This window comes from Lonchura striata, chromosome 5 (genome assembly GCF_050655825.1).
Source record: "Lonchura striata isolate lonStrDom1 chromosome 5, ASM5065582v1, whole genome shotgun sequence".
Taxonomy (NCBI): Eukaryota; Metazoa; Chordata; class Aves; order Passeriformes; family Estrildidae; genus Lonchura; species Lonchura striata.
Genome location: NC_140707.1, coordinates 59,028,936 through 59,089,883, shown reverse-complemented (window position 1 = coordinate 59,089,883; position 60,948 = coordinate 59,028,936). Strand labels below are relative to the sequence as shown.

The 60,948-nt window shown below is 39.8% G+C and overlaps 3 protein-coding genes, 1 long non-coding RNA gene and 1 pseudogene across 8 annotated transcripts; 4 read left to right on the top strand and 1 right to left on the bottom strand.

Annotated features, from left to right (window-relative positions):
* The first annotated feature begins 329 nt into the window (after window positions 1-329).
* LOC110481162 (alpha-1-antitrypsin) lies at window positions 330-11,308 on the top strand. Its single transcript, XM_021549633.4, has 5 exons — window positions 330-404; window positions 1,186-1,875; window positions 2,337-2,607; window positions 3,317-3,464; window positions 4,199-11,308. The coding sequence occupies exons 2-5, from the start codon at window positions 1,203-1,205 to the stop codon at window positions 4,403-4,405; spliced, it is 1,299 nt and encodes a 432-aa protein (XP_021405308.1). The 5' UTR covers window positions 330-404; window positions 1,186-1,202; the 3' UTR covers window positions 4,406-11,308.
* Window positions 11,309-15,302: 3,994 nt separating this feature from the next.
* LOC146767394 (uncharacterized) lies at window positions 15,303-23,383 on the bottom strand. Its single transcript, XR_014955744.1, has 2 exons — window positions 20,508-23,383; window positions 15,303-17,874 (listed from the first exon to the last, which is right to left on the bottom strand). It is a non-coding gene; the product is annotated as an uncharacterized LOC146767394 (long non-coding RNA).
* Window positions 16,074-21,155, top strand: LOC110481180 (alpha-1-antitrypsin-like; annotated as a pseudogene). The gene is made up of 4 exons (XR_014955743.1): window positions 16,074-17,315; window positions 18,765-19,033; window positions 19,697-19,844; window positions 20,842-21,155. The product of XR_014955743.1 is annotated as an alpha-1-antitrypsin-like (transcript).
* A 3,269-nt stretch (window positions 23,384-26,652) lies between the features above and the next one.
* Window positions 26,653-32,702, top strand: LOC110481170 (alpha-1-antitrypsin). Its single transcript, XM_021549643.4, has 5 exons — window positions 26,653-26,737; window positions 28,405-29,046; window positions 29,699-29,969; window positions 30,511-30,658; window positions 32,370-32,702. The coding sequence occupies exons 2-5, from the start codon at window positions 28,419-28,421 to the stop codon at window positions 32,577-32,579; spliced, it is 1,257 nt and encodes a 418-aa protein (XP_021405318.3). The 5' UTR covers window positions 26,653-26,737; window positions 28,405-28,418; the 3' UTR covers window positions 32,580-32,702.
* Window positions 32,703-50,641: 17,939 nt separating this feature from the next.
* Window positions 50,642-59,939, top strand: LOC110481167 (alpha-1-antitrypsin). 4 transcript variants are annotated; one of them, XM_021549639.3, is made up of 6 exons: window positions 50,642-50,694; window positions 51,424-51,523; window positions 55,453-56,118; window positions 57,069-57,339; window positions 58,952-59,099; window positions 59,686-59,939. In XM_021549639.3, the coding sequence occupies exons 3-6, from the start codon at window positions 55,470-55,472 to the stop codon at window positions 59,878-59,880; spliced, it is 1,263 nt and encodes a 420-aa protein (XP_021405314.1). In that variant the 5' UTR covers window positions 50,642-50,694; window positions 51,424-51,523; window positions 55,453-55,469; the 3' UTR covers window positions 59,881-59,939. The 4 variants fall into 4 exon arrangements, with proteins under 4 accessions (XP_021405314.1, XP_021405315.1, XP_021405316.1 ...); XM_021549640.3 differs by having other exon boundaries at window positions 51,424-51,541; XM_021549641.3 differs by lacking the exon at window positions 51,424-51,523.
* The last annotated feature ends 1,009 nt before the right edge of the window (window positions 59,940-60,948 follow it).

Here is a 60,948-nt window from a genome sequence, read left to right as displayed (position 1 = left end):
GCATCTGGCAGAGACTCTGTGATCCATTTTGAGGGGTGCTGAGACCCAAGCAAGGGGTGGTCCCCACACCAAGTCACGGCTTCCAGCTCCAGCTGTGCCGTGGCTGCGGCTCTCCTGCCAAGCATCCGCAGCAGGAGGTCCCTCCTGTCAATCCACAAGCATGGAAGCAACAGAGATACAGCCTCTGCTCCAATCCTTCTTGTCTGCAGCCCCATCACCCAGCACTGCTAGCGTTTGTCTGGGTTGGAAAAATTGTCCAAAATATCCAATGTCATTACTGCTTGTTGTGCATCCTCACTGGCAACTTTTATTTGAACTATTTAATGATTAACGGAGTGCTCTGATTATCTCTGTTTAATGATACTGAAGGGAAGAATGAGCAGACAAGACCAGACTGTAGCAATGTAAGTACCCTTTTAGTTTTCTTTTCGATGTCTTACACTTCATTTTGAGGAGGTTGTTGCCTGGGAGTGGTGCCTTTGTACATGTAAATAGGGACTATACCTCTTATGAAAAAAAATCAGTACATTTCAAAAGCCAGAAAGAAGTGATACTAAAGAAGATACTTCACATAATAAAGTATAAATTTGGTTTGGAAACAATTGAAATGACTATAGACTTTTATACCACAAAGACTAGTGATGTAGTCTTTCACCTTTGAAGAAACTGTAAAAGTATTTTGTAGTTTTGGTTCTAGGTAGTATAATCTATGCTTATATCACATTTTTGTTTAATACATATTTAATTCTTTAATTATTTGATGAATTGAGGAAGGCTAACAAAGGTGCAGTAACCTTCATGTGGTATTTAGTACGAAGCCAACTCGTGCCAGTTACTCTTGGGAAAAGGTCATACACTTCCAATTATTTCCAAATTTTAAAAGAATATGCTAATATTAAAGTATTAGATAATACTTTAATAAACTTTTAAAAGTTTATTAAAAGTAAAATAAACTTTCAAAAGTTTTAAATTGCCTCTTTTGAAAGAGAATTAGACTGTATATATATAAATAGTGGAGGTATATTCTTTCCAGGGAACACTGGCATGCATCAGAAATGTGAATTACAAGTGTGGGGGATTTTAGAGAATAGGTATGTTCTGAGAGCATCATTTTACTTTACTGGAGGACACAGTATGAACAAATTAGTTTCCGTGATGTGTTTTGCATGTCTATTTCTTTTGCAGAAACAGTTGAAAGCAAAATGAAGACCACTTTCTCCTTGTGTTTATTGCTGGCTGGTTTGCATACTGTTGCCCTGCGTCATCAGCATCCTCGCTACCGTAATAAGCAGGGTGATGCTAAAGGTACATATTATCCAGGACATATTTCTCAGTGGGAAGAAGCTTCTCCACTTAAGAACAAAACCTTTGTCAAACTAGTTCTCAGCAATGCTGACTTTGCATTTTCCTTTTACAAGCTGGTTGCATCTGAAGCAATGGACAAAAATATTTTCTTTTCACCCATAAGCATCTCTGCTTCCTTTGCAATGCTGGCACTTGGTGCCAAGGCTGTGACACTGACACAGATTTTGGAAGGGCTTGCCTTTAACCTGAAAAAGACTCAGGAGCAGAAAATACATGAAGGTTTTTGCCAACTTCTCCACATGCTGAACCGTTCAAATAGTGAGTTCCAGCTGAGCCTGGGCAATGCCCTTTTTATAGAGGAGACACTAAAGCCACTACAGAAGTTTTTGGATGATGTCAAGAGCTTTTATGAATCTGAAGTCTTCTCTACTGACTTTAACAACTCTGTTGGTGCTGAGAGTCAGATCAACAGTTATATTGAGGAAAAGACAAATGGGAAAATAGTTAAACTAGTGGAAAGTCTTGATCCTCTGACTGCAATGGTTCTCATTAACTATGTCTTCTTTAAAGGTAAGACATATCAAACAGTACAAAGATAGTGCTTATTATAGAGAACAAAAAGAGAAAAAAATTAAATATTTTAAATAGAGGAAATCATGCTCAATATCTGGAAGGTATCACTATAAACCCATGTATATTTTTTGCCAGTAAAAATATATCCTCACCTGCTTTAATGAAATTTTCAATTAAATATCTTTATTGAATTTGGTTAATTTTGTCATGTGATCACAGACTCATGCTGTAGTGAAAGATGCTGTTTTCAGTATTATCTGTCTGTAATTGTCTTTAAGCACCTATATATATATATATATATATATATATATATATACAATGCTGTAACACCTGAGGATGCAGTAACATGAAAAGAATATTGCTCTAATGAAAGGAAGGCTGTGGATCTAGGTCCTGTTTTATTCACTGTGGCCATTCCTCTTTGTATTCCACTGAATACATTTCCTTTTTGTCATAAGCCCATTGGGAGAAACCCTTCAGTATGGCACAGACAAAAGAGGAGGACTTTTTTGTGGATCAGAACACATCTGTAAAAGTTGATATGATGTATCGAAAGGGTTACTACAGAAATTACTTTGATGAAGAGCTGTCCTGTTGGCTGGTTCAGATACCTTACAATGGAGATGTTGCAGCATTATTTGTTTTGCCTGATGAAGGGAAGATGAAGCAGGTAGAAGATGCCCTCTTGAAAAGAACTGTAACTAAATGGGAAAAGTCCCTCCAAGACAGGTAAGACTTTTTGCTAAGGTGAGAGGTGACCATGTGTTTATCTCACCAAGACAAAACATTGAAGGTCAGGTTATTTGACTGAACTCTATACACTTAATGTATAGACTTACTTGACTCTATGATGAATTTCCCTTTAATTAGCTGGAAAATGAAAATGAAAAAGAGCTATGGCTCATGAACAAATAGGTCATTGAACTTGGGATTCATCTTGGGTTTAGTTCCTGGTTCAACAAAAAATTACATAGCACCATGATGAAGTCAACAGACCTTTGTTTCATACAAGCACTGGGAAACTATAATGGAGTAGCTGTTGGGTGTTATGCTGAGGGCATTCTGTGTGAAAGTGGATTAATTCACCATTACTGTAGCTATTTCTGTGGTGTTGCATATTTGAACAGCCTTAGGTCAGCTAGCTGCAATCTTTTGAAAAAGCCCTTGTACCTGGCAGTAATAGTTCTGTTTGCCACTGAGCTGTACAGCTCTATCTTCCACCCCACTCCTCGAATCCCACTGCAGAGGCAGGAGCTAGAACTGACTTATTTTGTTCCTACCCTCCACATTAAGTAGCTAACCTGATCAGAAGTGCTATCTGAACCCTGAGAGAAGGCTGTAAGTATTAGAAAAACAAATGTGAAGTGTCAATATACTGAAGCCATTGAGGAATGTTGTCTAGATGATGATTTGTCCCTGTTTGTGTTGTTTGTTACAGAAAAATACACCTGCACATTCCAAAATTTTGTATTTCTGGTACCTATGATGTGAAGAATATAGTGAAACAAATGGGTATGGTCAATCTGTTTACTGAACAAGCTGATCTCTCAGGGATTACTGAGGAGCCTGGACTGATGGTTTCAAAAGTAAGTCAGCATGTGAAAGCAACCACAGGATTTGCCTGTTCCCAGGAACCTGACATTAATATTCCACGAAAAAGCTTACCCCAGTCTCTCTGAAGCATCACTCATTCATCAATAGCTGCCAGTCTGGAGGCAAAGAAAGCCCTGTCTTTCATAAACCTGAAGCCAAACATACTTACTAGGGGTTAGAAAGTCATGGTTGGAGGATGAGGATGAAAACATACATATAATTAAATGTTCTTTTGGCTACTAAACAAAATTATCTAAATGTAGTGCAATAGCTTTGGTAAAATTTCCTCTAATTCTTCTTACATAGGGCAAAGGGCTGTTATCCCTGCCCTTCTAGTGTTCTCAAAAAGTTATTTTTTCGGCTAGATGACAGGGTAAATTCACAATAATACATGAAGCTGCCAAAGACAAAATTGAATCTCAGCTAAATTACCAGGTTTCTTTGCTTCCAGATTTTCTTGTCATCAGTCATCTTGAGTACTCTTTGGCTGCCTGCAGTTTGAGGGCTACTCTCTGCACAAGCAGTGAAGGAGGATGGCTTGAGTGGTGTGATGGCTGCTGGTGCTGCGGTGGGAATGGGAGCAACTGGTGATGACCTTCCCAGAAGCTGCTGCTGCTCGGTCTTGCTCCAGGCAGGGCTCCCTTTGGCTGGCAAAAATGAAGAGGGTGACAGGCTCTCTCTTCTTGCTGAATTGTCAACTGGAGGCTGTTTGCTTTGTTTCTTGCAGGTGATCCACAGAGCCATGCTGAATGTTCATGAGAATGGCACTGAGGCGGCCGCGGCCTCAGTGAAGGAGGTTACCTGGAGATCTGGGGATTTTCCTCGCCCACCTCGAGTCAGATTCAACAGACCATTTCTCCTGCTGATTCTGGATAAGTTCACCCACACTGTCCTCTTCATTGGGAAAATTGTAAACCCTCAGAAAAATGGCTGATTGACAAAAATTATGCACATCGCTGGCTCAATTCCTGTGATCCAGGGAAACACTTATGTATGCAACCCACTCTGTGCCAGTGCTCATCTTTCAACCATTATCCTTAGAAACCTTATTAATCCCTTAAAACACAAAAACTGTATTTCCTTGTCCAAAAGTCACTAGGATTTCCCACAGCCTACACCTGAATATAGCTTGTAGTGTTAATGAAATACAAGTCACTTTTCACCAGTTTTGTAAGAAGCCCTTTCTGACGTGCTCCTGTGGGGTACCCAGTTGGTTCAAAGTCTCCAACTGATGTAGGTATTGCTGTACAGTCACAGGGTGTGCATGTGAAAGGAGAAACAGGAAAAATGAGGTGCAAGTTGTAAGTCCTGTCTGTTTAATCCAGTAACCCCTGATGAATACCCTTAGATGCAGATTTCTTTAATATTGGAGTGCATTTTCATTAATTTCTTTAAGTTTTGTAAGCAAGCATGTTATGAAACTGCAGGATCAGTGACTGAAACATTGGAGGACACCACCAGTATAAAGGGCTGATGAGTGCAGCTGTTTTAGCTTGCCTTCCCCTGTCTCCTCCTCAGCAGAAGCCTCCGCTTGGAGAAAAGAAAGCTGCTTTGATGTACAGATAATTTTAATTCTATTAAGGAAGGAATGCATAGCAGAAAAAAGACTTTTGTTTTATTCTACTAATATAACAATTGTTGCTAATGCCTTGAGATAAAAGCCCGATGGAGTATGACATAGCACCAGTTTCCTTTTCATAGATTTGTTGTCACTGTCATTTCTTGTTTCAACTGATGCCACCTTCGGTATTCACTTTCCAGCTAGACTTGACAGACTGTGGTAGAAAAAAGGAGGAATGTAAATTATAACTCCAAAAATCTTCCACTTCCTCAGTAGGAACTGCAGAGCTTTCCTAGGGACTGTTAAATTGGTTAAAGCTATCATAAACACACATAAAAAAATACAGAAAATATTTCAGAAGTCACTTTTCTAAATGTTAGCAGTGGATTACTATTACAGAGTAAACACAGGCTGGGAATTGACATTTGTACCTTTTCTTACCTTAAGGTTCCTTGAATCCAGTTGCAGTAGATAATTGTATGGTTATGAATGAAATATAACTTCACTTACAAAGCAGTAAATATTTAAATTATTATATTATCTTTTGCTTTAAATTTTAAATCAAAATCTTTAGCACATCTTATTAAAATATAGACAGCCAAAGAAAGAATGTAAATTATAGATTGATTAAATCTTTTGTTACAGATTATCTCAAACTGGTAGAAAAAATTATAAATTACATTTTAGGCCTTAGTTTCTTAAGATGTCTGTGAAAAATATAACATAAAAACTATAGTGAATATTTCTAAACCAGATTTTTTTTTTAATTTGGAGATCTTTATTTTCTTTCACATTAAATCACTGTTGTCAATATGAGTAAATTGCAGCACAAGAATACCAATAAGGAATAGAAAAAACATTCCATGTGTATCTGCAGAGAGGTAACACTTGATATTAGCTTTTAATTCCTCCTCAAAATCACATAAATCAATGACAAAAGTTTTTCACTCATAACTGTATTTAGTATGTTATGTGTTTAGTAATAAGTAGTTGGCTTCATGCCTCTAAATATATAAGGACTTGGTCTAGGTGAAATACAGATAAATTTATTCTACACAAGATAATTTAAAACTTCTTGCCAAATCTCAGGACTAACTCAGGATAAATTGTCAAAGTTCAGCTTTGCAATGACAAATAACTCTGTAGGCAAATATCAAGAGACTATGTTTGTTGTTCCTCATGCACCTCAGATCAATAGTCTCTGTTTGTTAGTAGGAAAAAATATCTGAGTGCTATTTTGCCAACCACACCTCACTTTGAGAAGTAATCTTGCCTCTTAACTATTTGGAAGACAAAAATGAAGCTGATTTAAGAACTGGATGACCAGAAAATATCTTGGTAAGGAAACATCTTCAGACAGGTGTAGGAACCATACATGTCTTGCCTTGGTTTTGTTTCCATTTTGACAAAAACCAGGGCATGCCTCTCACTGCAAATGTGCAGCAAATTTGTGTAGTAAATAACGAGCCCAAAAGGATTGCACAACCCCCCACAAAAATGTCAGCATTAAGGTTGTCACAAACCCACTGCAGTCATGGTTTGCTCAGGACAGTGTTTCTTCTTTCAGTCTGCTTCTTTTTTGCTTCTTCTTCCACGGGTTTTTATTTCTTGGTTGGCTCTCTGGCTCTGAGTACTGTGAGCAAGAAACCTCACAGTAACCAGGGAAGGGCTTTTATCCTAGCTAGCTGAGAGCTGCTGGTGCTGTTGCATGAAGTACTGTGATGGGCCATTGCTGGAGGTTGGAGCTGGTGTGATGAGCCACACGAGGGACAAAGTGCAGAGGACATCTTCTAATGCAGCCTGCACTGGTGTCTATACACAGGTGTGATGCAGGACTGCATGCAACCATGCACACGTGCAAGCTGCAGCCTCAGCACTGCCTGTGCAGGCCCTGAGGGAAATCAGGGATGGTATGGATCAAAGCAGTCTCTGCAAAGGCTGAAAGCAGTCTCCTCTTGTAGGTTAACAGCCATGGAAAAAGAATTGCCAACTTGGCAGAAACTTTGGAACAGCACACATTGAAATAAGGAGAAAAGGAAAACAAGCAGTGTGGAAATAGAAGAAAATTGTATTTTTTGTCATATTTAGGAACCAGAAGTCTGGAAACAAAGGCTAAAAATGTAAATTAAGTGCTCAGAAACCCACGGTGGAAATAGATTTAACTGTTATCTACAAATTATGTGAAATTCAACAGACACTGGAAGAAAACTAGAGGCATTTTTGAGTAGTGTTAAAGATCATAAAAGAAGGAACAAGTAAAAGCAGAAAACTATATAAGGCTTTAAAACTTGGAAACACTCAGAATAAACATTCTGCCCTTGTGTTAACTTTCCACTCCAATGTCATTTTGTGACACTTTCATTTGCATAGTCTTTTATGTACTTCAGAGCATATATAAGGCTTTAGACTTTTGACTCTCACATGTCCTTGAGTCTCTGGCACTGGCTTCCTGAACTTTTTTCCCCAAGGCAAGGTCATGTGTAGGAGCTGACCCTGTCACACAGCTGATGTGGCATAAACACTTATTGCTCCTTCTTCCTATTTTGGGAGTACAAGGGGCTCTCCCTGCACCAAGCCATGTAGCATTTACAGAGCACTGCAGCAGTTCCTTTCCTGAGACATTTCTATCTGTTCTAACTGCCAGCAATTTCCACACCATTATCTGCTCAAAGACTGCTCCCTGCCAGGCTTAGTGAGGTGATGGCTCCCTTTCTCTTTTTTACTTTGTACATCTGGTACAGTAGGGTTAAACCCAGTCTTTAGTTCATGCTCCAACTCATTTTATTCACTGCTATGATTCATAAGTGAAACTCAGACCTATTGCAATATGAAATTACTCACTTTTTGGCCAGTTTTTGGACAGTATAACATGGGGATTCCTTAAAGAAATACTTCCGTTTCTTTACTAGGAAGAAATTACGAAAAAGAGAAGTCAAAAAACACAGCTGGGGTAAACACAGTTTTAATTTTTATTTTTTTAGAAGGTGTATTTTTTCTGTACTTGTATTGCTGTGCAGATGAAAGCACCATAGATGTACATCTTAATTTAATTCAACACAGCAAGATTAAAAGAGCAAGCTAGTTCAGAGGCAGTAAGAACAATCAGATATATCTTCTATATCTATATTTAAAAGCAAAATCTGTTCATCTAGTTTTTTCTTACTAACATTGATTTGCAAAATGCTCTTCCCTTGATGCCCCAAGAAGCCCAAGTCCATTTTCTTTGCAAGACACTCCAGCTGGATGTGATGGGTCTGCCTTGGATGGAGGTGGATTTTGGGTGGGGAAAGCTGATGAACGGTCAAGAGAAATTTAAGGGGAAAACAGCCTCTCTAAGCACTTCAGTATTCATGGAGTCTGGCAACACTGAACTGATCACTGAGATCTAAGTCCTATAATTCATTTCAGTATGAAAAGGAGGAATTATTTTTGCAACTCTGTGGATTTTTTGGGTCTTCCGATATTTCTTTAGAAACTGCTTCAAAGATATTTTCAAAGATATTCAAAGATATCTTCAAAGATTTTTTTTTTTCCTCATTGTTTTCACTCTGGTCTTTGAGTTCATAGATCTGAACAAGGATAAAATTAACCTGTGTAACAAATATTGATGCCTTTCTTTCCAGAGGTGGGAAATTTTCATTATGCTTTCTCACTCAGATATTAATTTCCTTTCTCATTATCTTGTAAGTGACAGCCAGCAAATAAAAAGTCCACTGTGTGACTGGGTTTTAATTTCATAAACTAACCAATCACTCCACTGAATAGTATCTCTCAAGATCTGTAAATTACCTACATCTCCTGGAAAGCAGCAGTGTAGTCAAAACCTGACTTTACTGAAGGTAGGCACCAGCAATTTTGGCTTTACAAGCACATCTAGGCAATAGCAGGTGACAAGAACATTTAATTTTCTCCTTTGAGTCTTTTTGTGAGGCCCTCTTTGGGGGGGATGAGGAGAGGAGATAAAGCATCCATGTGGATTTGGCTTCACAAAGACCTCCCCTGACATAAATGCAAGAAGATCCATGGAAGTTTTCTCTCAATTAATGCTAGCAAGGTTCAGCTCAGAAAATGCAATGGCTTCTCTGCAAATGACAGCCCAAAAGTCCCTGGATCATGAAAAATATGTATGATGCTGGAGCTGGAAGACACTGAAGATCAGAGAACAGAACTGTTTGATTGTAAAAAATTCTAATAAGGAACATGTTTTTAGCATGCAGTGGTTAAGTACTGGAAGATGTGGTCCAGAGAGGTTGCAAAAACCCCTGCTTGGAGACATGGACCTGAGAAACTTGATGTTCTGTGCAAAGGGCTGGACTAGATGGCCTCTGGGGGTTTCTTCCATCCTGGATTTTGATTCTAAGATTCTGCTGCACAGGCACAAAACCTGTGGGGAAAACACACTGGGACACTTTATGAAGATGTTTTCCTGGAAAGGAAAATGCTTTATATAGAGGGACAGTTTTAGGAATATGTTTTAATGTCTGATTATAATCCCTGAGTTTTAATGTTTCTCTGTTATATTGATTATAAGTTTGCTGCAAGAAGCCATTGGACGCAGCTGGACAAAAGTCGAACAAGATTTTATTATGAAGTGCATACATGTGTTTTGTTAGAGAAGCACAGGACAGCTCCCTTGGTTTTTCCTTTTACCCTCTTTCTGGCACTTCCCGTTCCCTGCCCTGCACTAGGGAGGTCTGTTTCCAGTCCCTGGGCTGGGATTCCTCAGATGAAACCCCCCCAGGGAGACACTGCATCAATAACATCCCTTTACACTTTTACTGTCCAACCTCTGTTTCTATGAAATTTGCCCACTTTCTTCACAGGATGTTCACAAAGACCTCCTGAATTTTGCTGGGAAGCACACTGAGGCTGCACTAGCTAGGACTGCTGAATCTTGTCGTCTCACTACTCAGTGTTTATCATTGATTACAGCTGTAGGTTGAGCTGTCTGTAGCAAAAATCATTGATGAAACCTTGGCTCAGAGTTTTGAGTTTGTAAACCCATGTAAGGCATGATGAACATCAACATCATTGAAAACAAAAAAGTATAGCTCATATTTTCAAAGTATAAAGGAAGATGCTGTGACCTTTAATCCATTATTATCTCTGTGCAGTCCTTATGCTGTCTTAAGCAGCCTGTGTGCTGTACTCAGAGCTTTTTCACCCTGAAACAATTTTACATGTTAGAGGTATTAGGGATTAGGGTCTTGGCTGCACAGATTTTGGTTTCTTGTGTGATCCAAACTTTTGCTGTGATTAAACAACATTAATATGAAATTTGTAGCTCGAAAATAGCCTCTATCAAACTCAAACTGAAGAACATGTCAATTTGCTTAACTGAGACCTGGTTTTGTATTGTACAGAGGAAAGTAGAGAATATAGAAGACAACTTCAAATTCAATTACACAATACTAGAAGCAAAGAAGAATTTCAAGGAGTGATTTTTATTTCATATGCATGCATGCATCACTAGCCAGCTGTACAGACAGACAGTGTGCCAGCAACACACTGTCAGATTAAGTTGGGCTAATTAAACTTTATTACTTTGTTAGGCACGGCTCATTGAACAGCCACTGTGTAACTGCTTACAGAAATTCATCAGTGCTAACAGTCCAAGCCAAGTGAAAACAGGAGGGGAGAGTTTTCTTTAGTATCAATGACAAAAATCAACATGGTTGTCTCTCTTGAAAGGATAAACACAATACATCAGATCAGAATGACTTTGCACGCAACCTGTGTTTGTATTATTAGATCTAAGAGCAAAATTATGTTTCTTTCACAAGTGTGCTAACAAGAAAAATGAAGCAGATCACTGAGAGATTTCAGTGCATCCAGAGTATATGTTTGCATGTCTTATGCTGTTTTTAAAGTCTCTTGTAAACCAATCATTACTACTACTACTACTAAAAAAAAAAAAAATACATAACTACTTAGGACCAGTAACACTTTCATGGACAAACTTTCCACTAGCACAACTAGGGTTTTCAAAGTTAGAGTTTAAAATTACACTCTTTTATTAACAACAGGGCTCTTGGATAAAAACATGACTTGGCCAGCAAATATCAAACACCTTAACATTTATTCCAAACATCTGCCAAATCCATGAAGTACAGGCTGATTATTAGGACATTTTTTGTTTGGCCCATAAACATAGATTTAAGAAATCTGTTTCCACATTTAAGAAGTTTACTTTCCACACAACACAGAAAACTCTGTATTTGACACATAAATTCTGATTCTTCTCAGACTCAATAAATAAAATACATAGACAGGAAACTTTTGAGAGTTTAATGAATGAAACAAAACGGCATCATCTCCTTTCTTTCCTGAGGCTTTAATTCTGAAATATTATTTTCAAGGCTTTGAAATATGAAAATGATAACACAGCAATTTTGCACATCTCTTTGTGTTTCTCACTGTGCTTCCCTAATTGAGATAGCCTTTTACATAGATAAATATTAAAAGAAAACTAGAGAAAATCTTGAATACATTTTAAAATTATTAAATACAAAATTCATTATCCTGAAGTAATGATTTTAATATCAGTCAGAAACTGAACTCCTACCATATTATGTTTGACTGACATGTGAATCATAGCTCTATGTTCCTCTCGGATAATTTCACAATACAACTCATCATCTGTAGCTCCTATTATCATCATTTGAAATGTATATGTTTGCCTCACAAATTATGCAAGTTACTAAAGACTCATTAAAACAAAAAGTTCCTGACATTAATCTCCATCTACACTATAAATGAGCATGTGGGTTCTGTCAAATGGAATAACAGAGCTAAGAAAAATATTTGTGGGGAAACAAATGCAGGAAAAGTTATGTGAGCCATGACAAAACAGCATGGCTTACCTTCCATGCATCCCTCTTCCTTCCCTGCTGACTGGAAGGCCAGGGCTGGACAGACCTTTCAGTTCTGTTGCAAGAATAGCAATTAATGGGAAAATCTGACTGCAACCATGTATGACTTCAAGACATACTTTAGGTAAATTCTTCAAACTAACTCTGACTACTGCCCCAGAGCCACCACCCCTCGGCTCCACCACGGTCACTGCATCCTCTCAGCTGGAGTCTGGGGCCAAGGTAAGCAATGGGGAATTTTGGTATTTCAAGTACTGTCTTTGTGGACAGGACACAAAGACAGCTTTGGGCCAGCCAACAGAGTTTCACATCTGCACCAGATCTGTCTTCTGTCAGGTGGATGTTTGTCTGGAGTGGGGTGGCTGTGACTGCTCTGCAAATACTTTGTCCAGGTCCCTCCTCAGCTAAGACTGACATTTTGCTTCTTTGAGACAGTGCCATTACTTTTCCTTCAGAGTGCCCAGAACTACAGGAGAGTTTTGTACAGAGAGTTTTGCCTTTCTATAGAGTGATGGTCTGCATTGCAAGCAGCAGGGCATGGTTGGGACTGTAGGCAAGGCATGCTGAGTATTTGCTGATGAAAGGAGCTAGGTAGCTTCTTAAAAAGTATTTTGAATAAAATAGTAGGACTAGAGTAATATTTTTAAGAAGGAACTAAGGTGTAAAACAAAGCAGCAATGTAGGCATGCTCTATGCATTACTGTCTCCAGAAGCAAGCCCAGGGGTGGAGCAGCTACTGGCTTGGAGAAGCTTTGCTGACCTTCCTGGTAGGATGATGAACCTCTTCTTCAAGCCACCACCTCATGATAACAAGGATAGTTGAAACAAAAAGAAGCACATTTTGAAAGAGTTTCAAAAATCAATCCATGCTGACTTTTAACAAGAGGCTAATACATATGAATTTCTGAACAGCAAAAAAATTTGTGTTTGTGTCTCTGACAGTTTTCTCACTGTACTGAAGCATGTTTTGGTTCACCTCAGAGTCATAGAGGGAATCCAGAATTAGCCCCAATGCTTGCAGTATCATTCTTTACAGCACTGTCTCTTTCCTGCTACCTTCTGCTTTAGCTGGCCCTGCACAGTGGAGTTCATTGCCCAGGGTTTCTCCTCTGTTGTGACCAAATCAAGGCTCTGAATGTAGGACAGTTTCTGAACTGTTTCCAAGTTCATTTGTGGGGGGAAAAAAACCCAAAAAACCAGTTATGTGTTAATTACCTATTCTGATCTGCTTTTCTTAGTACCATGTTGAAGCAGGTGCCCAAGCTGCATGGTCAAAAATCTAAAGCTGCAGTGCAGGCCATACCACACTTCAGGAGATGCCTTAGCACTGGTGTCACTAGCTGGCAATAAGCTAGGGAGGTGTATCTGGCAGTGCAGCTGCTCATGGCCATGGACCTCTCCTCCTCAGAGTGTGCTTGCAGATGGCTGTAATGCATGTTTGGGGACAGCAAACATTAAAGCCAGCTGGCCCAGCGAGCACCGACTTCTACCTTCTCTGCATGGCTACATCAGCATTTATCTGTATCCTCAGACTGCTGGAGATTTTTTATCCATGTAATGTTTAACAAAAGTGCAAATATTTAATGCTGCCTGTCTTGGAGCACCATGAGCACCTCTCTCATTCTCCCTGAAACACTGCATTTGTGCCATTGGGCATTCTGGCTTATACATTCATTCAATTTAAATGAAGAATGTTTGCGGCTGGCAAAAAAATAAAACTATTCCATCAAGCCTCACCTGAACCTTCACAAGTGTTCTAAGGGACAACAGCAATTGGTACTCTAATAAGAAAAAATACAAATTTAAAAATCAAAATACTTAACAGCCAACTTTGGCTGCATCTAAAGCAAACATGCAGTGTTAAGCTATATTCCGAAATTAAAAAAAAAAAAAGGAAAAATGGAAAAAAAAGTGTTGAGTCTGTAAATACCATGCAGGGAACCTATCTGTGTCACCAAGGCCATGGATCCCAGCAGGTAAAGAATGACCACTGAAAGCAGCACAGCTGGGAACTGCTGTGCTTACACAGTTTTACATACACAGCTCCTTGGTTCTACAGTATCAAGGGGATTGTGCTGTCTCTGCAAAATGTAGCAGAGCCATAGAAAAACAAAGCAGGCATTCTCCTGGCTAGCTGATCAAACCATGCATCTGAAAGCTCATCCATTGGTGAATGGTGGTAAACCTGCTTTACAGCACTTATCTTCCTCTTCCTGTGGAAGATTCCTCGGAAATACATCTTTAGAAGAAGGGTGAGACTCACAGTTTGAGACTGCCTTTATTTATTACTGGTTAATATTTCTGGGTTACTCTCTCCCATCATTTGCTATTGTTTGATGCATTTGAGACTAGGTTGCTGCTACTATACCTTTTGGCAGTCTCATTTGTTCAGGATTGTCTTCGGGCACTTGCAGCAATGGCACATATTTTATACAGATTTTGCAAGTGCTGAAGTCTACATTAAGTACTTTTCAGATCTTGACAGGCTAGGTGGTCCTTAATAGAGACACAGAAAGAATCATTTGATTGTGAGGAGACCATTCAATAAATTGCCACATACCTAAAATTCACCATTCCTACAAGACCGAATGAGGTACCCTCTTTATTTATGAAGCCATTGCTCACTTCTGAGTAGCAACCAGTGGGGTTTCTACTGTGTAGAAATAAAAGATGAGATGTTGACACTTAAGTGGAGTCCAGTAAGCTGGGTAGCATGACTGAGGACGAGTGGTGCTCCTTGTAGCTCACTCACCCTGCCTTCAGAGCTTAGTGCTGGGCAAAATTGTGCTTCCAGATGAATGGTTTTATTCATCTCAGGTAGCACACAGGGCAGAGTAGCTGCTCTTGACACCAAAGTGTCATTTCCAATAAATATTTGCTTAGGAGTTGCATACCCTTTGGGATGTAATACTGTGTTCTACTGACCAGCCTGGGCCCAGTGGTCTTTTCTCTGTTTGGAGTGAAGTGATGTGGACATACGCATACAAGGTCCAAGAACACTGGATTAATCAGCATTCAGCTTTGTGCTTCTAGGTAATATGTATCGAAGCCATGTAATATTTAACAGAGGAAAACAGCAGTATGAGTAAAGCAGCAAGAAACAGCACAGCCCACTGAGAGCACGAGCCCTCTGAATGTAAAGTAAGTACACAGTTATCTTTACCATAATGATTTTGACCCAGCTGTATGGTATTTAGCTAAGTGAGTCATAAAGCACATCTGCTTTCAAAGGTGAAACCTAGTTTCTAAGTATTCAAATGACAGCTGAACTTAATTTCAAGAAATACTGAATAGCAAATTCTGGGGATTCATTACAGCAGCTCCACAGAGTATAACTCTGAATATTTATCCCAAATAGCTCAAAAACATCTAGAAAAAATATGCTTCAATAACAGAAGTGTTCTGACTCCTCAACTGTCAATTTTATTTATCATTACTAATTTTCCTTAAAGATTACAATCAGGTAACCAAAACTGAAGTGAATGAGTAAATGTCTTGCATACACTAAGATGACTCAGACAGAATTCACAAACTGATCTTGCTATGCCAATGTCCTCTGTAAATTCCAATTTACCCGGATCACACAGAGCAAAGCTGCAGAAAGACAAGCTGGCTCCTTTTCACCCAAATCTTGGTGGTCAGAGTGCTGTGCCAGGGTGGATAGAATCCCAGTAAATATGTCATCTGCTCTGCTGAATCCATGTCTTTGAATGCCTTTCCATTGAATGGGGGGCAAGCAGGTAGCTTGTGATCTTCTGCCTGAAGCTGTTCTGTCTCAAGCAAAACATTAGGTGAAGACTATTTGGAGATTTTCTAGTTACTGGTACAATATTTTTAATTGGAATAGCTCTTGTTTTCTGAGAGGTAAAGCATCTTACACACCACAAATCATCTCAGCATGTTCTTGGTTTAATTGGTAAAAAAGAAAGCAGTAAACAAAGAAAGAAAAAAAATGGTCAGAGTCGCTACTGTTCAAGATGTCCTGATCCAGTCTTGCTGCTGAGCACTACTCTGGCCTAAGGCATATTTACCTTACAAAACAATACTTTCCTGCTGATATGAAGCTTGGAAAGACAGGAGAGGCAAAGTCCACACTAATGGTCTCACCTTCCTATAACCAGATGTGGGATACACACAAGAAGGAACACATCTGTAAGACAAGTGGCACATGAATGGTCATTTAAAATAGACAAACATATTCAGATTTAATCAGGTTTTGAAGCAGAAAAATTTTACCAGCTCTTATGATTAGCTGCTTTGTAAAATGAGTCAGAAATAAGAGAAAATAGGACTTTTGACTTCTACAATCTTGTATTGTTTTCCTTTGATATAGCAGTGTAGCACTATTTTATAACATAATCATTTGTATGCTAATAGCATAATAATCCCCAGAGGATTTAGGAGATAAGCACAAAATAGTTAATCAGAAGGCTTCTAATGTGTTGTTTTGCCATTAAAAAAACAAATCAAAACAAAAACCTTTTCACTACTTCTCTCCCTTAGACTCTTATTTTCCTTTAATACTCACATGTTTCTTTCCCCACTAACAAGGAACTTTTGTAGCTAAAGCAGAACTGAAGTAGGCAGCAATGGATAGGAATTACAGGTAAATTCAGAAGCACAATGATTTAAATAGCAATGGAGGAGGTCACAACATAACAGTGATTTCCACTTGAAGGCAGTAGCAGACATGAAAGATGAGGTGTCTATACAGCCAGCCTCCAGCATCCAACCTGTTGTTCTTTGTCCACGCAGTGTCTGTGAAGAATGATGAAGGCCATGCTCCCACTGTACTTGCTGGTGGCCATGCTTCACCCCAATGGCCACAGTCTGACCCAGACTGATCACCACACGGCCCAGCCTAAGGCAACTGACCCCAGGAGCAGCATGCTCTTGAGGAAGATCCTCTTGAGTCCTGCCAAAGGATAATCCCAAGCAATAGAGACTTTGCCTTTCAATTTTACAGGCAAGCAACCACTTAAGAACCTGACAAGAACATTTTCTTTTCCCCACTCAGCATGTCTGCTGCCCTTGCCCTTCTGGCCCTGGCAGTAGCCAGGCTCAGCTGCTGGGTGGCCTGGCCTTTAGCCTCACCAACATCCACAAGGAGGAGATATGTGATGGTTTTCCTCAGCTCCTCCGCGTGCTGAACCGCCCTGGCAGCCCGGAGCAGCTGGAATGGGCAACACCCTGTTCATGGACAAACACCTGAAGCAATGAAAACGTTTCTGAATGGCATCAAAAACTGTACAGAGGAAAAGCTGCCTCTACTAGCTTCCAGAATTCCACTGAAGCTAAAAAAGAGATCAATGATTATGTAAAGAATAAAACTCATGGGAATATAAACCAAATACTTGAGCACCTTGATCCAAACACTCTGATGGTAATTGTTAACTACATTTATTTCAAAGGTAAGTTACATAGATGCTATTTACTGCAACTGTTTTGTGCTGTTTCACCTGAAGTAAAACAAGTACACCAAGTTATTTTTGAATAATTTTTAAATATATGTGTTTAGATGCGACTATTATGAAAAAACCAAAAGTTTTCAACTCTGAAACCTCTTCCACATCTAAATTTTTCTAGCATATATTTAGATTTCTAAGCATAAAAGTTCACTTACTTGCAATATTCAGGCTCGGGGAATTGCCAGGGAATTTGTGCATTGTTAAATTATCCTGTCAGACTTCATCCACTTATTAGTTTAAAAATCAAAATGTTTTCACATTGTATGTGTGAATTAGAAAATTAAATTTTGAAGATGATGATGATTAACAAAAATTGCCAAAACCTTTTATTTACTTACAGTCCATGACTATTACATGCGTAGGTACCTCTGGAGTTGTCATCATATTACACACGTCCCAAGAGGTATTTGAATGTATTGCTTTGGAAATTATTAACTTCTTGGGTGTTCATTTGTACCAGCATGCAGGACATACACAGAATTTCCCAAACATAAAGGAATATCTAGAAAATATTTGGAAATTATGAACTTTTAGCAAAATAAAAAAATGCTTTTTATTTCAAATACTTTATAAATTTGGGTGACCTAATCTCAGGTTTCCTAGTCTGAGCACCATACCAGAGTAAATTTCTTTCCTGGAGAGCAAGGGAGAAGGCTTAAACTTATAAAGTAACCAGAATATTGTGGCATTTACATTCCATTATTTATTTTTCAAATGAAGCTATTTCTATTCAACATTAAAAAAACAAGAAAGCCAAAAATATATACTTACAGAATGGCAAGCTGTAATCCCAGTCTATTTGTTTAGTGAATGACCTTTTTTATTACAAAATAAAATATCATAGAAAATTCAATTGAATAAACATAAAGGCCAAAGCATTTTGAGGACTAAAGACCTTGAGGCCCTATTCCATTTACCATACTGCAGTTATGTTCAAGTCCAAAAGTTTTTGTTTTTCTAGCATGTAAGCTTTTCCTTAGTGCTACAAGGTGAAAAACATAATAAAAAAACCATGTGAGGAGCACAACATGCTACCTTTTAAAAGCTAGGCATCTGCTGTGAAACTTGCTTTATAAGCAATATTCTGAAAACAGCAAATCCCTGGATTCTGGTCAGTTTTCATTTGTTTCAAATATAAATAAGATAATATGATGAAGTTACTTCATTTAATTTATCTGACTTTAGAAAGATTGTGTACAAATCCATACAAAATTTAACCTGTGATATTTAATTATTAAAGAGAATAAGACATTTAATAAACTTTGAATGCTTTTTATTTCCAAGTGTAAATATTCAGATATAGTTTTATTTATTGTACTTTAGTCTGAACAATATTAATATATCCTCACTGAAATAAGTATTCAATTCCATTCTTTCTCTTTTGGTTTTAAGCTTACTGGGAAAATCCTTTTGATATTAAGAGGACTCACAAGGACTTTTTCCATGTGAATTCAAAGACCTCAGTTGAAGTGGAAATGATGATTCGAGATGGATTTTATAAAGCCTACTCCGACAGGAAGCTATCTTGAGAGGTGATGCAGATTCCTTACAAGGGAGATGTTACAGCATTGTTTATTCTGCCCAATAAAGGAAAAATGAAACAGTTGGAACATGTCCTGACAAAAACCAGTTTCTAAATGGCAAAGATCTCTTCAAAGATGGTAAATATAGAATTTTGATTTGATGAATCGAGGTAGTGAGAATCCAAAGTCTGAATGCTATAGTCAGGTTTTACAATTACTATTTTGTATTTTTGATGGGAGGTTTAAACAATAGAAGTAGTATAAAGGATCAGACCAAATGATTTGATACTTTCAGCAAAAATTAGAATCAGAAAAATTTAGAAAATAGCCTTGTGATGAAAGAAAATATCTCGGAGGAAATTTAATTCTTTTTCCCTCATACATTTTTAATTGATGCTAAGTAGCACCATTTCCTTTGTCTCAAGCTAAATATTTTGAGTAGTAATACTGTGACATAGCGACAGATCCCTCAGAGGGATTGGGGTGTGAATTCCAAAAGCAGAACCTTCAAGGTTTGAAAAAGAAATCAAATTTTGTCTCAAAAATGATGGCAGCACTACTGTTTACTGTCTCAGAAAGTGACTGTGTTGGAAAATTATAAAAGAAATATGAACTGATGTCTTTCTCCTTCCATACTTTTCTATCCTCCAGACCAGCATCTTCCTATCTTCTTTTTCTTGCCACGTTTCTTAGATGAAAAGCTAGCATTTTAGCACAGAAGAACCACCATCAGGTTAGGAATCTTCAGTCCAAGGTGTCTTCTGATTTCAAGAATACCATAATTTACTTTTTAATTGACAGGAGGATGGAATTGTGTATTCCAAAACTATAAATTTCAGGCACTTATAACTTAAAGAGGATCTTAATGAATCTGGGTGTAACTGATGTGTTTTCTAATTGGGCTGATCTGTCTGGAATCACAGGAAACCCTGCTGTGAAGGTTTCAAAAGTTTACCAGCAGAAACAGCCATCTATGGATTCCTTAACAGCTAATTCCCTTACCCTAAGTTCACCTATGAAATTTTACTTATTGCTAGGGCTAGCTAATACTTGAAACAGAACATTTAGCTGATAAAGTCCCTTTAAACTTCCTCAGACTTCTCCAAGATCTGGAGATAAGGATATTTACTTTTGTCTGACAAGCAAAGGAGGAGGGTAGATGGAGGGGTGGGTTTAGCATTTAACCAGGAAACTAAACACAACATATATTCTGCATGTAAAAGAACTGCCTATGAGTAACTGTGTTGGACATGTCTTCAATCAGCATATCCACCAAAAAAGTGGCCTTTTTCTAACGTACATTCTATAATTTTAAAGGATTTAGAAACTGCTCTCACCATTGAAGGCTCTGTCGAGTGCTAAAAATATAAAATGGACCAGACTTGAGGAAAACATCCCATTTACTGAAAATAATGTGAAGTTAAAAACTAGCATTTTTATATCTATTCTGAAAACATCACTTACAATCTTCTAGTATTTTGGGACTAGTAAAATAAAAGGATTAAACATGCCCAACAATAACTTAACAAAAAATTTGGTAGCCAGGTTGAATTTCTGTAAACTGTAATGCATTTCTGTAAACTGTAATGCATGTGCTGTTAGGAATACTTACAGAGCAGTTCTGGGGCCCCACTTCCTTTTCCTTTTAAAATGACATTCCCTTTGAATTTGCTTGGCTATTTTACTTTCAAATAATTCCACAAGGTGTGCAGTTGCTAAGCTCTGCACTGATCACAGTCGTGGTGAGGAACACTGAATGTGTAAATATTTGCTTATTGAGACAACATTGCTGAAAACTACACAATGAGCTGTAGGGCCCTTCTTCCTGGTTCCTGGCTTACCAGCAATTTTTGTGAAAGGCAGTAGTTTAATTAACTTTGTGTTAATTTGAATAATTTCACACCACATCTTCCACATACATTAATTCTTGCTCTATTTTATTGTAGGCTACTCACAAGGCCCTGCTGAAGATTCATAAGAATGACACAGAGGTTGCGGCAGCCAGCAGCATAGATTTTCTTCCTTATTCTGTTCCTCCCATTGTTAAATTCAATCATCCATTCTTGCTGCTGATTGTTGATCAGTATACTCAGACCATCCTCTTCATGGAAAAAATTGTAAACCCAACAGAAAAATGACTGGTCAGTGGCTAGTCTTATTGATTTGAATTGCATTTTATGGAATTATTGTCCATTGTCATTAAAATCATATCCCAACACTTACTAACAATTTTATTTTTCCCAAAAAATCAGAAAGAGTACAGTCTTTCTTCAAAAAATTCTTTTTGCTTCATCTTTCCATAGAGAATAACCACTGAGATAAACCTATTAGTGCATTGTGAAGCATTTGATAAATCAGCCTTTTAGTGATCAGGGCCATCTTTGAAAAGCAAGGTAATATACAGCTGAGAGACTCCGTTGAAATACTGTAAGTAAATACCATTTGAGTGGATAAATCCAAATTATTTCTCTGCAAGCTACAGGTTGGCTTCTGACATTGGTAGGTTTCCAGTAGAAGGAAGGCATATCTGCAAATTACACACTGGGAAAGTCAGTCACTTTAGACCAGGCCTGGGCACTTCCTTTGAAGGTCAAGTCTTATTCCAGACTCTCCTTTAGGACATTCAGCTGATGGCATCCACCCATATTGTATTGGCTTCCTTGAGATGGCCATTAATGAAACAAACTCTACACAAACACCCTGTGTGGAAGCAGTGCTGGGAAATGTTTTGGCTAGATATCCAGAAGTTTCTATTGGCATTGTGTTATAGATTTAATCTTGTATTTCTTGTAAGTGGACGTTCAGAAAGGACAGGATATGAATACCAGGAAGAGGAAGAAACCAAACATTGAGATTAATCCTATCTCCAGAGTTTACCTCTATGCTGGTAAATAAAAAGCCCTAAGGTCTGTTCTCTCACCATGAGGTCAGCTGCCTCGTCACAGGTTGTATCCACGTTGCTTAATTCTGACCCTGCAATGCATCCCATCTACTTCTTGGAAATGACTCTTGGCCTGTGCTAACTCCAGACACATGCTTAGAACATGTTTGGAAGAATCATATGGTGGCATGTGTCTGAACTGTACCAAAAATATAAAAAATGTGTCTGCAGGCTGATGACCAGGTCTGTTCCCCAAAACTGCTCTTTGTACTGGGACAAATGGAGCCAGAGTGAACAACGGGGGAGTGGGAAAGTGTCCCCTCATCACTCAGCCCTACAAACTCCCTCTCTGCTCTCAATTTGCATTTTTTTGAATAACACTAAGTTCCAGATGAATCTGATAGTCCTTCACTACTTCTCAGAAATGAGGGAGCTGGAGACCATGATGTGCAATAAGACTAGGCAGTTCAATAAATGCCCTTCAAAACTACATCAAGTCACAGACTGTGAGACTCCCATGTACTTAGCACAGATGTGTTTGGGTGGTCTCTCCTGATTAGTCCTGTGCATTTGCTGTAATTCTGTATGCTTATTTTCACAGTAAGTGTGAGTGCTTATTTTCAAAAGGCTGCTCCTCATTAAGGATTTGTGCAGCTCTTTAGATGATACTGCAACACTTTGATGATGCAGTTACCAAAAACACTTCAAAGCTGAGCACATGGAAACTACCATGAAGAATAAAATATGAAAGTTTAATTCTATTATGTTGTAACATAAATGAACTCAAATGTAATTTAAAATGTTATACAACTTACTGTGGAAGCATAGGCATTGTCCATTATCCCCTTTCCTCCTTAAAAATATCGAAACCAAGATTTTTGTTACGATCCAGAAAGTCTGTCACTAGTTCAAGGACCCAGCTGCTTGCTAAGTGTGGCCTGATGCTGCAAACTGGAACAAGCTGGCAGAAAAAGGCCATTGGAGAGTCTCCTTTGGCAGGTGGACCCCTTGTTGAGAAAGGCTCAGCACCCAAGGCCAGCAGCATGCAGCTATCCTTCCAACAGCTGTGCAGGGGCAGGCAGAGAGAGCAGGCAGAGGGGGAGGTGATAAAGAGCATAGCTCCCCACTCCTCAGACCTGGCAGTGATGTTAAAGCAGAGTACAACTGCAGTAATACTACTGCCAAATTACTGCTGGGCCAGAGAGAAATAATCAAATCCTAGGTGATCAATTCATTCTCAAAGACAGTGTCAGACCAAAGGGAAACTCATTTTTTTTGATTGCTAAAAATGTTTAGAAGTTATTTTACTGACAAATCGGAATGACGAATGTGGCTTTAACCTGATAAATTAATACCTATAGAAGTTCTCACAGGGCCAGATGGATGAATTTAGGAGTTGCTTTTGGCATGGTACCCAGATATGAAATTAAAATTTTACTTTTTCTTTATCCATGACTGCATGAAATGTTCTTTTGGTGCATGTGAGCCTATTGTCCTTAACTGTCAACAGCTCAGGGGCCACAAGAGTAAGAAAACTAAGCTCCACAGGAGCAGCAGATCTTTTTGGGTGGTGCCAATGGATAGTCCTCAGAAATGTACACTCTTCCTTATAGGCAAACGACTGCCCAAGAACCCTGCAAATGTTTTCTTCTCCCTGCACAGCTTCTCTACTGCTTTTGCTCTGCTCTCCCTGGTCTCTGGAGCCACCAGTCAGGCTCAGGTGCTGGAAGGGATGGCTTTTGACTTCACTGGCACTCAGGAGGGCACAGCAATTTTCATTTTCTCTCCTTTATTTTAATTCTGGGAGTTACACATGCCGTCTCTAAGTTCTTGTACCATTGTTACTAATTCAGGGTTTTTGTCTGTAGTCCTAACTACTTGAGTTTGATGTATCTTTTGAAAAGAGAAAGTCAAGCTAAGATACATTTTGAGAGCAAAATTTTGGTCTACTTACTATTACTTACTTACACCCCTGTTTTAATTGAGTGTTTTTTATAAAACTTCTAACAACTAGTTTTGAAAATCTTTGGTAGTGTCAAGTATGTCTACAACTCTACTATCCGCGAACCTAATGGAAAATATATCAGGAAAATCTGAGAAGAGCTGTCAGTAACAAATCACCCATATTGAGCATTACAGTGCTGGCTGATTAACTTCAATGGAATTCACATCAGGGCCTAAATGCTTGTATGCTTTTGGAAACACTTTTTCATTCAATGCTAGGAGATTATTTTCTGAACACTGATGAAATAATCATCTGAGGTAAAATGTCTGTTAAGAGAAAAGGAATCATACCTGATAAAAAAGAAGCTTTATTTTCTTCTGAGATATAGCACAGAAGGAAAAATGGAGTATTTGGTTCTGCTTATAAAGCTTTTTTCTAGCAGACTTCTAGAGTTTATATGAAAATTCAATTAAAAGATTCCTACTGCATTGGTGAGGGAAGTTAAAAACAAAGTAGAAAAGATCTAGTTTCTATTCCCAATTCTGTCACAGACTTTTGCTTAGCCTTCAGCTTTTTTTGCTTTCTGTTAGCTATGCTGGTTTTTGAAATGGGAGCACTTTCATTATTTGAGGAGAAAAGGATTAAGTATTTCTACAACATGGAAAGTATATTTGGGATGCCCTCTACAGAAAAAGATAAAAGTACTGAAAGGAGTTGATTTTTATACTACTTATACCAGTTTTGCAATGATACCAATCTTCTGATTTTAATGGAGTTACATATGTCAAGAAGTCAATTTAGATGAACTTTTGTAGACATACCTTGAATGATATATCTTTATAGGGGAGCAAGAGATAGCTGCATGATGATTTATCATGCAATGTACACATTTATCTTACTGATCTTTTGTTTATACAGTCAGAAATCCTTTGCCCTGGAAAGCCCTCAAATATAACAAGCAAAGCCAGCATATAATAATCAGATGACCAAGCAGCAACTGAAATATGATAATCTGATGACCAAGCAGCAACAGAAATAAGTTAATGATATGGGATGAAACTGCTCCTGTAAGGAGGAACACACATATTGCATAACTGAGCAGAGTCGGGGAGAGCAGAAAGAGAAATAATTAAATTATTCCTTAATTCCTTCCATATAGACCATTATCAGGCCAATGGGAAAAGCATGTCTGTCAGTCCTTTATACAACTGCCCTGTTCCTGGAGCAAGAGTCCCCCTGTCCCAGACACCACTTATCTCAAAGCACCCAGGAACTCCACACTCTCTTCTTTGCAATTCCCCTGGATGGCTCTCCTTTGCAAAACTACACAAAATTTCTAGTTTGGCCTTGCATATCCCCATGTTCTGTGGACACAGCCATTTTCAACAATAGGAAGGTGCAGGGAAGTAACAAACTGCTTTCTTCTCCCTGTGTTTTTCCTGGCTGACATGCAGGTGATATGTGTGACTGTGTGGGGTAATTCAGCCTCATTTTCCATTGCCTTCAACAGATGCAACATATATTATCCAAGAGTCTCTATTTCTGGCACCTATGACCTAAGGGAGATTTTCAAAGGACTGGGCGTGACTGATGGGTTCATTAACCATACTGACCTGTCTGAAATTGCTGGGAAGCTGATTCTTTGAAAATGGTCATTTGTGTGTCTTAACCTTATCTAGGAAGACACTTAGGCCAGGGTGAGAGGATCTGGTGCCTGGGAGTTGTGAGCAGGGACAGAAGCAACTTTCCACTCCCTCCCTGACATGCTGTGTGCTGCTGCATCTCCTGGGAGAAAGGAGAGGAATCAATGCAGCTGCTTTGGCTGTGCCCAGAAATTCTTCTCAAGAAACAGTGGCATCCTTTAGATGGTTAGCCAAGCATTAGAACTGGGCTGAAAGATTAATGCTATCTATGTAGGCAGGCCTAGGCTTGAGAGAAATATCTTGTCTTTGCTAGAGTTAAGCAACAGCATACTTGCTACTCCTGAGACTTGGTCATTTTACAAAATACTGCAATAAACTTTCTGGGTACTTGCACATATCATGAAAAAAAACTCTGTAGGAATACATTCTGACCAACCCTGCCTCTGTCTTGTAAGAGAGAGTAGTTACATAGCAATAACAATGATGGTTGATTCCTATGTGTAGATAAATTGTAAGTTTACCTGGGGCGAAATCATGTACACTCAATGGAAATAATTAGTCATTGCTAATTAGGATAAGTGCCATGCACCTCATCCTTAAATAACCTTCTAAATAGCTAAATTGTGCCTGCTTCAGCTTCCTCTGAGAGGGATCCTGGTGTAAGATACATATGATATATATGTAATTTATGCTTATCCTATGCACAAGGGGTTAAGATCTTCTCTCTTCTCCCCAGTTAACATTTTGCTGTGGAAAAGTTTGACTATTTCATTCTGTCATTTGTTTTCTTATTTCAGTTATTTTTCAAGCTATGCTGTGCTTTGCTTTTCACTTCAGTAGTTTCTAAAATATTCATCAATGGTCCCTCAAAAAGCTGACCAGTGTTCTGAGCCCATCAAATAATGACATTTAGGGCAGGGTGGAGCTATACCTGAACAAACTTGCTGCTGCCTTGGGTACTCAATTAGATGGTATTGTTGCATCAGGGTATCCTGTGCAGGAAGTTCATTGGGACAGGGCATCCATGTTCTTGGCTTTTTCTTAGCTTTACAGTTCTTCTCAAGTTCTATTTGCAGGAACTGATTTACCACAGCTATTGGTAAAGCAATTTTACGTACAGTTTAGCTTGAGCCAAGAGTAGTAAAGTTTCTGATCCTTCTCTCCCTTTAGAGCCCTAGGTGCTGGCATCATTCTGGCCGTGTGATGGGAAAAAGACTTTAAATATTTGATATCCAGAAAAAAATAGTTTACTTAATCTTTGCTTTGCAAATAACTCTTATTTGTCCTGTTTAATCTTTACCAGGGGACATTACCTTAATACTAGAAAGCAAATGAATGAGGGAAGAAGCACTGTGAAAGAAAAGTCCAGCACAGTAAGTACCATACTATACTTTCTTAGAAGTCTTTGAATTTATCCTGTGTGTGATCCCTTCTATTTACTGCTTAATTTGTTTTGTATAGTAATTGGAAGTTATTTTAGCTTCTGGAAGCATTTTCTGAATGTTTGAAACAAAATTCATTCAGCGATCCATCTCCTAGATATAGTGACAGGATGATAGGGATGTGAAATACAAAATGAATAGCCAACAGTCAGTACCAGGATGAAGAACGAAGCCTTTTTCTGCTCCCAGAGGAATAAATTTAGTTAAAATCTCAATGTCCCAACTATCCCAGGTCGACGCAGGGCTAATGAGAGTAGCTTCATTTCTGTCCAGTATGCTTAAAGGCCAGGCTACTTGCAGTCAAGTGGCCTGGAAGAGAAATCAGTCTCTCTCAAAGACGGATTTGGAGAATTATGAAATGAATCATTACCAGAACAAAATTAATTACTAAAAGCTAGACTGCTTTTTTTTTTCCTGAGTCATTGTGCATATACCAAACATTTTAGACATGCTGAGTATAGCTCCCATACTCAGCACTTCAACACCTCATATCTCCAGTTTTTCATAATGAATATCCAGAAAAGAGGAAACCTGGAAATTACAACTCCTCATAATAAGTCTGGTACAAGACCTGAACCTGGCATTAGACACACAGCCTGAGGCAGATTCTGGGCAGAATCTCATTCTCCAGGATGAGTATACAGCTGCTATGAACAGTATTCAGACCATCTCTATTTCCCTGAGGGCCACTGCTTGCTTCATGGGTTTGAGTTTCTGTCATTTGAGATAATTCAGGTGTGGTACTATATGGAGAGCATTTTTCTCCAATATGTTGCAGGATTCCTCCCCCAGAAGGACAGAAGAGAGACTGTGGGGTTATGTAGAATTTGTTTATGTTGGTTGAAGGAAAAGGAAAGGTTATCAAATTACATATACACAGCAAAGCAGATTCCACTGTAGCTTTTCCTCAGCTCCTGAGTCTTGAGCTTTGCAATTTTATGGATATCTTATGTGCAATATAGAGTGTCAAAAAAAATTTCTCAATTTAGCCTCAATTTGCTGTAACACTTAAGGTAAAGTCTTGAAATAATATAGGTCTTCAGTCAGAGCTGTTATATAAGAGGCAGAAATATATAAACAGTTTAAGGGCTGAGCATTTAGGTGGATTTTATAAACTGCTATAACTATCTCTTCAAGGCTTGAAAACCAAAGTCATAATAAGACCATGGGTACCACAGAAACATATCAGCAAAAGTTGGTCTCTCTGCCACAGTACTAACCAGATAGATGGGTGCAAATGCAGGAGCTCAGCCATGCACCCCAAGGCACTGAGGAATGCACTGAGACCATGCTATTCAGAAGCAAGAACTATTTCACACATAATACCTCAGGAAAGCTGATTCTTCCCTGGCAACACAAGATTATTGTCTTATTTCCTTTGCTTCTTGGTCACAAACTAAGAAAACTGACTAGAAATAAACTGTAGGCCAGTCCATTCCAGAGGCCAAGTAGAAGAGTAGTTCTAATGACTGATATCTGAAAATCAGTATCTGGAATACAAAATCTTTTTATCCAGTAATGAATGGAATACAAAATCTTTTTATCCAGTAATGAAAACCTTCTCTAGATCTAAAAGTTGGTTTGTTCTTTCTTAACAGGACTGCTCAGGACAATGAAGTGTGCACTGTATTTGTGTTTGCTGTTTCTTGGACTTCAAGTCCAGGGTCAACAGCAGGTACAACAAATACCAGTGCCAGCAGACCAGTCCCAGGCTGATCGTGAAAACTTGCCTTATGTCAAGCTAGCCCCCAGCAACGCTGACTTTGCATTTAAGCTTTACAAGCAGATCAGAGATGACGTGGGCGACAGGAACGTTTTCTTCTCTCCTTTGAGTATCTCTGCTGCCTTTGCAATGCTCACCCTGGGGGCCAGATCAAACACGCTCAGAGAGCTGCAGAAAGGCCTTGCCTTCAACCTGACACGGATGGAGGAGCAGGAGATTCATGAGGGATTTCAGCATATCCTCCAGATGCTGAATGACCCTCACCGAGAAGACCAACTGAACATGGGCAATGCCCTATTTGTAGACAGCCGAATGGAATTGCTTCAAAACTTTTTAAATGGTGTCACAAATTTTTATCATGCTGAACCTGTTTCTAGTAACTTCCAGAATCTTCCACAGGCTATAAAGGAAATCAATATGTACGTGGAAACAAAAACACATGGCAAAATTGTTGATTTAGTCAAGAGTCTTGATCCGGAAACAGTGATGGTTCTCATAAACTACGTTTTCTTTAGAGGTGAGTGATAGACATGGCTAGCAGCTATACAAATCAGCTCTGGAAGTTCTAAGAAACAAAACTTTTCCCCATTGTGAACACATCTTATCATCTAATTTAAAACACATCTTTCTGGTTTTAAATTACACAGGAAAATATTTGAAAGACAGGTATAAAGAATCATTTTCCAAATGAGAAATTTTTAAAAAATGAGAAAATAACAGAACCAGCAGAAGTACTGATCAATGTCCTATAAATTTTAAACCAGGTTCAGAGCTGAAGATATTCAGAACTTATGATCATTTGTTGAAAGGCACAGGTATTTGCCTGTGCAGGACATGGTCAAACACAGATGACAATTGCATTAAAGAAATGAGCCTGAAGCTTGTATAGTTGGAGCCTGTGAAGGATCTACCATTATCTGAACAGGCAAAGATTCATCTCTTTTCCACTGCAAGCCTCAACTTATACTTTTCTTGTGTGATTTTTATTAAAACCATTGAAAAGAGATGAAGCTTCTTTCCATGTCCAGGCACCAAGCATCCTTAAATTGAGCTAGGCTTGTTGCTGTCTCTATGGTTCAAGTACATTATTTTAAGCATCAATTAATGTGACATGTCTTTATTAGTCCTGTTTTTTAATTTCAATTCTATACTCATGCTTTTTTTCAAAGGCTCCTGGGAAAGACCTTTCAACAGTTTAAACACGAGAGATGATGACTTCTTTTTGGATGCCAAGAATTCTGTTAAGGTCAAAATGATGCATCAAAACAAGAACTTTAATGTCCACAGGGATGAGAAGTTGTCTTGCTGGGTAGTAGAAATCCCATACATAGGAAATGTTACTTCATTTTTTGTTCTGCCTGATCAAGGGACAATGAAACAGGTGGAAGATGCTCTGCTAAAAGAAACAGTGTCTAGCTGGTTGAGAGCATTTGAAAAAAGGTAATATTTTAATTTTGGCTTTGTTTAAATATTGAATAGGCTAAAACTACTCATCTAGGAAAGGTAAAACTTAGGATACCATTATGAGTTCCAAGTACAGCTCTGAGGAACAAGCACTATTCAGCTTCTTTAACTCAGACAAGCTATCATGTAATTGCATGCCAAAGGGGAACCCTCTCAGCTCCCCCAGTCACAGCTCCCAGTTGTGAGGATCCTGCACATGGGTAGGTTGCCCTCAGGAACCTGCCTTCAGTAGGAGGAATCTAGTTAAAGAGAAAATTCAATTTCTTTTTCTCCAGTCTGAATGATGCCTTCCAGTCAGTGACTTTCATAAACCATCACTCTACCCCTGCACCCCAGATCAGCCTCTGGCTGGTGGGACAGGTACCTCAGTTTCTGCTTCTCTAACATGAGATTTTTAATGTCTTAGAAAGCCAAGCCTTAGCTCCATGGGTATTTGGGATGGATATATACCTGCAACAGTTAGTGCTTCAAGAGATCTTGCAATAACAAACTCACATTTTTATTTATTTTTGAAAAGAAATATCTACTTAGATCTTCCAAGATTCTCTGTCTCCGGTTCCTATGATGTTAAGAGCCTGTTTAAGAAAATGGGCGTGGCAGAGGTGTTCAGTGATCAGGCTGATCTCTCTGGAGTGGCAAAAAATCATCTTCTGAAGGTTTCTAAAGTAAGTATGTAAGAGATGGTAATCAAGAGATTTTTCTGCCTTATTTGTATGCAGGTTTGATCCTACAAATAGGCTGATCCTACCTCTGAAGTGTAGCCATTGTTTAATGATGGTAATAAAGGAAGGAAAAGGTTAGGCATCAAATGGCTGCTATTCCTACACTTTAATATTAAATTGTTTACTGCACAGTAATCCTACAAATTTTGCTGAAAGTCTCTGGAGGAGAAAACAACTGGAAAGCATAGCAGGAATAATTTCACAAAAAGCTGGTGTTAAAGAAGTAATGCATGACAAAAATCATAGTAACGACCTAAGTCTGGGAACAGTCATTCTTATACTGTGTATAAACCTTTCATTATTCCATTGTCTGAGCACTTCAGAATTTATATGGACAACAGACTTGTGGGAAAGGGATAGCCCCATTTCACAAGCAAGAAATGAGAAAACAGACAGACAAAATGATTTCTCTAGAGTCCCAAGGAGTATATGCCTTGTGTCATGAGGGAGGTGAGCCTTCCCTCTCTCCTTCACTTGTGAGACTACCCCTAGAGTTCAACACATCCAGTGTGGGGCTCCCAAAGACAAGGGACACATGGATAGCCTGGAGCAGAGGGAGTCCAGAGGAGGGTGAGCAGGATGGCTGTGTGGCTGCAGCACTGCATGTGTGAGAGAGGCTGGGAGAGCTGGAGCTGCCAGTCAGGAGAAGGGAGGGTGAAGGGGGGGTTCTTAGCACTGGCTGCAGACATTTATTAGAAAGGTAGAGGCAAGATGGACACAGACTCTTCTTGCAGATCAGCTGTGATACATTAAGGGACAACACACAAAAGATAGAAAATGGGATATTCTGATTGGGTTTTATATTAAAAAATTCACCATGAGGGTGATCAAAAAATAGTATGGGTTATTTATGAAATTTCTGTCCTTTGAAATACTCAAATCCCGACTGGATTAAATCCTGAGTAACCTCATTTGGTGTCAGAGGTGGCACAGTGCAGGAGGGTTGGTGGCATTCAATGGCCTCTAGAGGTCCTTCCATCATATGTTATTTGTGATTCCTCACATTCCTCCCTATGTCATGTGGAGACACCTGGATTGTAGATATGGGATTAATGCCTGGAAAACCAAGTAAACTGGTGAAGGTAAGCAGAGACTCATGAGAGGAAATTTTAGATGTGTCGCAGACAATGAAGGAAGAAAACAGAGGGCTGTCCAAAACCAATGAAATAGCTCATGTGAATGCCTAAATATGAATTTGCTATACTTACCACAGAAAGTCCTGAAAAATCTTATCCATTGGCTGTGTTACAGAAAGACACTCTATAAAGCTTGTCACTATTGTTTTTGCAGAGAGAACTATTTTGCTTACACAGAAATTGATGCAAAATGAAAAAATTCTTCTTTTGTGTTCCGTATGTGTTCTCCTGTTTTGTTCTTTTGTGTCTCAGTTACTCTGAGAAACAATAGAATAACAAATATTCTCTATGTTGCTCAGTCTATGCAAGCAGGCATGTTTGACTCTGACTGTTGAAGAAAACTTTTCCTGAACTCAGAGCAAACTTGGAAACACTAGTCTTTTTTTCACACAAGTTCTACATTCATTCTGTGGGGTTTTTTTTAAGGATTACCTTCTCACAGTGTTAAAGCAAGCAAAATTTCCCCCAGCTGCTTCTCTCTCTTCTGCACTTGGATTATAATCTCTGTTTCCTTGCAGGCAATTCACAAGGCCACGGTGGATGTCAGAGAGAATGGCACAGAGGCTGCTGCAGCAACTATGTTAGAAGTTGTACCATACAGTCTACCATTTCCTCCTCCTCCTCACATCACCTTCAACAGGCCCTTCCTGATAATGCTTATCGACAAAACCACTGATGGTCTGCTCTTTCTGGGGAAAATTGTCAACCCAGCTGCTGAGGAAGACTAGACCAGAGCACCTATACTCTCCAGGGCAGAGAGGAGAGCTTGTGCACATCCCAGGAATTTCTTTGCAAAGTAGGACTAGAACTGATCTGATGCATAACTAACAAATAAATAAATCTTCTGCCAAGTTCTTCTTTACTTTAAAACTGACATTTGGGTACAAACATGATAGGCCATTCTTATAAAATTGCTCAGCCCAAGTAGGCAGCCATGGGATCTTCAACAGATACACATTTTCTGTGTAGTTATCATGGTGTCAGGGGTTTTTGTATGCAGGTACAACTCCCTGCTGTTGGCTGAGAAACTTCCTGTGTCTCCCATTTTCTGTCCTAGCCTCACAAACCACAAGTCTATCCCTTTCAGCTGGGGAACACTTCTTTCCCTCCCTCTCATTCCACCATGAATCTCAGGAGAAGTCTCCTTCCTCTTTGAAGTCCTTCCATGGAAAGGGAAACAGAGACACAGAGTTGTTTTACCTTTCCTCTCCTAGATGGTGGATGCTCCTTGGTAAAGAAAAATACTTTTCCTTCTAGCTTGACAGCTGCCTTCTACCAGATTCAAACCTTGCCCCCCTCTGCAAAATTCTCACTATTTGCTCCAGAATAAGGGGCCCAGCATTCCTGGCAAGACAAGAATTCAGCTTTTTTGTCAGTGAAACCTGTACATCATTGCACATATTATCATCTTTAATGGTTTTGTGCATGCACAGTAAAGCATGGGATCCCTAGGAGAACCAGATATGGCAAAACACAACCTCTGGTTCCAGAAGCTGGTGACTGCATCACTGGTCATGTCTCTTGTCCACATGCCAGCTGATCATATTGACCTCTACTTGCTTCAGTAAGCTCAGGCTGCAGAGTGCCTCCAAGAGGATTCTCTCCATTAAGCTGATGTTCAGGATGCAGAAAGGTGACTTGGGCACCTTCCTGAGTACTGAGTAGGCAGAAGCCAACACTACCAACAACACTATGTGAAGGGAAAGTTGTGCTGCAGCAGGTTATTTTTATTAACTAGCAAATAAAAATAAAGTAGGATAGTAGTAAGACATAGTTGAAAACACCTTCCCCCCAAACCCTTCCTTCTCATAGGCTCAATTTCACTCCTAACTTCTCTACTCCTCTCTCTGAGTGGTGCAGGAAAGCAGACACAGGGGCAGAGGAGTTGAGGTTGGTTTATAATACTTCATCTCTGCCACTCCTTCCTATTCCTGATCTTCTTCTGCTGCACCATGATGACAGATGGCAGTGCTTCAGGAACTGCTCTGGCAGTCTTTCCTGAAGGATCCAATCCATCAGGAACACACTGCTCCAGTGTGGTCTTCTCTCCATGGGGTTGCAGGTCCTGCCAGGACCTGCTCCAGGGCCAGCTCTCCACAAGCTGCAACTTCTTCTTGGCCACATCTACTTGCTCTGGCATGGAGTCCTCAAGCAGTGTGGGCTTCTGCTCACCACAGTCCACGGGCTGTCCCGAGGGGCACAGCTGCCTCACCAGGGGCTTCTCCAGGGCCTGCAGGGCAAGCTGTGATCCAGAGTCTGGAGCACCTCCTGCCCGTTCTTCTGCATTGATCTGAATGTCTGTGGGGCTGCTTCTCTCACTTGTTATTTTAGTCCTCCCTCTCACAGCTGCTACACAAGGTGTTTTCCTTTTTCTCAACTGCATTCCCCAGAGGTGCCCCTATCTCGGCTGCAGGGCTCAGCTGTGTTATGTGGTAGGTCTGTTGGAACCCTCTGGAATGGGCTGGAACTGGTCATGTCCAGCACAGGACAGCCCCAGCCTCTTCTCACAGAGGCTGCCCTGCAGCCCCCTCTGGCAGCCCCTCTGCACAAACACCAGACACACAGAACCCAGCCCACAGCTGGGGTTCACAATTCACGGGTAATGCCACTTCATGAATGGGTAGAACACTTTGATGGTGCTAAAGAACTGCCAGGAGCTCCTTCAGTGTCCTCTCAGCATCCACAGCTGGAGGACACTTCTCCACACAGCCTGAACTGAGCCTCAGGACAGCTCAGGTCTCTGCTTCCTCCTTGGGCTTCCAGATTCAGCTCTGCCCTCCTCCTTATGAGGAGCTGGAATCAAAGAGTCCACTGAAGGGGCCCGGGGCTCCCTGGCACTGCTGGAGGGCTTTAGCTTCTGGTTAGGCTGGGTCAGAGCTGCTAAATGCTTCTGCAATGTGGTTTGGTTTGGGAAAGCCCTGGCAGGTCATGTGGTGGAAAGAAAACCATAGTTGCATTTTTGCAGTGAGAGATAATAAAGCCTTTAATGTGAGCAAGCACAGACCTTTTCACGGTCCTATGGGAAAAAAAGAACCCTCAACCTCTAGTCAACCTATTCACACAGACCTAGACTTGCTTAATGCAAAATATTTTCTCTATAATCATCCCCTTATATCCCCCATCTCCAGATTTTAAAGAAACAAAACTAGCAATGCTCCATGGAAAATCTGAGTCAGCCATACCTGTCTAACGCATTTTGTCTCTCAGGAAAATAAAATCATTTCAGCATTGCTTGAAGGGGAAAACGTCTGTTGTTGGAGACAAGCCAAGGATTTTAGCTTTGCACAGGGCTGCCAAGCTACAAGCCTCTTCATCCACAGCTACTAATACAACTTGCTCAGTCATTGCTCCCCTGCTTTGGGAGTGGTGAGGTTTAAGGGAGCAGTTAACTGTGCACTACTTGAGACACGTTAAAGGGAAGGCAAGAAAGAAAGTAAATAGGAAACTTTGTATTGCCTCATTTTTTCCCTTCCCCTCTGCCCAATTCTGCAGAATAAAACCCAGGAACAACCCCAGTTTTATTGTTTACTAGATAACCAAAATAAAAACCTTTGTAAAAAATCTTAATTATCCTCTTATAAGAGCTGTGAGATTTTCTTACAGAAAATAGTGCAAGTTCACTTGATGTCTAATGGGTTAAATGCATTTTTTTTGAGGGTAGAAAAAATTATTTCAGCTGAGAGGATAGTTCCCAGCTATGCTTCTGTAACTTTCCTGCAACTGCAAATAAGAACAATTTTTTTAGAAAAGTTTTAAAAGGGAGACCAATGATTTCTCAAATAAACATTAAAGTTCAAAGACTTTGTTGGAAACTTAGATGGATTTTGGAAAGGAGATTAAAGAGTTGGAAGAGAACAGGAGTGTTGAGCTGATTTGCTTATTTTAGCTCCATGGTGGAGCTAGGGGGAATATAGCAAGAACATGATGATTTATCAGAAAAAGTGAAAGCTTTACAGATGTTCAGAAAGTCTGCCTTAAACCAAAAGCAACACTTTGGCCCAGCTGTAGATACCCTGAATCAGCTCTGGCTGAAACTGAAATTCTACCAGAGGAAAACATATCCCCCTGAGCCAAGGTAACTCCTGCAGACTGAGAAACTTCACATTTTCAGGAGCAACATGGAAAGAAGAGGGAGAGTAAAATCTCTCTGAAGAGTACATGGAACACTTGGCTACATTTCAATGTACCAATGCCCCCACAGTTCAGACACACGGCCCCAAGGGAGAGAAAATGTGGTGTCAGCACATGGAGTGGACTGCCCATGTGTTGTGGCCTGTGCAATCAGGGATAACTAGCCTCACCTCAACCTCCACCAGCACAACACCTACAGGAAACTAGTTAAAATCTCAAGGATATGCATTTTGATCCTTGATGACTTCCCTTGTTAACTAAAAAAGTATCATCTACTGCTACCATATTGGAATATCTGGCATATAGGATTGCAATGAGGGGTAAAACTAGACTGCATTAACTTTGCAATGTTTGACCTCCATTTTGTACAGAGACAGACAGGTCTCTCTGTGCCTTCATTAGTCATCTGTCTCTGATGTGTTTTGGTGTCAAGGCCCTACTTGAGGAAAAAATGCATTTGAAATGTTTAGAGACAGCAGTACTTAGCTGAAGTGACAGGAGTCCTGACCTAAAACTCCCCACAATCATCCCTAAGTGGAGATGGAGATTATCTGAGCAGTGCTTTTGTTTTGTATTTCCTAACAGTCTGACCTGACATTCAGCAAAATTATGGCTTTTGAGAAGCAATATGGAATGCTGTAGGCAGCAAGCTGTCATACCTGAAAAGTAACATATTGCACTTCAAAGTTACTGTGAACTCTTGATTTGTCTGAAATGCACCTATTGAAATAAGAACCATAAATAGCCACCAAATCAGAAAAACTCCAAAGGAAAACCACCATGATTTACAACAGCTTGTTATGTTGAATATGTTGAATAGTTTTTTCTGCTTAGGTCTCTTCAAGACCTCTTTTTTTCTTTTTTTTTTTTTTTTGGCAAGATTGAATTGCCTCCTTTCAGTTTAATGAAGTATCACCTTTGCAACTGTCTTGCAAGGAAGGAAATGCATCTGGGGATCTCAGGTCTATGCATTAAAGGAATTCCACAAGATTGTGGAGAAGGCCAATGCCCTTGACTCCCTTGATTAGAGAATTAGGTACTCCTACCCCACTTGGCATGCATTATTTTTAGTAAATCTGGAGTTCCTTGATGACTGAGAATTCAAGCAAAGAATTTCTTATGAGCCCTTGGGAGAACTGCTAGCTAAGCCAATATCTATTCCATGCACAATCACGTGGATATTCTTGCCAGCTACATTTCTTTGAAGATGTGCCAGTAGAGGCAATAATAAAGGGGCACATCAGGATTTTAGTCTTTTAAGACTGTTAACTCTTGCTAGGTCTGTTAATTTTTTCCATGAAAATAGTTAGTCCCATGTGAGTCATTAGGCAAGTACCTCACATTTACATCAAAATTTTGCATGCCTACATGATGTGCAGATGTCAATGGGAGCTGTAGCCAGATGTATTGATTGTGTGTACTGCCATAGGTAGGATTGATTTCAGCATTTACCTATGGCACTGAAAAAAACAGAAAACAGAAAACTACAAATTCTGTCTAATTTAAGAATACAGCCATTCCTTCCAAATCTCTGCAGAGTCTGTGGCACTTACTCATGTACAGTGCATTTATATCACCAACTCTTATTCAACTCTTCTCCAAGAATGAAGTGCCCAAAACTGAGCACTATCTATTCCGTTCTGTGAGGACCCTCTGCAACCCTGGACATTCACTTTCAGACCTAAAAAAAATCAATATCTGTAGTGCTGTGTAAGTGTTGTGGAAGTTTAGAAAGGGGTCAAGCTGACCCTAATAGAGCAGCTCATATGGAAGAACCAGGTTCCTCGAAGAGCAGATGGCTTTAACTCTAGATTGAGATGCAGATTTCCTTGCTGAGGACCACATGTGCATGTGGATGTGAAAGTGAGAAAGCAGTATCAGGATTCCTTCTCTCTGACAGCATCAATTTTAAACAATTTAATTTCCCATCTTGCAGGCTCTTTGGTATGAGAATTTTTGGTAGCCCGTAAGGGTTGTAGGTGGGGAGTAGGTTGTGTAAACATCCTCTCATAACTTTTTAATTAGTTGAATGATATCAACAATTCCAATATTAAAAAAACCCAACCACTTATCTTAAATATAATTCGGAGTGCCTGTCACTTTCTCATCTACATCCCTATCTCTTGCACTCCCTGTGGTATTACAGCAGGAAAATAAATTAGATAAAAGCTAAACATGAGCCAACTCTCTGACTCAGCCACTGAAACATGTGTTGTAAGGATTCAGGGAAAGAATTCTCTGCTGTACCAAGAAAAGAGAGAGTTTATTAGTTTCTACAGGTTTCCAAAAATGAGACAGCTTGATCTGGAGCTTATCTGAAACTCATGCAAGGGCCTCAGAAAAATTACAGAAAAAACTAGAAAAACAATTTAGAAAACTTGCTTTCCTAAAACTGCAGACATAAAGAAAATAATTTTCCATGCCTCTCACCAGAAATATTATTAGGTAGTAAAACTTTCAGAGCACCAGTAATTATGAGTACTTCTTGGTGGATCCAACCATCTGGTTACAGGATAAATATGCCATTGCAGAAATAAGATTTCTGTGGTCAAGAAAACCCTAAAACAAACCTGGCTAAACAGAGGTTCATTGAATATTTCCTAATGATTCCTCTTTTTCTTCATTTAGCTTTATTTTCCACTTGCTTCTCAAAGGTCTCATGAACAAAGAATTTCATTATAAAATTACCCAGGATCATGGCAAAATATCAGTTAAAGCCCAAATGAAGACCAAACTAAGTAAATATTATAGTTAGTCTCATAAGCACTGAGTGGCTGCCTGCCTGGGTGGTGAAATCCCATAGACATAGTAAATCTCTTGTTTATATTACAGAAATGAAAATGTAGGAGGAATAGAAGGTCCTTTGGAATTACATGCTATAAAAAAACCCAGAAAAAATTCATTGGAATACAAATTTTTATTGGTTGCTATGTTTACATACACTAGAGGCCAGGAGAGGACAAACACCTTAACAATACAAATGTAGTCTGGTCTCTTGTTTTTCATACAATACTACAAGGGCAACACATCACTTACTCTTCTTGGAAAAAGCCCTTTTGTCTCTAAGGGTCTACTCTGAAAGGGAGAAGTTCTTCTTCCCTAGTTTTACTTCAACTAAATGGCATATAATTACTGAATGGCCTATACAGAATGGAAGTTTTTTTCTTCAGGGGTATTTCTCCCCTTGTGCTGTGACATCAAGGTTTACAATTCCCCCAAAGGTGGTAACTTCAGCATGTTGCAGAATTGCTGGGAAGGAGCAGGGTGAATCATCCTTTCAGCATTTTGCCCAGAGTGGTCATGGTTTAAGGAGCTATTATACCCCAACTGAAATAAAACTTCTCTCCTTACCAGAACAGAGCCTGAAAATTCCTACTCCACTATGGAAGACTATAATCCCCCTACTTAACTCCTTCAACACTCTAAGGAGTAGTTGAATTCTGAAATAGTAGTGTGTGGGGAGATTGTGTTCAAGGGAGATTTTGAAAGAATAATTAAGTTATCTTAAAATAGGTTTGTGAATTAGTGAATAAGGGATGAAAAATAAAGTAATTGTCTGGCAGTACAAACTGAAATTATCATAATAGGTGAATAAAAAGAGGGAGATGACCTCTTCAGACCTAATAGGAGACAATAGAAAAGGTCAGAGTTTGCAAAGAGTTTGGAAACAAAAAGAAGCAATCACCAGTGCAGTAACCACAAAGAAAAGACACAGAAATCTTCAAGGGGTGAAAAACCCCTTGCGTCTGAAGGGGTAAAAATGTATTTCTGAAGCTCAGGCAAAAAAACTGTGCCACTCACATTCTGTTGATTTACTCATTTTCACAACAGACTGGCTGCTCCTCCCAGAGGCAGTGCCAGCCTGGGCTCCAGAGGGTCACAAAGGCCTCCAAAGCAGCGAGCATCGTACCGTGGTGGTCAGGACTGGAAACACATGGCTGTGTGTGGTAGATCACACAGATGAACTCACAAATATTCCTGCACATGGACACTCAGGTTCCCCAGTCACCTATTGGGTCGCTCTAATTACCCACTCTGTGTTCTCCAAACACAGGATCTGATATCAAGTTCTTCACATTGCACTGTGTTGTTAACCAGTAAGTACCATCCTGACTAGCAGTCACCGTGCCTGCTCCTCTGGGCTGGTCTTCCCCAGCTCATCTCCAAGAGTTTCTACCAGACCTTGCACATGGTTTTGCCCTCTGGGAACTCTGGGCTGTTTTTTTGTAGTCTTCATCATGCTGAGCCCTACGGGATACAGGAAGAAAAATTCTTAAGGATGTTTTATTGTGGGTATAGTCAGACTAAGTAACTCTAGCAATATTCAGCATACTAAACATCTTCATTTATCAATATACCATTTAGAGACTTCCTATTTAGCCATAACAGAAGAGCCTCTCATCATGACACCTTTGGTCTAAAGGCTTAATTGATCTTAAAACCACAAACTAGGAAGTTGTTCAACACTCAGATAGAAAATAAATTAGGCATGATTTGTTATTTGTGATCAGCTTAGTGTCTGTCATTAAGTTAATTCAAAGTACCGTATAAAGTATGGCTTCAATTTGTAATTATTATTTTAATTAATCCTAATATTTCTCTGTATTTAGAAATGTAACTGACTGAAATATTCTCTTTCTAGTAATCAGACATGGGGAAGAGAATAAAAGTGGCACAGTTTCAAAGGAGAGGTTGATTTTTCAAGCATGAAATGCAATTTAGAAAAGATGTCTCAAGAAGAAATGTTGCACCTGTAACATGCAACTAGCACTATAGATTGTCAGGATTTATGAAGAAAACAACTTTATTTGATATGTCTGAATTTGGAGCTATGCTGCTGTTTGCTTTCCTCTGAAGGACTTTGATCAGAAAAGCAAGGGAAGGAGAGAATTTGCTACATCCTACCAGCCTTTTGCTGGACAAACTCTGTGAAAATCCCTTCACCCTTCATTTCTGTCATGAACCTTAGGAGACAGCAAGAAAAGCAGAGCCACTGGGACCCAGGAGTGCTCAGTGTTATTTTTGCTCTCTTGTACTGGCATGCAGCTGTGCCCAGAAGAGCAATGTCACTACTTGCTCTACAGCTACTGTATAAACTTTATTTGCTGTTTAATGTATAACAGTGTGTTCACTGTGTTAGCCTGTTCAAATAATATAAAGACAGCACAAAAAGCAACAAAGGTCAGATGATTGTGATGGGGTCCTTCTGAAAGTGCTGTGGATACCATTAGGTTTTAGTAGCTAAGGAAATTAAACTCACACTAGTGATCTGTGTCATAGATTAACTCACTCAAGTAATTAATTCCTGCCCAGCTGAAGCTCATTAGGGCAATGACAGTCTACTTTTACAAAGCTCTTCTTTATCCAGCTAAGAATGCAGATGACATTTTCACTACCATGAAGGTGATTTTTTAATTAAATTTTTAAACCTTAGAGAAAACAATATGGATCACTGAGCACAAATTGTAGAAAGATATAGGATTTCTGGAAAGGTCTAATTCCCATAATTAGTAGATAACTAGGGTATCTACTTCTTTGGTACCCAGATGGCTTCCACAGACTTCAGTTGGTCAGAACAGAGGCATTCATCTAGCATGAAAAAGATCCAGGAAGTCTCATAACAAAAAACCTGAAGGGAGAATCAGGAAACTCAAAAGCAAATCTGCAGCTTCCAATGAATGGGCATCCTGCCTCTGGTTGGTTTGGGTCAGAGTGCAGGGGTCTGAGGGGCATGAAAGAATTTGTCCCAGTGTGGAAAATTATGATCAGGACTTTTCTGTTAAGGTGACTGAGAGGTGGAGAAGAAAAGGAAGGGTTGGGGAAAGTTGGAAATGTTTAAGGGATAGATGCTTTGTCACCTCTGAGACCATTTAACCCTTCCAGGAAGACCATCTGACACTGCAGGGGCAGCTCAGGTAAGGGAGAAGAAAGTTTCTTCCCCTGGGACCCCTTACTAATGTTTCTGCTGCAGCTAAAGACTCCTGCCACAGTGCAGCTTTCACCCACTGCCTACCTGCCCAAAGTCACACACACAGAAGTACACACTGCTCTTCTTAATACTCCCTCTTTGGGTTCAATCTTCCTTCTGACCACATCTCCCAGCTCCCTTCTTATGCTCAGCTCAGAAGTATCCATCTTAAAGTCCCATCCTCTTCAAGATGAAAATGAAAAGCTGCTTAGCAGTAACTGCATTTTTCTGGAAGAATGATGTATATAAATATCTACTTTCCACTCTCAATTTCTTTTGTTATGTATCATCTGAATTTCAGACCACAAGCTGAGAAGAACTGAGAGCATATGGCATTCCTGGCTGTACATAAACTCGTGATACATACAGGGCACTGCCAAGACAAAAGTCCTGACAGATTCTGTGATTGTTGCATGGGGATACTACTGGTAGCTGCTTCCTCTACTGTTGCTATCTGATCACCTGTAGGTAACTTCCCATTTTGTGCAACTCCACATAATCCTTCTACTGCAGGAATAGTAGAAAAAAATATCTGCATTTGGACCTAGAGTCCTTCACAATCACCTTTGCCTAAAGCAGCTCCAATCCCCAGTACCTGTGCAGCAGTGTGCTGACTGCTCAAAACATGGAATATCTGCATAGATGACCTGCAAATAGTAAAGAATAGAGAGAAAATAGAAAATAATAGAGGGAGCCCTCATTGGCGTCACAACATGCCAGAACAAACACATGGAAATTCCTGGTGGAGTTCAAGGTGAAAAGGTTGACTTTGTGGTATCCTCAATACTTGTAAATAATACTAGAATGTCACACTTTGCAATTATTCCTTATATCCTGTGCTTCTGATGGGGAATAGAGTCCAGCTGAGCAACCAGCCCCTAAAGGAGAAAGAGGGGTTTGTAGCTGACAGGTCAGAAGGTTGCCAGGTAAGAAGGCTCAAGAGGTCCAACATGCTTTTACCACAAAGGCAAGGCAGCACTGCATAAATTACAGTTGCAGTGGTCCTTCCCTTTCTCTTTGCCCACAGCCAGCTGCAGGAGCACCACCAGCTGGCTATTGACAGGGATCAGATGGGAACTGTAAAAAAGTGTTATGTTTTATGTCTAAGGGCAACAAAGGATATAAATTACGTGCTTTAGACACCTATAAGTTCCACATTGCAGTCCATCATTTTGCAGGCTATCTCTAGTTTCTTGCTGGTTTTCTTCCATTTTAGTTTTACTGGAAATTTCCCTTCTTGATCCTAACCAGAAACACAGGCTTCTTCCTGCACTGTTTTTTTCCAAATGTGTATTTAATTTATTGAGCAAACAACTGCACATTTCACATTACTAGATCACCTGCCTCTGCTTATACTGCTTAAGTCCAAAAGACATGGGGCCTCCTCTGACTGATTGAGGTGATTGATTTCCATCTCATAGCTGGGACCAGCTGCTCACTCACACCCATCAATATCAGTCTCCTTAAACACACCTGAAGATAATAGAAAAAAAAAACAAAACACAAACGGGCTTCATAAGAACACTATTAAAAATATTTCATAGCAATTGATTACTACAATATTACATGCATCAATTGTGTCAACTATTCCTTGTGCTCCCATGGCACTCAGAAGTTTCAGCCACCAGAAGCAGGATTCAGCTCTGCTGAAGTAAGTGTGTGTGGGACGGGAGCCGTTCCCCTTGGAGGCAGGCTGGTGCCTGTACAGAGTCCTCCACACCCTTCCCTAATTCCTACTGGTCTCATCCCCAGATCTGCTCCTGAGTGAATGAAACAACATGCCAGAGAAGTTCTAACAACTAGTTTCAGATTTGCCCTTTGGATGAAAAACATCGTCAGAAAACCACTTTTCATTTTCTGAGTAAATGAGCTGAAAGTTTCTCCAAGAGATCAGCAGGTTTTGTCTGACCCCAGCTGAAAAGCAGCAAATTACTGAGCTGAGGGAGGTATTGTAAGAGTCAGAAAACATCTTAAAGAAGCTTCTAAAATACTGTTCCAGTTCAGAAAATATCAAAATTAAATGCTTTAGTTTTTCATCTAAAAAGTATTTGGGAAGAAACTATTCAGCGGATTCAGCAAAAGCTTCAGAAGTTGCTCTGGACACCTGACACAACATGTCTGGATGAAGATGAGTTTTGACAGGAATATTTCACCCTGTCAGAGGCTCTTCCCTCTTCACCATGAAGCTGACTTTCCCTTAACTAGAAATTCTCTTGGCTTTTGTGAAAAAAAGAAACACAGGCAATATCTACATTATTTGCTGTTCCTCAGGAATGATTATCTGTCCCTGATCTGGTTAAGGTTTATGGTAGTCTGGGTTTATAACACTATTCAACAGCTGAAAGAATATGAAGAACAGTACAGACTCTGTGCACTGGAGATAATTGAAGGAATAAACAACTTCAAAAAATGGCCATATTGAGAAACAGCTACTGAGCATCAGATATTTCACAAATTGAAACCTTCAAAACCCCAAAAATCTGGCTTTTCCTTTTAGCTTGCCATCTCCAGTCACCTCCATGACCATCATCTCCCAAAATCCATGTGAGTTTCTGAGGAGTAATAAAGAAGGTAGAAAGTAAAACTAAAACCACAAAAGTCTTCTCATTATAAGCAAAACAAGCCTAGCAATGAAACTTGGCATGAATATGCATTCATACTGTGTAAGAGATATTTCAAGCCATTTTTCTTCACCAAAAGACATAGGATAACTCTTGTCTGCTAAAATCAATGCACTATTTGGCCAGATAGTATTGGATGTATCTGTATATGCCCAGGTTACTTGTGGTGATGGCCAAGACTAGCTGGACCTGTTTGCTACATGTCCATGATCAACATCATGTAAATAGTAGCAGAGTATATTCAATGTCAGCTAAAAACTGAGCTAAATCAATGCTGAATTTGCACAACTGTCTGTTTAAGTATTAGGAAATACAGAAATTCATGTGGCACTGACAAATACATCTCAAGACACTCTGTGCAGATATCTTTATATTTTCCTTCAGGTAAAGCACATTGTTGAAAAAAATGCTGGATATTTCTTCTTTCAAGTATATGAATATCTATGCTTGGAAGTAACACTGAGGCCTCAGAGTTTTACCTCTGGAGAAGTGTAATGTCAAATCAGCGTCAGTGGAGCAAGACTCCACCAGTCCTGTCCTTCACCAAAAAGCACAGCACAGCCACCTTTGTCCTGGCATTTCCCAGCTGCAGGAGTTTGCAGTTAATGTGTCCCACTGAGGGGCCTGGCATGTGACAGCCCTTCCCAGAGTTCCAGGTTTTATCACCTGCAGTATCTCGTTTGAGGTGTCTAAGTGCCTAATAATCACTACATATGGTGGATGAGACCAAAAAATGAGATTCTGAGGGTAAGAGAAGACACTGCAAATGCTGGAGCAATTGACCTAGTACAAAGGAGATGCTTGACTTGATGGTTTAAAATCAAGTTAAATAATAAGCTAGTTTTCCATCTGCTGGGTATTTGTGTGTCTCAAATTTCTGTAAATCTTCAATTTCCTAGCCATTTCAGAGAAATCTAAAGGCATCTGAGTAGAGGTGATGTGCTTTTTAAGGAGAGATTAGAAAGCAGAAAGTGTTTCCACAGGATATGTACAGAAGTTGATAACCCCTGATCAGCTTCCAGATTTAAAATCTCTTATGGACCACATCTCACAGCTCAGGGCAAGAGGTGTGCAGATATTTTAAACCTGCAGAAACCTAGGACCTTTCTTTGTTGAAAGAAGCAACCATTACTCAAATAAAGATCTAACACTGAATATGTTCAGACCACATAGGTTTAGAGCATAGAGGCAACAGGTTCACTGAATCTTCTTATTTTCTATGGTTCTCCATAGGGAGCAATTGCAAACAGACACAGAGAGGAAGGCTATTTGTGCATTAAAAGGTATGAACTGTCACATTTATTTTGTAATCATGACTCAAGAAAGAAGAACATAAATCCACTCAATAACAAATGTATATGTGCAAGGCAATGAGTGTGTACTTGAACATTTTCCAAACTGTGTTTTCCTGTGGTAAAGGATTTTATCGCTAAACAGAGATATCTCTACCCACTGAAATTACACAACCTCATCTTGGCAGATGAAGCTTTAGCTTGTCCTAAGAGAAGAGAGCAAACAATCAGATTTGTTGAGACACTTGCAGTTAAGCTTTTTGCACACATGCTTCTTGCACACTTAGAAAGTAGATGGAATTAAATCCCATCTTCTTAAGCCCCCCACTAAGGACGCATCGGAAAACTTACCATCTTAACAGACATATGGACATATGTGAAAGAAAACAGCCATATAAAATATTTATTTCATAGCAACTTTTTAAAGTAGCTCACTCAAGCTCACCTGTTCCAAGGTTCACCAGTTTCCATCTCTCTGCCACATAGGCTACCAGAAAGTGCATCATTAGCAGGCCTGAATTACAGGCAGGTCTAGACTGAGATTCAGTCAGTACTGGGAGCTGTCAAGGTCTCTGAGGAACAGAGCACAGTCCCGTGCAGTGCTGCAAGTCTGAGCACAGGCAGCACCATGGAGGGGTGTGAGCCACCTGCCATGCTGTGGCGTGCTGGAAGCATGGCAGATGGCCCACCAGATTTGTTTGTTCTCAGTGTGCATTTTGTGTGCTGTGCTCTGGCAGAGCCTGTGTCTGGGCAGCCAGGCGGGAGCCTGCCTGCTTCTCCTGTGCTGGCTCTGCTGGGGCATGCCTGAGGACCAAGAAGATGACACCTTCCCAGGAGCTGAGTGTTTCAGGGAAAAGCCTCTGGACTCACCTGGTGAGGAGCAGAGGGGAGTTTTCCTGCAGGATGAAATGGAAACCTGCAGCATAAGTGGAGACAGGGACTCCTGAGAGCATGGTTTCACAGTCATATCTTGATAGAAAAGTAGAATAATTTATGCTGGAAGGCACCTCCAATGTTGGAAGGTCATCCAATCCCGCCACCTGCTCACAGCAGCAGCAGCCTGGAATCTAGCTCAGGTTGCTCAGGGCCATGTCCAGCCAGGTTTTGGATGTCTTCAAGGACAGCAGTTTCACGGCTTCACACAGAGATGTGCTCTTGTATTTCACCTCCCTGTGAGACTCCTTTCCATAGATCTCATCCCTTGCTGCAGCTTGCATCCCATGCCTTGCTCACTACCACTGAGCACCTCTGGCTCCATCTGCTCTCTAACATAGCCCATTTTGTGGGAGAAGCCAACAAGTGCAGTCTCTCCCTTGGCCTTCTTTTCCCCAGGCTGGAAAAGATCTGTTCCTCCAGCCTCTCCCCACTTGTCCTGGGCTCTAGCCCCAGAGACCATCAGCCACCCTGGAGAGATGGCATGGATGCAGGGGGATGAGACATCTCTGACAGCAGCATCCTGTACTTTAGTCAGGTTAAAGCAACTGTGCAGCCACAGCCTCAGAGAAGGAAGCAGACTCTGAGTGAGATTTTGGAAGTGATAGAACATAACTCTGCATGGGACCCAGAAGGTCTTGACTGCACTGCAGAAAGAAGCTGATGCTGGAGTGGCAGTAAGGGAAGGGACTCATTGCAGGGGCTCAGGGTGCTGCGTGTGCATTCCCCCATTGCAGCTGGAATTCATGTCTGAGCAAGACATTCCCCCTTGGAGTGAGCCCAGACCCACTCTGTGGGGCTGGCAGGGGCCTGGACCAATGCAAGCAAAGAAGAAGGAATTTGGAAGTGAAGCTCTGCTATATTCTCACTTGGAAGCACTGGAGAAGGCACCTGACACAATTGCACCTGATCTGAATTGGTACCTGCTCCAGCAGGTCACTACTGACCTGTTCTGTGTAACCACGAGTGCCTTTCCTCTTGGAACACAGAGCTCCAGAAATTAAACATAGCCTGGCAGGGAAGAGTGGGATGCAGCTTTTCCACGCTGACATTTACTCTCAGCACTCTCCTAGGAGGAACTCTGTGCTCCCTGTACTCCAGAGGGCATCACCATAACAGCAACAACCCATTGTGGTTTAAAATAACCTTTAGAGAAATTAGTCAAATACTTTAAAAAGGTGGAAGTGTTTCTCTAGTTCAGAAGCAAGCATTCAGTTCTTCTAATTTAAATAATTAATTCTTATTTGACTACAGTCAGCCTGATTTCAAGGAAATTCATACTGGATGACCCTTGTTAATGTTGTCAATTCACTAAAAAATGAAACAGTATTATTAAGATATTTCAATAATAATAATAGTAATAATAGCAATAATAGTAATAATAATAATAATAATAATAATTATTATTATTATTGTTATTATTATTATTATTATACTTTAAAAACCTCCAGAGAAACTTGGGGTTCAAAGTAAGAAGACAGCTACTATTGCAGACCAAGAAAACCAAATGGAAGGATTGCTGTCTTTCAGAATACCAGAGCAGTACCTATATTAGCTTACTGACTGCATAAAAAGAGAGCTGCAAGTTTCTATGCAACATATTCTGACATCAAATATTGAAACAGAGTCTCAGCAAATTTTAGGATGGCTTACATAATTGGATGAATCTGTTATACAGATGAGGAAAAAGAAAATAGATATCACATTGGATATAACACTGGAGATTTATATAGATTAGATTTTATTTACTTCATTTTCCCTCTTGCGCTACCATACAAATTTCAGCAGGTGAATGGCACTTCCAATTGCAAGAATAAATTGATTTTAAATAAAGTCATATTAAGCTGATTGGTTTTTCCTTCACATTTTTTTTTGTAACTTTACTCTCATAACTGAACTTTTGTGCTCTCGTTTTTATCTCAGTGTGTTATTCATCTTCAATCTGAATATGTTTTAGGTAGCTTCTGTAAGCTCAGAGGCTATTGTTTATTTGTTTACAGAAAAACAGGTTACATATGCCCAGCTGCTCTTTTCAGTCTGTAAACAATTCAAGCACATTTGCTAGCAGCCTGGATCAAAACTTCTACTGAACTATTCTGCTTACCTTTGCACAGGTAAGAGGTAGAAGCCAGGAAGGAAAGGATTTGCAGAAGCTCCAACAGCCCTAAATGCACAGAACCTTCCATGCTGTACCTACTGGTAGTTTCACATATGCAAGATACAGGCTGGAAAAGAGAAAATAAATGGTTCCATGCATTGCTAACCCTCAAGGAATAGCCCAGAGGAAAGTCCTTCCAAAACATTTGTCCTGTTATTGTAAAGCTTTTCTTTCTGAAAGATTCCTTCTTTAACATGCACTACAAGAAAAGGCATTTTCTTTATAAGAAGGACATTGAGGTGCTTCAGTGTGCCCTCTGTGAGGGCAATGGAGCTGGTGAAGGGTCTGGAGCTCAAGTTTTATAAGGAGCAGCTGGAGAAGCTAGGGTTCTTTATGCTGGCTCAGACAAGACCTAATCATTCTCCACAAATACCTGAAAGGAAGTTGAATCAAGGTGGGTGTTGGTCTCTTTTCCCAAGTAACGAGCAATAGAAAAACAGGCAGTGGCCTCAAGTTGTGCCAGGACATGTTCAGATTGGATATTAAGAAAAATTCCTACACCAAAAGGATTATCAACGGGCTGCCAGGGAAGTGGTGACATTACCATCCTTGGAGGTATTTAACAGACTTGTAGATCTGGCCCTTAACTACGAGGTTTAGTGATGGAGTTCTCAGTGCTGGGTTAATGGTTGGACTTGATGGTCTTGAATTTATTTACCAACCAAAATGATTCTATGATGTATATAGCACCTTTCCTCCTTGAATCCCCTACCTCCCAAGGGGATGATCCTCCTGGATGGAAGGTGTTCACAGGGGCACTGACCTGTGAGTTTCTCAAAGCCTCAGTCAGGCTCACATGCATTAGCACAGTCCCTGTGGCTGCCCCTCCATGGGTGCTGCAGGAGCACACCCTTACAGGGGGCCATGTAAAACACAGGGGGCCTGACCACATGAGCCCAGCTCTGTGTGAAAGCAGGCTCTGGTGTGCTGGCCTGCCCTTCCCTGTCTGCCTTTTGGCACTGCCTGCCCTTGTGCCAGCCCACACTGTCAGTACAAGGCAACAGTTTGTTCTTCAATCCCTTACTGCATGAGGCATCAGGTGACACCACTCTGGCTGAGGAGTGCTGTGGGGTCCTGGATTCACATCTCTGCCATCATCCTGTCATCCCTATAGCAACCCCCAGCCACTACAAACATCAGTACTACAGCTTTAACTTTAAAAGGATGTCCCCAGAAACTGGCCCTTATTAATGGGAATGTAGGTAATTAAGAAATAGTGTATCATTTAAAACAAATATGACAAATAAAAACTATTAAAAGTCTGGTATAGCAAAATATCTTGTTGAAAAATACTAAATTGAGATCTGCAGCATGCATCCACAGCTGTCTTTTCCTTAAGCTCATGTCTAGTATTATGTGTATGTTTCATTTCACTCACTTCAATTACTTCTGCCATATGAACTCATGCAGTTTACAGAAGTTAATGATGCATGTGAAGTATTTCCCAGAGTGAGTAGCTAGATTCCCATCAGGAGGATGTGTAGAAATGCAAGCGACTCTTAGGACTGTTCTAAGAAAAGGCTGGGTCTGGCCATGCATATACAGCAAAAATCAGGTGCCTGCCCAGGAAAATTGTCTTCACTGTTTACTCTGCACCATTCCTAAAGTAATAACGCTTGTCTGTCCTGGTTAATGTTTTCTAGAGGACGTTTTGCTTTCATAATGCTATTTAACTGTATAAATAAGAGAGGGAGCTGCAGGCTAGTCCTGGTGAAGACAGCAGGATCCTAGGAAGCTGCTGTAAGTAGTGATTTTTTTGCTTTCTATAGAGACTTTAAAAGTGTCTCCTGTTGTTGAAGGCAATAAATTTTAAATATTTTCTAGGGCTGTATCTTAATCTGTCCTATATAATGAGGGGTTTATTGTGTCACCTGGATATAAAGGACATAGGCATCACAATTGAGGCAGTGAGTCACCTACACATTGTCAGGTCATTGGAAGATTGAAGGATTGAGAATCTGAAAGCAGAGCAGTGTGTCTTGCAGTAAGCAAGGTGGTCTCTAGAGCAAAGAAATACTGAAAGGGGGACTTTCCCTGATGTACCTCCTGCTAGAAACAGTCCCTGATTCATCAAAAGCCTCAGGATGGTTGCTTAGAACTTTTTTTAATGTATTGGTGCTTCTTTTTAAGTAATTCTCGTGATTTTTATACTGAAGGTCTACAAAAAATACCATTGCTTAGCAAATGGTGTATCTAATGTCTACTTCTGTTTTAGATGAGACATCATTGAGGTAATCATCAGGCCCATTGAGAGGGAAGTGGAGAAATTGGTGACTTTCACATATTCAGAAGATCACAGTGAGGTCAATATTTTTAATGAGCCAGAAACTAGACTGTGGTCAGGTGTACACTGGAATGTAGAAACTGAGAACCTGGTGTGATGTGCTCTTGCAGAAAGAAGAAAATCCCCTTTATCCTAACCACTGCACTCATTTTTTTTTGTCTACTTTTTTATTCTCTTGGCGTCAGTGATGCTTCATCCCTAAGTGTGTGCAGTAATTCAGGTTCAACAGCAAATACCCATGGTGGCCTGGTAGAAGAGTGAGAGCTCATGTTCACCTGTTTCCAGGTAAAAGGAGGCTTAGAGGTGGGTGATTCCACTTCCTGGGTGAGTTCTCCAATGCTAAGCTGGCTCACAGAAGATAGAAAAAAACAGAACAGCCCTGCGAATGAACAGTGACATACATTTCCAAAGGATAAAGTAAACTAGGCTTCCACATTTCTGCTGTAAAAGTAATTACTTTTCATGAAATACTCACAGTGGTTGGATTCTCTGATGGTCTTGGCTTGTGCTTGCAATCTCCTCAGGGGCCCAGGCATAGAGGTATCAAAACTCTGAATGACAAGAGAAGTGAATGATGATCATCTGGAACAGGCCCTGAACACGTTCAGGTGCATAAGATTAAATAAGCAGATCTTGCTGGCCAGCCAGGAAAGCACAGGTCAGTTTATGGTGCTCCTTTGAATAAGTGGCCCTGGATCTATGAAGCTGGGACCTATTAAGCTTCAACCTCAGAAGCCTGACCTGGCTTCTGAGTTCATGTTCTCACACACAGATATGGCTAGTCAAGTCTTTCTTTTATGATTTTTTGTGTGCTTGGATGATCCTTTTTACAAGTCTCTAAATAGCTGATGTTCAGTTCAGCAGACACCACTGGTGGTTGTGGTGCTGTGACTCGATGTGCCTGGTGCCATCACAGTGCTGCTTTCAGGTAACAAATTTCTCAGATTTCCTTCTTCAGAAACAATCAGGAGGCAAGCAGCACCATCTGCTGAGCAAACAGCTTTTCTATTTATGCCTTCATATGTTTTTGAGTAGTGCAAATTTTTATGTTGTTTGAAATGAGATTATCAGTGAGGACCCCTTATGGGAGTAGTATGGGATGAATATTTATCTCCTGGGCTCTAAAGGCAGCAAGTTGTCTCCAGAATATCTTCAAATCATAGAGACAGAAATCAGCCCTAAAATGGACAAAATACCTATATCCATAAAGAAACAAATTCTGTCACTCAGAAAACAGTCCAGCCCACTCCCAGGTTTTCTGGTGCAATTGTTCTAAGATACCTTCAGCTAATCCCAGTGTTCTCCATTTTCGTTCTGAGTTGCATGGTAGGGAATATTGTGTGCTAAGGAAGAGGTAATATATTCAGCAAATGTTATCATTCACCAAGTTTACTACAGATAAATTGCTGCAAACAATATCTTCCAAGTGCTGGCATGCTCTTGTATCATTGTGTGCTTTGATTGAAAGCCCTGCTTTAAAGCAACCTATTATTGAACACCCCAAAAAAATTGCCATTGTGTAACACACAAAAAGAAAAGAGGCAGAGGTTAACGTGTTTCCTTCCAGGCTATTCAACAAGACTAGATTTGGAACTAGAATTGAAGTGCTTTTCACTCCTACTGCCATGTTGATGGATAAACTTTTTTTCTGGAAATTATAGAAGTAAAGGTCTTAAAGAGCTTTCTGCAAGCTTCTCCAGTCTGGAAATTTCCTAAAGGCTTTACAGCACAGCTTCTCAGCCCTTTGCTTTTTAATAAATGATTAGCAACTATGCTCCATAGGAAATTTCATCAGTCTTTAAGATCATGTGAGAATCTGCATCTTCTGTTTCCTGCTGAAATGGTGTCTGTTGTCAATTTGTCAGTGGCTGACCACGTGCTATCCCAGAAGTCACAATAACATGAAATATAAAATATGAAATAGTAAGTATCAAATATGAAATAACAACCCACAATCATATTCTGAAGGTTGAGAGGGTGAAAATCTCAATATAAAAGTACCTTTAGGTTTCAAAACAGGGACTAATGAAGAGGACCACTTGTATCTGGAAGGCTTAAACAACAAATCAGACCTCTACAAATCACAGCTGCTAAGTATTTTATAATCTTATGCCTTTAAAACTAACCATTATCAAGATTTTTGTGAGGTCTGACTCATGAGTCTTGACTGTGATTGGCCAGTACTGAGTAACAGATGGATGATTCAGATTGTATTTAATTATCTGTGAATTCAGAGCTGTAATAAAATGAAATTAATTCCATGATACTACATAAATTAACCACAAAATATGAACATGTTATAACTACATTGAGAAAAAATATCAGGATAGGGAAAATTGCCTTCAGAAAACTGTAATTAATATTTTACAGAATCCTTACAGCAAAACCATTCTATAGCCTTTCACCATAACTTTGAGGTCAAGGCAGTTAAAATCCCTTTCTGCTTTGCATTCCAAATAAATAGAATTGGCAATTTGAGGCATACATAGATAAGCCAATCTATCAAGTGCCATATTTTGTAACAAATATTAAATGTGATGAGATAGAGAACAGGTGGCAATTTATGTTTAAAATGAAATGTTTCTCTTTTATGGTATTCATGTTATTCTTAATAAATTATGACTGCAGCTGAGTAAATAGTTCATAGTAAATAATTTATCCAGAGGCAGCTTCTGAATCAGCCTGCTGGATATGTGGCAATAATTAGGCTTAGCTCTGATGCTTTTGTTTGGGAGTTGATTTCTCTTCAAAGTCTGACTAATACACTGGCTCACTGATAGCAGTTCTAAAAACTCAGAACTGGAGCTCTTGTGTTAAGTTACAAGTATCTAGATACATCAAGAATTATTTCAAAGTCAAAATCACAAGAGACCAAACTATAATTTAAAACTACTGTGTACAGTAATTGAAAATGTAGCTACCAAGAACCCAGCCCTTATAGTTCTTACACTTGTCAGTAGTGCTGTTATTGCAAATAGGCCTGCTTTTTAAAATTACTTATAACAAACATTTAAATGTTTGAATATTTGATTATAGCTTGAAAATGTTTTGTTGTTCTCATGAGTCTATCTCTAAGTGTGTATTCAAATACTAATATATATTGCTCCCTCTGATGATATAGAGAAAGCAGGACCATAAGCACAGCACTTTCTGATGAGTGTCTCAAGTTGAGTCATGCCAGAGATGAAAGGTGCAATTAGTGTAATATATCTCTCTGTGCACAATTTTAGCAAATTTGGCTCATTATCTCCTCAAACCCTGTGCAACTCTTGCACCATTTCTTTGCCCTAGATTCCTCCTCAGAAATGAGGCCTATTGGGACATTCATATCCCCATTTCCAAGGTCTCTTTTTAAGAGCTTACACAGTGCAGAGTGTCAGCTCTGCAATGCAGTGTGGCTGCCACAGCCAAGTGTAACACACTGATAAACCCTTTGCCCTTTGGCCAGTGGAGCAGCTGATGAAAATGAGGCCTTGTTTTTGTAAATGGGATTGACTGCTTCTGCTGTGCTGAAAATGCCACTCCAACAGTTCTGTTGAAGAGACGGCACATTTTGCGTTTTTCAGGTTCTTATTTAAAACATTACATTATTTCTATTCACAAAAAAACCCACCTATTCCTTAGAGAGGTAGGTGTTTTGTATCTGGTTTGCTACTGAAGAATAGTCCCCATTATTTGTCCTTTCTTTAAATAGGACACCTTATCAGTCTGACCAAAAGTTTATTTAAAGGTCTGCCTGCCTGTTTGCTCCGATTCTGTTTCCATGTAGCTACTGATTTCTGCTCACTTGCATGAATTTCCTCTTTCTCCCTTAACTCACAAGACACCCAGACTTCTTCTATTATGAAGTTTTAAGGAATTATTCAGACCATTAGTGTCAAAAGCAGAGTTGCACCGCAATCATTCAGTGATTAGCCAAGAGGTGTTTTGTGATGGGATATGCTCCATTCTCTAGCCTGATGAGGGTGCTGTGTATTCAACTAATCCATGCTGAATTTTGTATTTGCAGGTATTTAGGGTGGGGGTGGCAGAAAGAGTTGGCAGAGACTTGCCAGGAGGCTTGGGAAAAAAAAAAAATTCTAGCAAGATTGAAGATCATGGAAACTGAGGACAAAAGAAGGAGATAAGACTTTTAAATTCAGTGGTAATGCCAGAATAAGTCTTTCTACTTAATTAACTTACCTCAGTAATATCATCTCCTTTTTTTTCTATAGGATTTTAATACAAGAACATGAAGACCACATTCTACCTAAGTTTGCTACTGGCTGGGTTTCACACTGTCGCCCACAGTCAGCTCCCACCCAGTGACCACATTGGACATGACCCAAATGACCCTAAACACCACATACACCATGGAGGTGAAGCAATGGCTTGCCTCAAACTTGTGCCAAACAATGCTGACTTTGCATTCCAGTTTTTTAGGGAGGTTACACAGGAGGCACCGAATAAGAACATTTTCTTCTCTCCTGTGAGCATCTCCACTGCCTTTGCAATGCTGGCCCTTGGGGCTAGGTCAGCCACACAGTCTCAGATCCTGGAAGGACTTGCCTTCAACCTTACAGAGATTCAGGAGAAAGAGATACATGAAGGCTTCCACAACCTAATCCACATGCTGAACCATCCTGAGGGTGGAGTCCAGCTCAACATGAGGAATGCCATCTTTATAACAGAGAAGCTGAAACTGCTAAAAAAATTCTTAGATGATGCCAAAGCTCTGTATCAGCTTGAAGCTTTTACAACTGACTTTAACAAACCCACAGAAGCTGAAAAGCAGATCAATGATTATATAGAGAGGAAAACACATGGGAAAATTACTAATTTGGTCAAGGATATGGACCCACAAACTGTAATGCTGCTGGCTAGCTTTGTTTACTTTAAAGGTAAGTCTCCTCTAGGGTTCACATTCTCACTATTCATTCTTATCAGCAAATCTAATGTCGCCTACCTTAGCTGTAAACTGGTCTGGGGAAAATTTCCAATGCTCCTTGCTGGGCCAGAAGATCCCCTAGTGGAGTGGTAGGGAAGTAACAGAGAGGTAATGGGGGGGGCAGCTGGAGGCCACAGAATCTCGTTTCTCTTTGTGACAGCTCCTGGAGCTCTGTTCCAAGCCACAGCCTTCCATGCAGCCTGAGCTGGTGTTCCTGGGTTTAACCATAACTCCAATTGTCCCATATTCTTCTAATTTTCAGTGAAGGCACTAAGACTTATATATGACCTAATGCCTCTTTTTAAATTATGCACGATTCAATAACATAATTTACTACATACTCCTTTTTTTTTTTCCCTGTCAGAGTCCTTTATACATGCACACTAATATTTATATATGGGAGAAGCTAGTGATGAATAGGGGAGAAGATTTAAAGGAACAACGCAGAAACAATGTACATTTCTGATGTGGGTTAGATGTGCCCTTAAGCCTGACATAACACCACTCAGATATGAGAGCCTACATTATTTTATCTACAAATTGAGGCTTATTATTAAAGCCAATAGAACTTAATTGCATGCGGTATATGAGTACACAGATGATGTTTACATAAAGGCCACTTAGATCTCCTGAAAAGAAAAGCAGTGATAGGTACAAAAAAACCCACATAATTATTTAGTTACTGGCATCTGAAACATAAATTGAAAGTGGACTACAATGTACTCTTTTGAACAGGTAGAAGTTCCTTGCATTACTGTGATACACATTCTAAAGTGTTACATTTCAAAATTCAGTATATAACACAGAGAGAAACAAGTGAATATTATTACTAGCTATAAAAAATTTAGTCTATGATGAGATAGACAGCTGGATATTCATTTAAATTCTCCTTCTCTGTATCAGGCAGCTGGGAAAAGGCTTTTGAAGCAGAACATACTGAAGAAAGGGAGTTCTTTGTGGATGCTGAAACAACTGTGAAAGTCCCTATGATGTACCAGATGGGCAGATTTGACTTCTACTTTGATGAGGAGCTGTCATGCACTGTAGTACGGCTGCATTATAATGGGAGTGCTACTGCATTTCTGGTTCTGCCAGCAAAAGGGAAAATGAAGCAGTTAGAGCAAACTCTGGACAAGGAAACCATCCAGAAATGGTCAGACCATCTCTTCCAGAGGTAATCTTCTGCCAGTCAGTTGTAGTGGCACTTAATTTATAGTATTTTTTATTTTTGTAGAATGCAAACACTGTGAATGTGGCAATTATGGGAACTGAATGGGTTATTTTTGCCTCGTGTATTCCCTAGTTGTAAAAATCTTGCAACTATTCTTTTGTTGATGGGTGAGTGACTTGCTGCTCTCCCAACCAGAGCAGAGACCATCCTATTCCTCTCTAAGGAATAGCAAGCCTAGATTGGTATTCCTAAAATACTCCATGGACTGAGAGGAATGGTTGCAATTTTAAGCTAAATCCTCTATACTGAGATTTCAGCTAGTGTGTTTTTCCTCTTATGTCACTGATACACTGTGACTCAATCCTAAGTCTGAACCTTAAATAAAGCATAACTTACACAGTTTGTATTGGTGCTTACAGGCATGATATGTCCTACACAATTATCTTGCAGCATTCAATTGTTGTGAGAACAGGCAAGTGATTTATTGTGGATGTCCTGATTTTCTGGTATTTTGTTTTGAAACTATAAATATCTAATGAGTTTCTGTTAGCTTCAACCATTGACACCAACATCAGCTAATGCATTTTACAATCTTGTTTGTCTGGGAGAGATCTTAGCAACAGTAGATGAGTAATATCAAGTTAATACACGCTTAATTTACCAAGCTCTGCCCTAATTCACAACTAATAAGGCTGTGCAGTTCACGCCCATATAAGTGCATCATCACAGAAATACCAGCACAGTTAGTAAAAATATAATGGGTAGCAAACTGAATATAAGTTAATAATGTGATATCTCAAATATCAAACTTAAAATGTATCATTCTCAGCTGCACTATCAGGAAAATCCTTATCTACATGAATTTGTAGTGCAAGGTCATTCAGGATCAATATAGGAATAAGTTCTTCATTGGAGAAACAATGGCAATTTCTGTTATACTGTTTTGTCACAAGGCAGCAAAAGACTTGAGCTACCTAAAGGGTAACCACTGCTGTGGGTCGCTTGGATGCTCTGAGGATCCCTGGACAGGTGTGAAAAGAAACCCAAGAGAAATCACACTGAGCAGGAGCTGCCTACAGACAGCTCACAGCCAAAGGCAGACTTGATCAGGGCCAGCCCAGAGGACGAAGACAATTAAAGGACATGGAGTCCAAATGTGCAGGCAGCAGGGAACAGACCTTTCCTGAGGCCATGCCAAATGACCCAGTTATGCCAAAAATACTTCTTTGATTTGAAATACTGGGATTTGCCACACATCTCCTCTGGCAGACTTTGTCAGGACTTTAGCTCTCCACCCTCCTGAGCAACATGGGCTATCCTTTGTCTCTGCCTATAAAGAGGGGCTCTTGCTACTGTTCTACTTAGCAGAGTGCTTTCAGATTTCCTGAAACAAAACACGAGATAAATACTATTATGATTGCTATTTTTATTATTAAGAATTATAGTTCTTGTATCACCATGAGAAGCTCCAGGAATTGAATTAGTGCGCACTGCACATTCAGGGTCCAAATGCCTGGGATTTGATGCTCATGGGAATTAAACAGATTTCTCACCATCATTTATATTGCAGAAACATCCTTCTCACCACCCTCTATGTTTCTCTTCTATCTAACAGATTTATGAACCTCTATTTCCCCAAATTTTCTATTTCTGGGAGCTATGAAATAAGTAACACCCTTAGGAAGATGGGAATTGTGGATGTGTTCACCAACCAGGCAGATCTCTCTGGCATCACTAGCAGCCTAGATCTGAAGGTTTCCAAAGTAAGTATTTTCCTTTCTTTCACAAACATGCAGGAAAAGCCATCAGTGGTAGCATCCAGAAACACCAAGTATATACAGCTCCTAGCTTCCCAACTTGCCTGTGGCTAGGTCACCCAGGCCTCAGCTTGAAAGCTTACAAAGAGAGATTGGCCCTTGGTGGCACTGAGATCAGATTAGTTTGCTGCTTGTCTCTTTTTTACCAAGAATGGTATTGGCCAAGAATTTTTGGGCAGTATTTGAAACATGAGAGGAGCACCAACCTCTGATTCTTCAAGGAAAACCACTAATGCTCCCAGACACAGCACAACCTGTCCTTCTCACCCTGGAGACTCAGTTTTGGAGGTGCAGACACACAAGTACAGGTGGAGCCTCTATCCTTCATCCAATATTTTGGACTTTTTTTAGGAGATTTCCATAGCTCCATCCTAACCCTCATTTAAGCAGCCATGACTACAACAATAGAGTTCTTCTGCCTCTACTCACTTTTCAGTGGATCCCCCAAAGCAGAGCTGCCTTAAAGGGACTCTGATTAATTTCTCAACAGGCTGTTGACTGCCCAGAGTGACTCTGTTTTCTTTTTTCCTAGGTTATCCATAAAGCTTCTCTGGATGTTGATGAGAAAGGTACTGAGGCAGCAGCAGCAACTGCTGTTGAAATAATGCCAATATCTTTTCCTCCAACCATTGAATTCAGCCATCCCTTCCTCATGTTGATTTTTGATAGAGACACAAACAGTACACTCTTCATAGGAAAAATACTTAACCCAACTATCACTAGCTGAAGTGACATATGAATTTTGTTTGCTACTAGTAATTAAAGATGTGAAAATGCATGACACAATTTATTTCTATTTGTACCAGCTCATATATGGTTCTTTGTTAGTTTTTATTTTATGTCACCATCAAAAACTATTGGTATTGACCATGACACTTGCTGAAGAGGAAGGAAGAAATTGTTTTAAATTCAGCCAGAAAATAATGCTTTTTTTACCTGACTGAAAGACAAGGAAAGACCTAAGCTTTGCCACCATTTGGAAAGAAATGTTTATATTACAATGGAAGACTCCTGCTTAATACAAGGTAGTCTGCAGGTAAAATTATGAACATTCTTGTAAACAAAGAAGTGGTTGTAATTTACCATAAGTAAATCTGAGATGGGAATAGTTGGATCAACATTGCAGGGTCACAGAGACCTGAAGATTCTAATGGAGACAGCACTGGGAATGTGAAAAGCTGCCTTCAACAGCCTTCTGTACCAGAAACCTTTTCTCATGCTTAGTATCAATCTAGCAGCATATCTTCCTGAATTTCTTGAAGCTTAAAAGAGAGCAGGAGGATCAAATCTGCCTTGAATCTGATGTTCACCACGTGTTACTAATTTGACAGATTTAGATGGAGTTACTGACTCCTCACATATGTATCTATCCGTGGTGAGAAGGAGGATGTAGCTGAATGGGAAGGTAAGGTGTTTGGATGGCAATTACAACAAGCATACTGTCAGCAGAGATTTATGGAAAACCTAAAATAGAGATCTTCCAAATACTTTTGTCCTTCTGCAGCCAAAAATCTAAGTAAGGAGCATGCAATAAGCAAATCATCTAACCCAGGTGGGGGTGCCAGGCACCTAGGTAAAACATAGGGCAGCTTGAAGGCTGGCTAGCAACCACCTTCAATGGACTTGCCTTCGTAACTGGTATCAGAAGGAGTACAGGGAAAGGAAAAAGGAAAGGAAAAAGGAAAAGAGGAAAACTGGCTCTGTTTTCCCTAAAGTTGTGGTATTTGGGAAGAGATGAAATGGTTCCATGCCACTGCCAGTGATGCTGGGAGCAGTCAAAGGCTTGGGAAGAGAA

Excerpts from the sequence above, each read along its gene's own strand:
- LOC110481162 (XM_021549633.4), top strand. The coding sequence starts at position 1,203 with ATGAAGACCACTTTCTCCTTGTGTTTATTGCTGGCTGGTTTGCATACT. Across the intron at positions 1,876-2,336 it reads TAACTATGTCTTCTTTAAAG|CCCATTGGGAGAAACCCTTC; the intron begins GTAAGACATATC and ends TTTTGTCATAAG. Across the intron at positions 3,465-4,198 it reads CTGGACTGATGGTTTCAAAA|GTGATCCACAGAGCCATGCT; the intron begins GTAAGTCAGCAT and ends TGTTTCTTGCAG.
- LOC110481170 (XM_021549643.4), top strand. The coding sequence starts at position 28,419 with ATGAAGTGTGCACTGTATTTGTGTTTGCTGTTTCTTGGACTTCAAGTC. Across the intron at positions 29,047-29,698 it reads AAACTACGTTTTCTTTAGAG|GCTCCTGGGAAAGACCTTTC; the intron begins GTGAGTGATAGA and ends TTTTTTTCAAAG. Across the intron at positions 30,659-32,369 it reads ATCTTCTGAAGGTTTCTAAA|GCAATTCACAAGGCCACGGT; the intron begins GTAAGTATGTAA and ends GTTTCCTTGCAG.
- LOC110481167 (XM_021549641.3), top strand. The coding sequence starts at position 55,470 with ATGAAGACCACATTCTACCTAAGTTTGCTACTGGCTGGGTTTCACACT. Across the intron at positions 57,340-58,951 it reads TCAGACCATCTCTTCCAGAG|ATTTATGAACCTCTATTTCC; the intron begins GTAATCTTCTGC and ends TCTATCTAACAG. Across the intron at positions 59,100-59,685 it reads TAGATCTGAAGGTTTCCAAA|GTTATCCATAAAGCTTCTCT; the intron begins GTAAGTATTTTC and ends CTTTTTTCCTAG.